The following is a 72,089-nucleotide window of genomic DNA, read 5'->3' on the forward strand; positions in this document are numbered from 1 at the left end:
CGCTCTTGACACAGTGATGCTTCACGAGCTTGTTCGACGTTGAGCCTAGTCCACTAGTCGTGAGTGAGAGCCTCCTCCTCCACCCATCTCACGGAACGAGTCTTGTGCTTTGTGTGTGAAATATGAAAGGTGACTAGGTGGGTGTTTTATCTTGTGTATTGGAGAGTCTCCAAAATTACTTGTATAAAGAACGGGGGAAGCTCTTCTGTATTAGGCGACAGTCATCCCCGACCACACCCTCAAAGCTAGCCATGGCTGTAGAAGGGGCTAGCCGAATGAATGAGGGAGCCCAAGCGTTGATATTGTGTACTAGCTGAGTTTACCTTGTCATAAGGTTCCCCTCTATAGCAAGGAGGGAGTTTGCTAGGTCCTAGCAGACGCGCGTTACACGATCTGGTTGAGTGCCCCTGTGTGTGCCAAAATGCAGCACTATAACAGTCAACTATATTGGAAATTTGATAAGATGATGGCTTCCTTTGATACTTCCTTCCGAGTACACCCAAGTTAGGCTTAACAGTAGTCAACTTTATGGAAATAGAAAAGTTCCAATTAAACATATTTCTGGCTTCAAAGATTTCAACTTCAAGGATTGTCAAATACATTGTGTGATTTGAATTACTGACTTCTGCCCCACCAGTTGTATTACAGTGGTGGTATAAAAAGTAACAACCCAACTGCTTTGACTTGAGCCAAACTTTCCTCACCAAAAGAGGAAAGGGGGAAAATGCAATTCAACGATTCCAAATATGATGTTTCTACCACCTCACACAAAGCTTAAAAGCTACATCTCCAGTCATAGATCGTTTTCAATAATATTCCGTAGAGTATCCCTGGGGACCAAACCTTCTGCTCGAATCACATCCTTTCCACTATCTTTGCTCACGAATAGAATAGTAGGCAAGCCTCGAACCTGAACCAGTTTTCCAAATGTCACAAAACAATCATGATGCTATCAGTCTATATTAGTTCTTCATGCACTACACAAATACTTTTATGTGTACATTAGATGCACTAACAATTAGAGGAATAAAAAGAATAATCAAACCTGCATTTTGTTGGCAAGCTCATATTCCTCATCCGTATCAATCTTGACAAATCTCACATAGTGACCATACTCCACAGCCAGCTGCAGCACGTACAAAAATTGTGGGTTTAACCAAATGAAAGGGGCCTGGTCAAATGTTACTGGCCAATCTGTGACTAAATTACAGAGAGAAAATGGTTAATTCACCCTGAGCAAATTGTTGCAACAATTATCTATTCCATGATTCTTAAGGGGCCTGTTCAAATGTTACTAGCCATCTGTGACTGATTCAAATAATTAATTCACGCTGAGCAAAGTGCAATCACACTCATGTAGGACGATCTATTTCACGATTCTTAAAATCTTCGGGGGTTTACCCAGGATACAACACAAGACGAGTATACAACATTCAATTAAGCTGTACAGCACAAAATAAACAAACCGTCATATAATCAAAACCACTGAGGCAATTTTCCATCGTATTTGGATGTAAGCTATGCTATGGCAATGAGCAAAGCATAAAAAAGTTCGACCATCCCTAAGATTTCCAAACACAGAGGGCGCTATGTAAGACCCAGTTTCACCACCATATTCATTTCTAGCATTAGTGTCATGCTATTAGTCAAAATGCGCATGTATTTCATTTTTTGTGCACATGTATTACTGACTGTGTGTGTAGATTCCTTGTTTCAGACCGCTGCACACATGGTCACCCTTTTCACAGTCAAAGAACTAAATTAGGCATGTGGTTGATCACTTGTAACAAACACGAAAACTAATGCTGAACGACTGAATGCAGACATTGAAGCCACACACAACTCACATCACACAAACGTGCATACGTGTATATAGTGGTGGCTCAATAGTGGAAAGCAACCAGCACTGCCCCCGGTAGAGTATTTCTTTATGCTATCCCAAAACGCAGACAGTACAACTGAGAAGGCAGGCTGCTCTTTTTAGAGGTGCAGACACAGGCCTTCCAGTAAGGATGGAGTCGAGGGGAACTGACTGGCCCTCCTCTCCTACTCCCTGTTCGAATACAGGCTGCCCAGCTGCCCGGCGGCGGTCGTAAAGAGTCCTGTGATAAACTCAACGGCCTCCCAAAGTTGATGCTATTGGCATGGATGACTGAGGGGCAGACTATAGACTGCTGAACTGTCCCAGATCAGTGACAGACTTGGGCTGATCTAGGCTATTCCAAGGCCAACCCTGCTAAGATTTAGTAAAGGCCAACACAAGATTCAAACAGGACGAAAAAGATGGAGGAAGAAAATCGATGGAGGAAGAAAAAAAGAGCACCCCATGGATGCCAATCAACTGCTCCATGGCGAATACAAACGATGGAGGAAGAAAAAAAAAGCAGCCCATGGATGCCAATCAACTGCTCCAGAACAAACCCCTCCTATACATCTGCTGTACACCTATGTCCACTCAGATCTGCCTTGCACTGCCATTCACCATACACCAGGATAGCACACCGCTCTACTTTCTTCATCTGCTCAGATAGTGCCAGCTCAGCCAGATCAGCATCGACAGCCTCAAGCCATATTTGCCATATGCAATCTGTCAGATATGCAGTGGAAGTATGCATATGGGAGAGAGATGCAGAATTGTAATTAGAGAGAGAAGAAACTGCGATTAGAGAGAGAGCGTGCTGCACAATGAACTGCAAGTGACTGCAAGAAACTCATACTGGAAAAACCTCTGCTCTTTACTGATAAGAAAAACCACAACTTGGAAGATACAACCCAGAGCAGAACTGCACCCTGAAACACTCCACATACAGGCTGGAATCTGTGCCTATATTAGACTGCAAACTGAACTAGAACTGCACCTCAGAATGGATACACAGTGGCAGAAACTGTGCCACTACATGATACAAACAATGGGCCAAAGTGCCCTATTTATAGCAGGGGGTAGGAAGCAGATTGGCCGACTTAACCCCACAAAGAAGCCCTCAGTCCCTATAGTACAGACAGGAGATGCCCAGAACAGATGTATGATGATTCTGTAGCAAAATCTAGCTTCTATTAAAAGTCAGAACTTTCAAATTGACCATTTTGGAAAGGCTTCTGTCAAAACAAAGGGACATTTTTCACCCTCCGGTCCTCAAAGAGAGCAGAATGACTCGAATGACCCTACTGCTAAAAGGTTTTTGTTACATAATGATCAGCATAGGAAGGCCATGAAAGACCGTCTATGTCTAGTAAATATCATATAGCCACTAATGGCCCTAGTTAGTCAATAAAAACCATTTGGATAAGGATTGTTGGAAACTGTGTGGTCACCTCCCCATCTGTAAGCCCCCATATGAGGAGAGCATGGGGGGGTGAACCAAGGAGTGATGTGGCTGCCACATGGGCAGCACTTTGACTGCCATGTAGGCAGCCAGCTCACAACAAAATATGTAAACATGGGGCTGCCACATGGGCAGCACATGGGCTGCCATGTGGTCAGCAGGTTCATGGCAATCCCTGGCAGTTCTAAGCCTCCATGGCGGACAGCAGGGGTACTAAGGTGCCACATGGCTGTCAATGATTGGTGGGAGCAGGTATACACAGGAAAACCAGCCAGGAAAACAAGGCGATGACATGGCACCGACGTCAGCAACAACTGGAGGTCTCCAGCAGACTATATGGAGGTCTGTGTAGAGGATCCAGGGGCTGGAGCCCTGGAACAGAGGCGTATCATCAGACACCTGTTTTGGAGCAGGTTCTGGCCAAGATTTAGAGCTGGAGTAGAAATATAGTCGCAGGTGTTTATCTCTTGGTCTGTAGGCATGCCATGTTGATCCAGATGACTGTTTTCCCAGAAGCTGGTTGACCATCACCATTTGGTAAAAATTCACACAACTTCTCCCTGCTTGCTCACTGCTGCTCCATATCCTTCGTTTCAGCCCCCCCCCCCCCTTTCCAACCTTCTGCCTCCATTTCGCCAGCCGCCGAGCTCCTCCTGGCCGTCCTGTGACCTCTTCCTGCACCTCGCTGGCACTGCCGCCTACCATGAAGTCCCATCAAGCCCCCCTTCATGCCAGCTGTGTGGACTAGCTATTACCCCCCCTCGTGCCCTTGGGTGCAGCTGTGCCCAACCAGCTGGTTGGCAGCTGGCCTGCTCGTTGCCCGTGCTTCCCTTGGGTGTGGCGCACGCATGGCGCAGGCTATACCCCCCCCCCTCGTGCCCTTGGGCACAGCCGTGCCCAACCAGCTGGTTGGCAGCTGGCCTGCTAGTCGCCCGGGCTTCACTTGGGTGTGGTGCACGCGTGGCACAGTCCTGTGCTGCCCCCTCCAAGCTGCCTCTAGGGGGTGCAACCCCTCCGTTAGAGGAGGCTCCTTCAAGGCCTCAGCCCTCTACAAGGCCACTGCGGGCGGATAAGGCCTGTGCATCAAGTCTCAGCCGCAAAGTGGGCGGGTGGTTTCTTGGCAAGGTTCCAGGTTCGAGAGCTTTCTTCTAGGAGTTCTCAAGGCTTTTGGTTTTTTCGGTGCTGTCCTTTCATCCCTCAAGGAGCAGCCCACAGCCAGCCCTCTCCTTTGGGCTTGCTGGTTTTTTGTTCTAAGTTATTTGGAATAGGATTCAGATGGACTCTCCCCTTCGTACCTTCAATGGGTTCTTCCATTTGCTGGCCTTGCTTCTCAGCCTTTGGGGTCTTATGGGAGGCCTTTTCCCGTCTCCTAGCCTCCCTGCTTTTGTCCTTTTACATCCCTTCTCGCAGCACAGCGGAGTGTCTTGTCTTCTGAAGATCGAATCTTAGTGGTGACCGGCGGTTTGGCCAGAGAGGCTCACATTGCAACACCCTCGACTACCCCAAGCCGTTAAGGTTCTTCTCTCTCCAGAGGACAAATATCAAGTGAAGAAAGCAGTAGAATCACTACATGACAGGGCCGTGGTAGGCAGGATTGTTGGCCTCACGCCATCCAAGACCCAAATTCATGATTGGATCCAAGCAAGCTTAGCATTGGATGGAGACCACATTCAGGAGGTCACCATCTATGGAAGAGGGCTTTTACCTTCTCCATCTCAGCTCCCTCCACACTACTCGATCACTAGTGGAGCATAGCCGGATCCTTTTGGGCCCGCATCTAGTTTACCTTTTCCCTTGGTATGATGGGTGCACGGTTCATGATATGGAGTCCACCCATCACGTACCTCACTTCCTTGTGACACTCCAATTCCCAAGGCTACTCGAGGAGTACAAGCCCATTCTTCACTCCATTGGGGGAGCCTTTTGCACGGCGTTGGAGCTGTTCCTGGGACGACCGCCTCAGTAGTTGCAAATGATGGGGTCCCCAAGCTCATGTTGATTGTGGAATGTCTAGAGACTCTCCCGAAGGAGATCTTTCTGGAGACACTAGATGGTGGTGAGTTCAGACAGCGGCGGATGACACCTGGCCAAGAATTGCAGAAGAGGACAGAGTAGAGATGCCCCTCAGCCACATCCCGAGCAACGACGAACACCTCGACCAAAGGGAGCACATCCTGGGACAGGTCAATGGATGGAGTCCCAGACACCATGGGTAGAGCCTTCTAGTGGGGTCTGGACCAAGGTGAAGCGAAAGAAACCCAACAAGAATGCCCTAAAGCAGCGAAGATGTCGTGCCAAGCAGTAAGAGCGGAGGAAGACATAGTGTGAGGCCACTCCTCAATCGTAGGGGAAGGATTCCCGGCTATCACATGCGTCCACACTCTCCTTGGGCCTACCACAGGAACACTCTTGCCTCTGGGTGCTTGCTAGAACCTGTAGGAGTCTTGAAGGGACTGCAAACAACACACATGCACTACAAAAAGCTGCAAAGCAACAATGAACAAAGAAAAATAGAACCTGGAATCAATTCCCATTCTCTCTCGCAGAGGGGCGAGCCCCTTCCTCGCACCTATCCTCTATACAGGCCCCCCACAAGGTGCAAGTGACTTCAGCAATCAGGATAAGAGAGTAACGAAGGTAGAGAGCAGAGGGTGAACAAGAAAGAGCTGTAGAGGAAAGATGGTCCACAGATCTGCCCCGAAATGACTGCCTTGGGATCTGTGCACGAGTCCTTCTAAGAGAGCATGCCAAAAGCAACAGGGAAAGTTCCTCCTGCAGCCTGCACTGGTCTAGAACAGCTCTTGACGCCACCACGCAGCCAGAAACACGTGCAGAAAGGTCCATAACAACAAAAGACAACCTCGGGCACCTGCTGGAGGCAACCGTACGAGCGTCCGTACAGTTCATACAAAAATTTTCAGAAAGTTAAAAAATGACTTCTCGCACTTTCTAGAAATGTGTACTAGCCTTGGAACAGCTGAAACAGGCTTAAAACAGCTGAAAATAGGCTTGAAACAGTTGAAACAACTCAAAAACTGCACAAGAACAACTGAAAACATCCAGCACCTCTGGGAGAGTGAGGGGAGAGAGATGGAAGGTGGGGGAAGGGCATGTTGTCACCATGCTGTAAAATATTCCGAAGTCAAAGCATAAGTTGACCATGGTTGTAAGATACGTTAAGACACGACACGTTAGACACGCTTCAAACACGAGTGTCTAAAGTGTCTTAAAGATAAGACATGTAAGACACGCCATTGTGGTAATAAATATTTAATTAATATATGTATAAGTATACAAATGTACAACTTGCTAGCATAGCTAGCTGCTAGATTCTAGAAGTACAATAAGCTACACTTAAATAATGCAAGAAGAAACAATGCACTTATACAATGTAGTTAAGAGTCAAGACTTGTCACTCAAGTCTTAAAAGTTAAAGTTAAGACTCACGCCTGAAGAGCTCGCAAGTTTTGAGTACTTTAAGGTTTAAACTGACAATTGAATCTTGTCACATGTGACATGAATGAAAACTGCATCTCGATACATATAATTGAAAGGAAGCTTTCGACTCTCAAGACTCAAATCTCTGAAGATTCATCCTAATCTGAATCTATGAGGTCACTGCCACTACTAGATCCAAAGTCACCATCAATGATAGCATGGCTAAGTCAAACTCAATGTGTGTTGTTACTCCCCACCCACCCAAAAAAAAAAAAAAAAAAAGAGTGTCTAAAGGTGTCTTAAGGTAAGACACGTGTCTTAAGTGTCTTATCATAAGACACGAGTGTCTTAACAACCATGAAGTTGACCATTTATTGATAATAAGTAAAGAGTTTTTCATATAGGTTAATTATGGTCAAAAGAGTTCTTTTAATGGTCAAAGAATTGACTACGGTCAAAGATACTTGACTTTGGTCAAGTAAGCCTGATTTCGGTCAAGGAGACTTGGTTTATTACCAAGAGAGTTAAATGCAGTTAACCAGAGAACCATAGAGCTGACTACGGTCAGAGAGTGTTAACTTCGGTCAACGAGACTTGGCATGTGCCAAGAGGGTTAACTACGATTAACCAAGTTGTGCTCGCTTCGGTTGGAGAGATGTGCCAGCTTCGGTTGGAGAGACTTGATCATAATTAAGGCACCTCGACCATTGGTCAAAGCTCCCTTAATTATGATCAAGGGCATTGACTCCGGTCAACCAAGAATATCAATATTTGTTATGTGCACATGTGTTCAGTGGGGACACCCACCGTGACTAGGATTAGTCCACAGATTCTTATTTGCATGCAAAGCGCTAGCAATTAATTGGTTCCATGGTGGTGCGCTTTTATTAATTGTTACAGGTACTACGAGGTGCTAAAGACCCAAGCAATTTCACATAGACAGCTCTACACTCAACTATGTACTCAAATTCTCTCTTCATGAATAAAATTCTTCGAGGGGTCTAGCCCGATGATTGCCCTGGGCCCTAGTGTGTTTGTAGAGAGAGGGAGAGCGAGGGAGAGCAAGAGAGAGTGTTTGCAGTAGATTCCACAGTTAGAAAAAGCACATCACCAGCGTTTTGCACATGCATACACATGCATGACAAATGGCACCTCCTTGCCATCTGTCCCTTCATTAAAGTCCTAACCCCCATACCAAGGACAATGTTGGTTGTCCTTGAACCCAACTTTTAGACCCGCCTTTTAAAGCCTCTGCCTTGTCCCTAGGACCTAGTGGTATACCTAGACTTTGTCCCTAGGAACTTCTAGAAAGCGTGCACTTTCTCTAGCCAGTCCCTCACGGCCAAACCATTACTACACTTAACCATGGTTAACCATGGGTTAAGCGTGGGTTGAGTTATAAAGATACTTTACATCACTTTTCACGTCCCCGTGACATACCCTGCTCTTAAAATAGAAAACTACCCACGTTGCTGCTAAAAAATTACAGTGAAAGTAAACTAAATAGGCAAAAATAGCACATACCACCAGAATATACATTATCTGTAAAATACAACCTGCAATGATAATATGAGCTAGGAGAGCACGAGAGTCCATCCATACATCAATGCATCCTCTATGTCGAGTGTCATGAACACCCATCAGGGAGACCTCACGGCAGAAATACTATCAACAAGCAGCATCTCAAGCGAGACAATCGATGCCACTAAGCGATCTCCAGATACATGAGCAGTCTGAATCAAGGAATGAGAGGTGCTACCCTCCTCTCGAGCACTAGGCAATGCTCCAGAACTCTGCTCTTCTGAACCTATAGGAGGCTGTTCCGCAATGGGCGAAAGCTAATACGTGTTCAGATAGAGCTACAAAATCTGAGATAACTCTGTAGAGTCACCCTCCTCCATCCACTTCGCATCCAGTGCAAGATAATTCTCGATCTTCACCAAGTAGCGACGGGAAACTCTACCTTTCACTATTATTTCCATATGTGCCAAAATCTGTTCCGGAACGAAGATTTCATCCAACTCTTCAAACCTCGGGCTGATCCTCATGAAGCAGTTCAGTAGGCACATCACGTTGGAAAGGCTTCAATAAACTCACATTACATGCATTGTGTATGGTCCAAGTGGCAGGTAGCTTCAGCCTATAAGCTACATCATTAATGCGTTCGAAAACCTGAAAAGGACCATAATACCTAATCTTCAGCTTGATGTACACTTTGGTCTTGCCTTTCATCTTCCTGAGTCGTGCTTTCTGAAAACCCAATCGTCCTCTTTCAAGAGTAACTTCAACGATGCTTATCTGTTAACAGCCCGTTTGTGCTTCTCTTGGCTTTTTTGGAGGGCTGTTTTGACCTTCTAGTAAGCAACATCCAAGCTCTCCACAAATCTGTCCGCTTCAAAAATCTTCTCTTTCGTATGTAGAATAGGGTACCTTCTGTTCTCCTGCCACAATTTCAAAGGGGGCTTTGCCTGTGGATGAGTGTACAGTGTTGTTGTAAGCGAACTCAACAAGTGGCAGAAATTGCTCCCATTTCAATTGCTGATCTGAAACATAACACCTGAGAAGATCAAGGACAGTGGAGTTGTTGCTCCCATTTCGATTGCTGATCTGAAACATAACACCTGAGAAGATCAAGGACAGTGGAGTTGGCTTCTTCAAACTGCCCATCAAATTCAGGATGAAAAAAGGATGAGTAATTCAGCGTGGTACTCATATTCTCAAAGATACCTCTCCAGAAAAGACTTGTCATCCGCGGGTCTCTATCATTGACAATTGATTGAGGCATCCCGTGATGTTTCAACACATGAGACATAAAAAGTCTCGCCATCTAGTATGCTGTTATTTTCTTCCTTATGGGAATAAATGGGCCTGCTAGCTGAATCTGCAAATAATGGTCCATATCCCATCATGTCCCGATGGTGTATGAGGAAGGTCAAAGATAAAATCCATGGCAATGCTCTGCCAGGGTCGATCGAGAATAGGTAAAGGCTGCAGCAATCCAACTCGCTTCTGTCTGTTATATTTCACCTTCTGGCAGGTGATGCATGTCCTGACATATGCCTCGACATCCTTCCTCAATGACGGCCAAAAGAAATAGTGCTCCACAGCTTTGATGGTGGCATCAATGCCTCTGTATCTTGCATAGGTGGAGCATGACTCTCTGCCAAAACTTTGGACCACAACTATTTCGTGGCATACAGTCTACCATGCATCATCAGAAATCCTTGTTTGAGAGTATAGTGCTCATGCCTCAGTCCATCAACCAACTGATCATAAATACGTGAAAAATCAGCATCATGGGCATATTGATCCTTCATGGCATCAAGCTCATCATGATATGCAATGATAACTGCTGAAACTTGTGGTTTAATAGACACTGCATCTGGAGTGGGCTTTCGTGAGAGTGCATCCACAACAACATTCTTCTTCCCAAGCACATGCACATTCTGAAAATGAAACATAGAAAGAAAATTTGCCAACCTCATATGCTTCTCAAACAACTTTCTCTGAGTGAGAAAGTACCGCAGTGATTGATGATCTGAACATGAAAATCAGCACCCGAAAGATAATTCTTCCAAGTCAAAGAGCATGTATGACAGCCAGCATCTCTTTCTCATAGATGCCAAAATTCATTTCAGCATCCTGGAGCACTCTACTCTCGTATGCCACGACTCTTCCATCCTGCATAAGTACCCCTCCTACGCTGTTCCCACATGCATCTACTTGGACAGCGAAGGTTTTGCAAAGATCTGGCAAAATAATCACAAGATCTGAGCAGAGTTTTTCCTTCAGTAGATTGCAATTTCTTTGGGACCCCATCTGAAAGTGGCCCCTTTCTTCTGTGAGGCATGTAAAGGAGATGCAATCTCTACAAAATACCGAATGAACCTCCTGTAGTATGAGCACAAGCCCCGAAAGCTGCGTACTTCATGGATGTTCTTCAGGTGTGGCCAATTCTTGATGGCCTCTACCTTGGCGGGGTCCATCCCTCACGGCTCAAGGGCATGCATACTCTTTTTCTGCAAATCTTTGATTTCTCTGCTTTTCTACTTTTTCTGACAGTAAATACTCTCTCAGATAGGTGAAAACTGCTAGCAGAAACAGTCTCTGCAACTGTCCCTTTTTTTTTCGGGACAGTAACCAGATGAAGTAACCAGTTGGTTACACTAACCAGACTGATTGGTTTTGGTTTGGTTAGTCTGCAACTAGACTAACTAGATTGGTCACAGTCTGGTCACAGTTACCAGACTAGTCTGGTTGAGTCAAGTTAGGCCAGACTAACTAAACCAGTGTGAAACTAAGTGTGTTGAGGTTAGCTTAACGGTATGCTACCTCAGTTGTCTTGCTGGCAGTCTAGGCTAGCTACCACGTGTCTTGCCACGTCATCTATTGGGTTGCCTGCCACGTCATCTGACACGTGTCCACATGACACATCAGCAAGTCCTTGTGCACTGCCATGTCAGCGCTTGTGCCATGTCATCAGGAGCCTAAGGTTCCAAACCTTGGCTCTAGCCAGTGTCGCGCCGGCGCCCTGTTCCCTTCTACAGCGTGATAACCACTCTGCATTCCAGACCCCTGTAACCTATCCAAAATATCATCTATCCTGAGTATAGAGAATCTATTCTTAGTGGTAATTTCCTGAGTACAGACCTGCAGAGTGGTTATCACCAGATTAGAATTCAGCCAAAGGATGTTCACAAAACAGCATTTCATACCACATTTGGTTTGTCACGCCATTTGGGTTAACCAATACACCTGCCACCTTCAACAGAATGATGGACATGATTTTTAGAGAACATCGAGCCTTTGTTGGCACTTTCTTCGATGACATCATCGTATTCTCTCAGGATGAGGCTGAACATAAGAAGCACTTGGTAATTATTCTTGAGGAACTCCGGAAGCATATGCTGCTTGTCAATGCTAAGAAAAGTGAATTTTTCATGCATGAGATCCATTTTCTTGGGCACATTAAACAAATGCATTCTGAGTGCTTTTTGCAGCAACCAAGAAAGGGGCAGCACAGTTGTTTATGCTTTGGCCACTCTGTGGGTATATATGCCTTGAGTTGACAGCCCGGTACTGGCATAGATTGTGAATGCAAGACACCTCTTGTTGAGGTAATTTTTCTCTTTGAAAAGCAAAGGCAGTGTGCATCAGTTGCATACACAGTGTGTGAGAAACTTACAGATCTCATACGAGTTGTAAGATAATGGCTCAATCACCTATCCAGTGGGATTCGCAAGATAGGGATGCACATCCAAGACATAGAAGTGTGCAGCAAACTCAACAAGAATTTGAGCAGATGGTACGCACTCGTATGCAGGAGATGGAACATCTCAGAAGGGATCCAAGAGCTCAGCATTTGTTTCAAGTAGAAACTATGCCTAATGCAGCTTATGATGTGCCAATGCCAGAGGCACACTCTCGTGTACAACCAGAGAGAGAGAGATCTCATAGGAGACGGTCTCATAGCAGGAAGAGATCAAGGCATCATCATCGATCTCCAAGTCCTTCACCGTCTACCTTGAGCTTGACTTCTATATCTTCTTCTTTATCAGATAACCATCCAGGAAAAGAAGGAAACACAAGAAGTCTAGGAAGAGCAAGTCTTCCAAAGAGACCAAGGAATTCAAAGATGGAGGTAAATCTGTCAAGTTTATGACCTATAATGGACAATATGGTCATACAGACAAAGCATTGCAGTTCATTAGACAGTTTGATGCTGCATTCGGTACAGAAAAGTTTTCAGAATCCTCCAAGTTGAGGATGGTCAGTTTGCACTTGACAACGACAGCTAGTGCATGGTGGAGTGCACAGACCACAGATGGGTCAGCCCCAAAGAGGTGGAAGGGCTTCAAGAAAGCCTTCTATCAACAGTTCATGCCTAAACAGTTTAGAGATCATGTTCTTCAAGATTGGGACAGTTTACATATGGATGCAGGAGATACGGTGGATGTGTACAACCAAAAGTTTTGGGATGCTTATTTGCAGGTTGCACCTTTCAAAAAGATCTCCAAAAGAATCCAAATGAGAAAGTACAAAGCAGGTCTCAGTCCAAAAATCCACGCAGTGGTGAATGCTTCGGGGACCAAGAACATTCAAGACATTATGCATTCAGCTTCAGTAGCTAGTCTCGTGCCGTTGCAAGATCCATCCACAGTGCTATCCTTGCATGCAGGAACTGCTAAAAGGAAGAAAACTGATTTTTCAAAATCAGAAAAGAAAGAGTATCTCAAGGTTGAAAAGAAAGGGTTTCAGCCTCAGAAACCGAGGGGTACTCAGCTTACAAAGTCATATAAAGGCATATCCCCATACACTCCTGAACAGATAGCTGAATTCAGCACAGATGGGAAACGCTTTAGATGTGGAAAAGAGAGGCATATGGCTGCCCAGTGCCCTGAGAAGCCTTCGAGTTCTAAGGAGCAGAAAAAGCCACAAGAACCACCGAGCCCAATGGTGGGAGCAGCCCCAGATGTTTTGGGTAGTACCTCAGACCCAAAGGAAAAAGAACTTTTGCTATCATGGGGAAAGATAAGAGATCAGCAAGCATTAATCCTCTTTGATCCCGGGTCTACAAACAATTTTATATCAGAAGATTTAGCCCTGAGATTAGGGATTAAAACTTAAGAGCTAGGCACAGCTCTTGATGCTGATCAAATGTTCCAGGGAAATCCAGTGCAAGTTACTCCTTTGATTGGAAAGCTTCGTGTCCATGTGTAGAGCTATGTAGATCAGGAGGACTTCTTAATTTCTCCTCTCAAGCAGCATGATGTTGTACTTGGTACACCGTGGTTCCATCGAAAGGAAGTAACGATAGAATACCCTAAGAGGGTGCTGAGTTTTATCCATAGAGGGGAAAACCAGCGTTTAGTTGCCAGGATTAAAGGGGAAACTATTTCCCTTGTATCTGATGTTACATGTGGTAAAGCAATAAAGTCAATTTCCACATACATGGTTTTTGTTATGCTCTAGGCGAGATAGCATGACCTTGGAAAGATTGGTAGGCATTTTCCCTTAGAGGACCGACTTCTGTAATATTTTATGTGCGTAAATTAAATGGTCAAGGGAAGTAACTGCCAAGGTCTTAGGTGAGGGTGTATTGGCATCGACTAGGTGGTTCTGAGTGCTCAGGCCTAGGTGCACCTAAATGTGTAAGAATGCCAAGGGGCAAATGTTTTAATTGTGCCCCAAGAGAGGGGTAAATGGTGTACCAAGCTAAAGGTCTAAAATGATGACATGTGGCAGGAGGGAACCATCTAGGGATTTGTGGGCTTGTGGATAGGCATGAAGAAAAGGAATTACGTATCTTGTGTGCGTGCAATCCATGAGATAGGCTGGGAGGATAATCTGGATGCAATCGCTTGTGATTGTGCCCGTGATTCGACGAAAAGAAGGCAGAGATTAGTATTTACTGTGTCATTTGGTATCAAAGCGCTCAAGCCGGACGATGGGATTCATACGAGTTGCGTATGAAGGGAGCGCAGGGTGTATTGGGCGTGTGACAGCGAGCGACGTTTGCTATTAGGTGGTCACGGGTTTAGCTGTCTCGTCCGTTGGCATCATGCAAGGATTATGGGTGGTTACCTTCAGGACGACGATACAGCGGTTATTTGGGTAGCATGGATGAACGGCGCAGCTGTTTGACGTCATCGCAGGTTCATACCTGGTATCACACAAAGGAATTCGGGACCAAGACCCCGGGATATTGCAGGGACGTACGGTTCACGTAGGAATCTCAGAAGACAGGCGTGAAGCAGTCTTGAACACTTGCTGATCTGCAGCTAGCTTAGGACCAGGGAAATAAATCGGGATATCTGCGTTACGTGGAGCTTCCAGGGGGCATCTTTTTTCCCTTCTATACAAATTTTCAGTTTTCAGTTTGCAGTCTATTTATTCCTGTACAGCAAAGGGAAATTTGAAGTGTGATATACTTTTGGAGTTTTGGCGTGCAGAAAGAAGTGAAAAAAAAATATTCTATTTTCCCTTTTGAAAGAATGGAGGCAGAAGGACAAGATTCCAAGGTAAATCCTGGTGAATCTAGAGTGCGATCTACGCAACAAGTGTACCACCACACAACACCTACTCTGGTGGGTAGGATTTTTGTGCTGGAAGATGCCTTACAACAGATCATGAACCAGCAGCTTCAAGTGAACGCTGGTCAAAATGAACTTAGATGGATGGTGCAAGCCTTGTCGGCTAGACCATCTAGGAATGAAAAGGGCAAAGCTCCAGTAGAGCCAGAGCCCAGTATACACTCGTCGGAACGTGCGAATGTCAAGGTACCTAATATTGCCAATTATAGACCGGAAAAGTACGCTGGTCGGATGACTGAGCGCAGTTCTCATGTGATCGAGGTTTGGTTACACAAGTGGGAAGAAGCCTTCGCCATTTGTGAAATCAGATCTGATCTAAAAAAAATCCGCGAGATTACTCACCTGTTTATGGAGGCAGCGGATAGGTGGTGGATAAAACAACAGAAAGATCAGGTTGCCCCTACCACCTGGGAAGGGTTTAAGGCTGCATTTAAGAAACACTTTCTTCCACCTGACGAAGAGTCCCGAGCTTGGGATGCTTACAGAAGCCTTCGCCAGAGGAATTTGTCGGTGGCAGAGTATACTGACAAGTTCAAAAAATGTGTTATGAAAATAACAGACCCTCTCCCTATGTCGGTTCAGTTGAAAGACTATATCTATGGACTGAACGACAGGATTAAAATGGAAGTTCGGGCTAAATATGTGACTACATTAGATGAATCTATTGCAGTAGCCCTCAACTATGAGGATGCCAGAGGCAGACCTAGTGGATTTGTGCAGGCAGGGACTTAGCATAAAGGGGGATTTCAGAGGAAATGGACTTCAAAGGCAAGTACCTCGCAGCCAAGTGGCCAAACCAAGCAGGTGAAGCCGGTTGAGGGACAAGCAAAGACAAGTACTACCGTTGGGGTGAAAAGACAAGTAACTCCAATGGCAGCCCGGGCTTGGTCAAAGTCCTCGTTGACCCCTGAGCAAAAAGAAAAAGCTAGAAAATGAGAACACTGCATGGGATATGTGGAAAAGGTTGGAAGATTTGTATGCTCAACAAAGTGCAGCAAGCAAGGTTTATTGGCTCAAGAAGCTCATGGATCTTAGGATGAAGGAGGGCACAACTACGAGTGTGCACCTCAATGAGTTCAACTCTATCATCAAGCAGTTGGCAAATCAGAAATTCAACATTGATGATGAGTTTAAAGCAACATTCTTGCTTTGCACTCTTCCTGAGAGTTGGGATATTTTCAAAACAGCTTTGAGCAATTCAAATCCTACTCTTATTTGTGCAGATGTTGAGAGTCAGCTTCTCATGGAGGAGATGAACAAGAAGAACAATTCTTCAAGTAAGTCTTCCACTACTCTTAACACAAGAGCAAAACCTCAGAATAGAGGCAATGACAGCCAAAGGAACAGATCCCGCAGTAAGTCACGTCCTAAGAAGGATATTGAATGTTTTCATTGTGGCAAAAAGGGGCACATGAAGAAAGATTGCTTTAAGCTGAAAAGGGAGCAGAAAAAGAGCAACAACAACAATCAGGATGCCAAATATGATAAACGCAGTCAACAAGTAGAGAGTAGTAATAGTGGTGTGAAGAATGAAGAGGTTTTCATCACTTGATGCACATGCTTTGGTCATAGAAGAAGACAGTGACATGACCACTTGGATCATTGATTCAGGTGCTTCCTTTCATGTGACACCACACAGGGAGTGCTTTTGCTCATATAATGGTGGTTTACATGGTGTTGTGCATCTTGGAAACAATTATGCATGCTCTATTGCAGAGATTGGAGATGTGAAACTTGCATTTTCTGATGGCACACATTTTATACTTCATGATGTTAGGCATGTGCCAAAGCTGAAAAAGAACTTGGTTAGTACTCGTCAATTGGATGATCAAGGATACTATACTGTGTTTGGTAATAGTAGGTGGAAGATAACCAAGGGAGCCAGAGTCATTGCAAAGGGGTACAAGTGTGATACTTTGTATACTTTGCATGTTTCTGATGTAAAGAATCATGTGGTTGCCGTAACTGAGGTGCCAAAGGTTTCATTGTGGCATGGCCGGTTAGGACACATGAGTGTTAAAGGAATGCAGGTACTATCTCAATTGGGTTATTTACCGTCTCTGAAATTTTCAGAATTTAAGCATTGTAAGCATTGCATTTTTTGTAAGCATTCACAGTCACCACATAAAGTGACATTGCAACAAAGATTTAGATTTGGTACATAGTGATGTATGTCAAATGCCTCCTCAGTTGTCTATGGGTGGTCATGAATACTTTGTTACATTTATAGATGATGCCACAAGGAAAGTGTGGGTCTATTTCATCAAGAGGAAGGATGAAGTTTTTGGTGCATTTCAAAAGTTTGTTGCCTTGGTTGAAAATCAGACAGGTAAGAAGTTGAAATGCTTACGCTCTAATAATGGAGGAGAATATGTCTCCAAAATATTTCAGGAATTTTGTGACATGAAAGGGATAAAGAGGAAACTCACAAGCCCTCATAATCCTCCACAAAATGGAATTGCAGAGCGAACAAATCGGACTATTCAAGATAGAGTCCGTAGTATGCTGTCTCATGCTGCCTTACCCCATGGTTTTTGGGCAGTGGCTGTTCAAACAACCATTCATGTCATCAACAGGTCACCAAATAATCGGTTGGATGGTAAAGTAGCCGATGAACAGTGGTATGGCAAGCCACCTTCATATAAACACTTGAGAGTATTTGGCTGTGATGCGTATGTGCACATACGAAAAGAGCAGCGCAACAAACTCCAACCAAAGTCAAATAGATGCATCTTTATTGGATATGGTGACACTGGTGAAATGGGGTATAGATTGTGGGATCCCGTTGGAAGGAAGATTATACGCAGCAATGATGTGATTTTTCATGAGGAAAGCATGCACAGGCAGCCCACGCAAAAATCAGAAAATAGGAAGGCTGTCTTTGAAGAAATCATTGTGAATAGACAGCAAAATATGCCCAATAATATGCAGCAAGGTGCTGCTGCAAATGTCCCTAATGCGCAGAGAATCAGCCCAATCAAATTGCCTTTTATATGCCACAGATAGAGCCACATTTGGGCGATGTAGGACAGCCAGAGGAGGTGGTACAGCCACATAATATGGCTGATATGCAGGCTGAACAGCCAGCCAATCAAGATAATTGGGTAAGAAGATCCACCAGAGTCTCCAAACCTCCTGATAGGCTTGTTCCAGGACAGAACTACGTGGCTGATTTTGTCATGCTTACAGATTGTGGTGAGCCTTCATGCTATCAGGAAGCAATCAGAAGGCATGATAAGAGAAAGTGGGAGAAGGCCATGCATTCAGAAATGGATTCTCTTATCAAAAATTAAACATGGGATTTGGTGAAACTACCAACTGGAAAGAATGCCTTACCATGCAAATGGGTTTATAAGATCAAGGTCACTCCTAATGCTGAGAACAAATACAAGGCAAGATTGGTTGCCAAGGGTTCAAGCAACAGAAGGGCATTGACTTTGATGAAATTTTTTCTGCTGTGGTGAAAATGACAACATTGAGGGCTGCTTTGGCATTAATTGCACATGAGGATATGGACTTGTGTCAAATGGATGTCAAGACTGCATTTCTCCATGGTGATCTTCATGAGGAAATTTATATGGTACAGCCAGAAGGGTTTGTCAGTGAAGGCAAAGAAAAGCTGGTATGCAAGCTGAAAAAGAGCTTATATGGGTTGAAGCAGGCTCCAAGGGAGTGGTACTTCAAATTCCATACTTTCATGCAATCTCAGTGGTTTAGAAGAAGTGATGTTGATCACTGCCTCTATACCAAGAAAGCAAAGGATGGTAGTCTTATTTTGCTCATCATTTATGTTGATGACATGCTTATTGCAAGCAAATCTCAGTATTAGATCAATGCATTGAAGATGGGACTGCATAAGACATTTGATATGAAGGATCTTGGTGATGCAAATCACATTTTAGGGATGCGCATCATACGGGACAGAAATCAGAAATTGCTCTATTTGTCTCAGAAGGAATACATTGGCAAGGTCTTGCAGCGTTTCAATATGGAGGGAGGAAAGATTCTTGGTACTCCATTGCCTCCATATGTGAAACTCAGTCAGAAAGACAGCCCACAGTCAAATGATGAGAGGGCTGAAATGGCCAAGATTCCTTATGCATCCGTGGTTGGTAGTCTCATGTATGCAATGGTGGCTACACGTCCAGATATTGCCTTTGCAGTGGGAGTTGTCAGTAGATACATGGCAACACCTAGCAAGAAGCATTGGGAAGCCGTGAAAGGTATCATGAGATATCTTAAGGGCACAATGCATGTGTGCATTTGCTTTGGGAAGAAAGACTTGGTTCTTCATGGGTTCACAGACTCAGATTTTGCAGGATGTGTAGACCAAAGAAAGTCTACTACAAGATATGTTTTCACCTTAGGTGGTGGTGCTATTTCATGGATCTCTCGGTTGCAGAAATGCATTGCTTTATCTACCACAGAGGCAGAATATGTTGCAGCCACAGAGGCGTGCAAAGAAGCCATATGGTTATCTCATCTAGTGGGAGATATTGGTTTATCAGGAGAGGTTCCTATTTTGCATTGTGATAGTCAGAGTGCTATTCAGCTAGCACGTAATCCTGTGTTTCATGCCAAAACGAAACACATCGAGGTGAAATATCATTTTATCAGAGAGGTGCTTGAGGATAAGAGTATTCAGTTTGTCAAAGTGCACACTGATGACAATCCTGCAGATCTTTTAGCCAAGAGTCTTAACCCGCAACGCTTTGCACATTGCAGAGTACACATGGGTGTTGGCTGAGTTTCTCATGATTGAGATTCTCTTGTATTTTGTGTATATGTTTTCTATGTACACTTCTTCCTCTTTTTGGGCACATTGCCTTTAAGTGGGAGATTGTTAGGGATAAAGGCATAATGTGCTATCCCTTGTATAAGTGGTACTTATAATGCCACGTCATCACCTTATCTATTCTTTGTATAAAAGGCAATAAGGGAAGTCACATAGAAGACTTTTGCTTCCCACAAAACGTGTGTTCTCTCTTTTGCTCTCTCACCTTTCTCCATCTCCCTCTTATAGAAGACTTTTGCTTCCCACAAAACATGTGTTCTCTCTTTTGCTCTCTCGCCTTTCTCCATCTCCCTCTTGCTTCCGCTCCTTACTCCCATCATGATATGCATTCTGAAATGAATGATGTAGACAAAGAAAAATTTCAGTTTATTGTAAACTTTAAGGATTACTTTTCCAATGCTTTGCCAGGGGAGTTACCCCCAGAGAGACCAGAAGATCATCAGATAGAGTTAATGCCTGATAGTGAGCCACCAAATAGACCACCTTATAGAGTCAGTGCGACTCAGAGAGAGGAGATTATGGCTCAGGTGCAGGATTTGCTGTCCAAAGGGTTGATTCAGCCCAATTCATCTCCTTTTTGCTCACTAATACTTCTAGTACAGAAGAAAGATGGTTCTTTTCGAATGTGCATTGATTATCATGCATTGAATAAGATGACCATCAAAAATAGATTTCCGATACCACGCAAAGATGAGGTGCTTGACCAGCTCAGAGGAGCAACAGTTTTTAGCAAGATAGACTTGAAGAGTAGCTATCATCAAGTCAGAATACAACCACAAGATGTTCATAAGACAGCTTTTCGCACTACATTCAGGTTGTATGAATATTTAGTGATGCCTTTTGGGTTGACAAATGCTCCACCCACATTCAATAGAATGATGGATCGCATCTTCCGAAAGTACAGGCACTTCACGGGTACTTTCTTTGATGATATTCTAATCTTTTCAAAGACAGAAAAAGAGCACAGGAAACATCTTGCTTTGGTATTTCAAGAACTTCCAAATCATTAGCTTTTTGCCAATAGCAAGAAAAGTGAATTCTTTTTGGAAGAGATCCATTATCTGGGACATAATATATCCAAGAATGGGATACAGATGGATCCTGCACAGATCCGAGCCATTCAAGAATGGCCTGAGCTGAAAACTATGCATGAAGTCCGTACTTTTTTGGGACTTTGCTCCTACTATAGAAGATTCATTAAGCATTTTGCTGATATTGCAGCTCCACTACATGACCTTACTAAGAAAAATGCAGCCTTCACATGGGGAATGTCACAGAAGAAAGCATTCAATACACTCAAGGAGAAGTTGACTACAAAGCCTATTCTTGTAGTCTCGGATCTGTATCAATCTTTTGATGTTGATTGCGATGCCTGTGGAGAGTGTGTTGGGGCTGCATTACATCAGAATGGACATGTAGTAGCTTACATGAGCCGAAGATTGCGTGATGCTGAAAGATATCTGAGAATCTATGAAAAGAATCGTTGACTGTAGTTCATGCTGTGAACACATGGAAGCATTATCTTTTGGCTGCAGATTTTACTGTTAAAACAGATCACCAAAGTCTGAGGTATTTTCTAACTCAGACAAAACTCTCCGAGAAGCATATGAAATGGGCAAATATGCTGTCAACGTATCATTTTCAAATTGTCCATACTCCAGGAATTCCGAACAGAGTGGCAGATGCCTTGTCCCGAAGATCCTAGGTCAACAATGTGACCATTGCTTATCATCAAAACCTGGAAGGCATGAGGGAGCAATATGCTAATGATGCAGATTTTGGTGAGATTTTACAGCAAATGCAAGAGGGGCAGTCCACCAGTCACTATTCCCTGAAAGATGGGTATCTAATGAAAGATGACTGCCTATGCATCACCCAGGAGATGAGGAAAAAGATTTTAGAAGAATGCCATGCACCTCCCTATCCTGGAAATAGAGGAATTATAGCAACAACTCTAGCACTAGAGAGGTATTTCTTTTGGCCATGGATGCGAAAAGATATACATTAGTTTGTTATTGAATGCCTTACGTGTCCGAAAGTAGAGTATGATAGACGGATGGCACCTAGCCTACTTATGCCTCTTCCTGTGCCTCAGGCACCGTGGGAAAGTATTACAATGGACTTTATTTTTGATTTGCCAAGATCAAAGTCAGGGAATGATGGGATTTGGACTATCATCGATAGATTCAGCAAGCAAGCTCATTTCATTCCGGTTCGCAAAACCATAAAGGCAAATCATATGGCTAAGCTCTTCATGGCACATATTTTTAAGCATCATGGTATGCCTAAGTCCATTGTTAGTGATCGAGATCCCAGAATGACCAGTCTATTCTGGGGAGCTTTATTTGATAATTTGGGGACGAATCTGAATTTTTCTTCTTCTTTCCATCCCCAGACAGATGGTCAAAGTTAAGTAGCAAATTCTTCATCATTGGATATGCTGAAATGCTACGTGGCTAACCAAGGTTCAGACTGGGAAAAGTACCTACCATTGGTAGAGTTTGCTTACAATAATACAGTACACAGCTCTACATGGGAAAGCCCCCTTTGAGATCATCTATGTGAAGGTGATTCTGCCACCTATCCTGAGGACCAAGGACGAAATATTTGCAGCTGATCAGTTTATAAGAGACCTCCAGAGACAGCCTACAGCCAAGTCCAGACAGCAATTAAAAGGTCTCAAGAAAAGCATAAAGAGCTATAGATAAGCATAGGAGACAATTAGATCTCAAGGAAGGGGATTGGATACTTTTAAAGTTCCAGAAAGCTAGGCTCCGCAAGTTTAAAGGCAAACAGAAAGTATATGCAAAGTTATCTCCTAGGTACTATGGCCCTTTCACGGTTACAGAAAGAATAAATGAGGTTGCATACAGGTTAGCATTGCCAGAGCATTGGAGGATTCACAATGCATTCCATGTGAGTCTTCTAAAGAAATTTCAGGGGCCAGAGCCTACGGAAGCAATATCAGAGGATCCACCAGAAGTGGATGAGCTAGAGGAGGTCCTTCGGCCAAAGCAGATAGTGTACCATACTGCACGCAAAGGCCCTAAGGGCAAGGAATTTTACAGGTACCTTGTAAAATTCAAGAATTATACGGCATTGGATACCAAGTGAATGGATGAAGGCAAGTTGTCCGATCATCCACAGCTTTTGGATGTTTACAAGGAAGCTTTTCAGTAGAGGTCAACTGAATGGATGTGTTCATTGTGGACGCCCGCCGTGACTAGAATTAGTCCACAGTGTGTTATTTGCATGCAAAGCGCTAACAATTAATGGGTGCCATGGTGGTGCACTTTAATTAATTGTTGCAGGTACTAGGAAGAGTTATTTTCCTAAGCGCAAGGGAGCCTAACAAGAGTCTAAGTGTTTCGAAGACTCCAGAGTTTCCCTTACTGGCATGTAACTAGGAAAGTTATGTAGAGTTTGACAAGTGGCTTGTTGCCAAGAAGAGAGCCTAAGAGCTCATGTAATGATTCATTCACGTTTTGATTATGTATGAACAGCTTTCACGCTGAACTCATGTACTCCATTTTCTCTGTGATGAATAGCAAGAAAACCTTCGGGGGGGTCCAGCCCGACGATTGTCCTGGGCCCTAGTGTATCTGTTGAGAGAGGGAGAGCAAATGAGAGTGTCTTTGCTATCTTTTACGAAGGAGGTTTCATGCCGTCTTGCTGCCCTTTGGCCTTGATGTCTCATGTGAGCTTCCCTTGAACCCAAAAGCGGTAGTGGCATTCTCAACCAGCTGGGACATATTGGAAACACTTATCTTCGTGCAGTAGCCCCAAATCTCCTTTGGCAACCTGCAGCAATATCTTTCAATTTGCTCGGACAACTATACATGTCTGTAAGAATTCACTGGCAGTAGGGCTTCCAAAACTTCTTATTGTAGTCCTCCAAATTTCTGCAATTTGCAGCATCTAATTTGTACCAGGCGGTCATGATATCCACCTCAAAAGTGGTAGTGAGCCATGCTGCTGAGAAGACTTGCTTGAATTCGACCCAAATAGTAGGTGCTCTCCCTTGCAAGTGGAGGTTGGTCCACCATTGGAGCACATTGCCCTTCAGCTTCCGTCCGTACAGCTCCCAGCGCATTCCGTACAACTTCGCACGCAGCCCGAGCTGCACATTCCATATAAGTGCCGTACACACGTACAGATCTGAAGCGGCGCTCGTACACATATCCCGTGAGCAGTCCGAAATCTGCACGTCAGCCCCCTACTCCCATCCATACAACGTACAGACTATCCGTCCGTACATCTGTGCCACCATCCCTACAGCGTACGGATCCCATACCTGCATTTCGTACAGCACGTGCCAACCGCACACGCCGCTGTACTGCTGCAGTTTCGCCATACAACTTCTGTACTATTCTTCTGTACAGTTCGACGTACTACTGCAGGCTTCTGGCCATACATCGTCGTCCGTCCTCCGAGGTACCTGCCTGCAGTCAGCATCCGTACAGCCCTACAATCCGTACTATACAGACTGTTGTAGGTCTTCAAAGCAGGTTACTTCCAGATGATACTCCAACAGGGTGCTTGTTTGCAGGTTTTTTTAGCAAGTGGACATTGCAAGGAGTTTTTTCTCTGGCTCTTGTGCATATAGCCATTGTTTGGCTTAGTTTTAGGGAGCACATTTAGAGCTTTGGCAGACATTGCAATCACTTTGCAAGATCTACTCCAGAATTTGGGGCTTGGTGATTTTGCTTGCAATTTTTGCAGAGAAATTGGAGCTTTTGCAAGCAGAGCACAAATCTTGCTACATTTGGGGCTTTTAGTCTACTTGCCCTCTTTTGTATGCAATTTCCCACAAGAAATTGGGGCTTCTGCATTTGGGTTGCAATTTTGCAGTTGAAAGAGCATTTTGGAGGTTTGCAAGCAGTTCTGGACTCAGTGTGAGTCAATTTGCTGACTTTCTTTTTTTCAAAGAAAGGAACCTTCTATTAATGCTTGAAAGATTTCATATAAGACAGCAGCCCCGGAGGTGCTGAGTATGGAAAAAACCCGAAAAAGGCTCAAAGAAAAACCAACCTATTCCTAAGAAACCCTAGCTCACTACCTAGGGGATCTCTCGAACTGGGGCTAACAGCCAAGTGGGGGGACTATACAGCCACCGAATCCCTCACGGAGTGAAGATGTAGAAAACACCTGCAGGCCAAGCCTTGCAAAAACAAGCACGCCTCTTGATAGTCGCCTTGGAGCCTGGAGTCCCGCGCTCCCAGGTGGACCGTAGAGTGTAGATGATATCCTGCCATATGGCAGCTAGGGTAGCCGCGCGTGGAACCGGGTGCTCACCCATCACAAGACTGCAGCTAGCCACCCAAATGTTCGAAGCCATGATGCTGGCTACTACCTCCCAAACAATGTCCTCCTTAGGAGAAGGAGGAGCTAGACTGCTATCAGGGGGGACTGCCTCATGGAGTGCGATCCTCTAGATGCTCTGACCCTATATCTGGTAGGCTGGGAAGATCTCATTAATCTGAAACGCGTGTCCTCCCTCTGTCAACCAAGCCACCATCCCCCAGGTATAGTCTCTATGAAGACTTTGCATACGTGTCATGATCATGAGAGCTCCCATCCAAATCCTCGTCGTGCTGCGACAGCTCCACAGGCAATGTGGGCTAGTCTCCAGGACACCATCAGAGCAACAACAACACTGCCCCTCCACTCGCATCTGCTCCAACCACAGTCCGATCAGCAAGCCTCCGTGGGTGGCCAGCTAGAAGAAGTAAGAGATCTTCCTCGGAAAAAGGCCAAAGTCAAGCCATCCTCACCCAGACATTTCTGGGTCGGGAGAGCCTTGAGGGCTTCCCAAATCTCCTCATCTGTGAAAGGCTCCTCAAGTCTGCTACATAAGTCCTACGAGACTACTGGCGGAACATGTTATGCTCTAGCCGAGATAGCATGACCTCGGAAAGATCGGTGGGCATTTTCTCTTAGATAACCAACTGTTGTAATAATTAATGTGCGTAAATGAAACGGTCAAGAGAAGTAACTACCAAGGTCCTAGGTGAGGGTGAAATGGCATTGACTAGGTGGTTCTGAGTGCTAAGGCCTAGGTGCACCTAAATGTGCAATAATGCCAAGGGGCAAGTGGTTTTAAATGTGCCCCAAGAGAGGGGTAAATGGTGCACCAAGTGGAAAGGCTAAAATGATGACATTTGGCAAGGGGAACCATCTAGGGAGATGAGGGTCTCGTGGATATGCATGAGGAAGAAAAAGGACGTATTAATTGGAAAACATGCGATCTACGAGAGTAGGCTGGGAGGAAATAACAGATGCCATCGCCCGTGATCTGACTGTGTGTTAGAGAATAGAGAATTTATCAATTGGTATCAGAGCTGAAGGTAAGGGAAGGAGGATCATTAGACTGTGACGGACAGCAGGCGGAGAAAATTTCAGCGGCTGCTCGACATGCTCCACGAAGACTATCGTCACCTACAAGGACCTGCGGATCATAGTTGACGTGACGAATTGGAGGCCTAGATATCCTGGTGGATTGACGAGGTGAGGAGGAGGAGCGGTGTAATAGGGGAAATGGGCAACGTAGGGAGAGCGGACAGGAAGAGTCGCCATTGCCATCGCCTGCCAAGTTTTTCGTGGCTAATTTACATCATAGTTCCGGTCGCAGGTGAACCGACGCGCATCAGAGGCGAGTGACGACAAGCTACCCGTCGGTGGTAGCGACGATGCTGAATCATTGACTGGACTTCCGCGGTTTTACCGTTTTTCTTTCCAGCCGTTGGTGGGGCTTTGTTTGGAGATGACATCGGAGCTACATCAGGCGCTTTGGTATCTTTAACGGTGGAGGGAAAAGATCGTGGTTAGCCCAGGATGCTTAAAACCCGATCGTTGAACTCGGGATATATTTTTTAAAAAAAGCGAACCAGGGATAAATACGATGTTAGCCCTCTCTACTCTGAAGACTAACTCGAAACGCACTACTGCGACAGATTTACATGCGTAATCGTACTTCAGAACTGCGTATGAAAATTCATAGAGTAGAACAGTGATCGACAGAATCATTCATGATAAAACAATAAGGTAGATGCAATAGAATCTCTGTATTACATTTCTCTGAGCAGTACAACACCGTACTCTCTGATACATAGCACTGATCCTTGCTCCGATCCTCATCAATGAGCCCCCTGAATGATCGCTCTCTTCTCTCTTATCTAACCGGCACACATAACTCCTTCACGGTTGCCGTGACGGTTGCCGTGACGGTTCAGTTCTCCGCCTAGTCCTAGAACTTCCGTCTTTTCATATCTCACTATAAACTAGATACAACGTATTAATGATAATGATCTAAGGACTAATGATCTAAGGACTCCCCCCCTAGTTCCTCTTTGCTGTTGCTGCTTTTGCCCTTAACACTTGGCACTCCCGGTGAATCGGATTCCGGATCCACATCCGAACCCACCGGTTCTCCGCTACGGTTCATCCTCGACGTCGCCACCGTCATCGTCCGCCGCCGCCGCTGCTGCCGCTGCCGCCGCCGGAACTGCTGGAGCCGCCAGCGCCGGTCGAAGTAAAGGTAGCTGCTGCGGGTTGAGAGCATGGGCATCCACAAAAATTTGGAGCTGTCCATAGAAAGGTGGTGCCGCCGCCCCCGCCTGCTGAGCTACTGCCGCCATCCGATGAATATAGCGGCATGCTGTCCGTAGGTCGACCAACAGAGCTGCTCTCTCAACATGACTCGTTCTCCGCAGCTGTTGTAGCTCCTCTTCATGCAGTCGGGTCTTCTCAGATAGAGCGAGTTCGAGATCGGTTACCCGCATAGTGCGATCTGCTTTCTTCGCCACACCATCCAGTCGTTTCATTACCCGCCCCAATTCCTTGGTTTGGGCACCTGTTGATTGTTCTGCCGTAGTAGCTCTGATCTTCAGCAAATCTGCCATGAGGCTCTTCACCTCAACTTCATGTTGATGGTGCTCTTCTTTCCGGGCGAGCTTGAGTGCCAACAGCTGAGATCTGGCATCGTCACACTGCTGTTGCACCACCGCGACGTGTTCTTTCAGCTGCAAAAAGTGCCTTGCGTCAAAGGATTCCCCGTCCGCTGGCTCCGGAAAAGCTGCCACAAAAGCGGCTGCTGCGTCCGCTTGGGGTCGTGGCTTTATTGCGGGAACCTGTGCGATCTCGGGTCTTTTTCCTCTGGCCTTCGCTCGTCGGAGGGCTTCTTCCAGTTCGGCGATCCGTTTGACATAGCCTTCGGAAGAATCCACCGGTCCCGCCGCTGTCTGCTTCCCGAGAGTATTTGCCGATGTAGAACTTCCACCATTCAATTGTGCTGCAGTTTCCGTCACCGGTACTGGTGGTAAAAATGCTGTTCCTGCGCCCCCTCCCGCCGGATCATCCTCATCCCTCCAGGCCAACCGTCGATCGAGAGGCCTGCAAGCCCGCTCCAGCTCTACTCGCAATTGACGTTGATGATCAAGAAAAATACCCTGCATCTCTGCGACGAAGGCTTCCGATAAATCCAACAAAAGTGCCTCGTCCAGCATGCGTGTAGAGCTAGAGGGTTGCCGGTACGCCATCACTTCCGCTTCCAACAACTGCACCCTGGCGGTCGCAGTTGTAGCCTTCTCCGTCAATTGTTCCGTCAGCCGCAGGTGTTCTTGAGTTTGGGCGACAATCGCCGTCCTTGCTTCCTCCATATCCTGCTGTCGCCGTGCATCCATCTGTTGGAATCGTAACAACTGCTCCTGCAGCTGTTGATTGCGTTCGAGCAGCCTGGCATTTTCCTGGCGCAACCTCGCCTCATTCTCCTCCAGCTGCCCCTTCTGAAAACATTGGAGCAAGCGCTCCGCCAACCGTCGTGCCGTGACCAGATCATAGGTCTCCACCGGCGGAGATAGCTGCAGCTCACCACTCCCCCTTGGGACTACACGGGTTTCCTCCTGACATGCCTGTCTCCCCGAACTGTCCTCCCGAGTGTGGACTGAGCTTTCCCCTGGCAAGGCCTCCGCTTCCGGGCGGGTTTTCTTCAACATTGCTCCGTCCGGCACAAGAGCCAACTTTCTTTTCAATAAACTGGCCATGCGGCTCGATGTTGCTGAGACCGCTGGCCTACTCCTCTGGCTGCCCTGTGGAACTTCTGCCGGAACCACCACCGCAGGTACTACCGCCGTAACCTCCACCGCAGGTACTACCGGAGTCACCTGGTTCCTTGGCATCAGAGCTCCCTCCGTTGTTGATCTTGCTGGTTCCACCTCCTTGGACTCCTTGTCCGAAGCATCGTCTGTGGACTCCTCCACCTCCACATACGACCCTGGGACTACCGGTTCCGCATCTGGTCCGAACAAAAGAAATAAGACTTGCCCCATCCGGGATGTTGCCGTTGGCTTCAAGAGCTTCTTGGCCACCTCCAGAATTCTGTCCGCCATCAGCTTCGCCCAGGGAACCGGTTTCCCTTGCTCCGCCCTCTGGAAATAGGTAAACTGGGTCTGTCCCAATAGCTCTGCTTTCACCTTCTGCCAGAGTGCCTCCGCAATAAACTTGTAGCATGTCTTCTTCGAAGCATCCAGCTTCTTCATGTTGTACTCCCCCTTGCAACCTGCGCCGAGAGCTGCCTCCATGGCACTGCTGGTAAGCTTCGTGACTTTGCATGGACCATCCACCGGCAAGTGCAACCGGGCCGCTACCAGCTCCTTGCACAAGGTGAAAGTCTTTCCATACACCACGACCTTGCGCCCGCGTGCAAGCTGCGCCAAGATATCTTGCGCCAATGGATGAACTGGTGTCGTAGCCCATGGCAAACCCGCGAACTCCACCAGACGAGTTCATGTCAGCCAAGACTGCACAGCCTCATCCCCAACAGGTAACGGATTGATCAGATGGAAGACCACCATAGCGGCGAGAAGCTGGGATGCGAGGGAGAAGAGTTCTGGAAAACAAAGAGTTGGAAATAAGCCCCCTTTTGCTTCCAAATTGCCTTTTGGATGCCCTGGTGAACTCCTTGTTTGCATGCAACGATCAAGTGTCCCATCATCTTGATAAAAGCCGCACTTCGAAGATTCAGTAGATTGCATGGCGGCGTCCTCGCTCCGCAACACGAAGCTTTGCTCCCACCGTTTCTCGGAATAAAGTGAGTGATACCACACGTGCGTACTAATAGCCCCCATCATCGGTTTCTCCACCGAAATGGCTATAAATGCAGTTGAAATGATCATCACAGGTGGTATCTCCGGAAATGGGTAAGGTGGCATGGGCCCTGTATATGGTCGGAGACGAAATCCATTTACCGGCTTCTGCAACAGCTCCCCCTGTAGTGTTCCTAATCGGAACGTGCCGTCACCATAACGCTCCACCACCCAATACGGACCTCCCCACCGTAACTTCAGCTTACCCGGATGCGGACCCATCCGAGTGTTAAACAATATCCCGGCATCTCTCCGTTTGAAGGTCTTCTTGTTTGAATGACGGTCCACCCAGACCTTCCGTCTGTCCTGGACTACCTGTGCAAGATACGCACTGTTGAACCGCTCCTCACCCAGCCGATCCAGCTGTTCAATCCTCCGGTCTACGGACTCGTCCCAGCCCAATTTCTCTGCCGCTGCAATCCGCAGACTCGGTACTAGGAATTCCATGGGGACCACTGCTTCAACTCCGTAAACCAACTTGAATGGCGTGAACCCCGTCGCAACCTTATAGGAAGTCCGGAACGCCCATAATGCGGAGTAAAGTTTTTCATCCCAATCTGTCCGATTTTCATTGACCAGCTTTTTCAGAATGACTAGCAACACCTTATTCGAGGACTCCGCCTGTCCGTTTGCCTGAGGGTAATACACTGTGGACTTCTTATGAATGATTAGGTGCCGGGTAACCAGTTCCCGTAACACCGCATTAAGGAAATGCCCACCTTGATCCGTGACGAGCTCAACCGGACATCCATACCGTGTCATAATGGCTTCGTAAAGGAATCTGGCCACAGCCTTTGCCGAATTATCCTTCAGTGCTCTGGCCTCCACCCATTTGGTACAGTAATCCGTCGCCACCAGGATATACCGGTTACCTATCCTCCGCGCCGGCGGCGAAAACGGACCTACAAAGTCCAGCCCCCACTTCATGAACGGTTCGAGGGCCAGTATGGGATTATGCGGCATCCGGTCCCGACCTGATGGCTGGCCCAACCTCTGGCACACATCGCATCTTTTGACGAACCTATGCGCATCCCCCATTAATGTTGGCCACCACAGACCTCCTTGGAGTACCTTCCGTCCGGTTACTTCTCCTGCGAAGTGTCCACCGCTGATTCCTTGGTGAGCCTCTTCCAGGATGACCTCCTGCTCATGTGGGTACACACACCGTCGCAACACACCATCTAGCCCCTGCTTATACAATTGGTCAGCAATGATCCGGAAGTCTCTGCTCTTGAGCGCGAGCCGTTTCCGCTGGTCTCGCGACATTCCGTCCCGCATCTGGCCCGTGTCGACAAAGTGAAACATGTCGTCGTACCACGTCTTTGGAGCTGCCGGTACCACCGCCTCCAGTTCGAACAGCTGGGCATCCGGAAAATCGTCTTCCACACCCATCGGGTCTTCGCCAGATTCCAACCGGGAAAGGTAATCCGCTACGGCATGTGTACTTCCTGGTCGATGGACCACCGTGAAGTCGAACTCCTGTAAAAGCAGCATCCACCGGGCCAACTTTCCAGTGAGCTCGGGCTTGTGTACCAAATACAACAAGGCGGAATGATCCACATGAAACGTGAACCGATTCCCCAACAGGTAGTGACGAAACTTTGTTACGGAATAAATCATCCCCAATGCTTCCCGCTCCGTCGTAGAGTAATTCCGTTCGGCTTTTGACAACCTGCGACTTGCATAATACACCGGTCGGAACCACTTGCTTGTCGCTTCCTGCATGAGGACACTACCAATAGCCACGTCCGAGGCATCCACGAAGACATGAAACATCTTCGTCCAATCTGGCGGCTGAACCACCGGTGTTGTCGCCAACATCAGTTTGAGCCGTCGAAAAGCTAAGTCACAAGCAGGAGACCAGACTACCGGTACTTTGTTGAGTTGGTCATACAGTGGTGTCACCACATCCGCCAGATACCGCAGCATTCGGCTGTGCCATTTAACCTGCCCTAGGAATCTCCCGAGCTGCTTACCGTTGCCAGGAACCTTTGCCTGCCGAATCGCTTCGACCTTCGCCGGATCTACCGCAATGCCTTCCACCGAGACAATGCAACCCAGCAGCATACCGCTGCCCACGGCGAATGCACATTTCATAGGGTTCAGACACAACCGTGCCTCCCTACACCGGGTTAAGCATTTCTTCAGATGCTCAAGGTGCTGCTCGCGACTCCCAAAAACACTGAAATCGTCCAGAAATACCTGCATAAAGATTAGTAAATAATCATGAAATATTTCTTGGACCATGCGTTGAAATGTTGCCGGAGCATTCTTTAGCCCAAATGCCATCACCAGGAAAACAAATGCTCCCCACTCCGTGATGAAGGCTGTTTTCTCTCGATCTTCTGGTGCCATCTGCACCTGGTTATACCCACTGAAGCCATCCAGAAAAGAATACATCTCGTGACCTGCCACTGTATCCAGCATAGTATCATTAAACGGCAAGGGAAACGGATCCGTAATTGTCGCCGCGTTAAGCTTTCTGTAGTCAACACAGACCCGCAACTTCAAATTCTTTTTCGGAACAATCACTATTGGCGAAAGCCACGTTGCACGGTCAACCGGATAGATAAACCCGACCTTTAGCAGCCTGTCCAGCTCCTCCTTCACCCTCTGGGCATAGTTCGGGTTCATTCTATACCGTTGTTGCCGAACCGGTATCGCATCCTTCTGCAGATTGATCCTGTGCTGATAGAATTTGGGATCGATGCCGAGCAAATCTGTGTAGTCCCAGGCGAACACGTCTTTGAAGGATTTCAGCAATGTCTCCAATTTTCCCCGAAATCCTTTATCGAGCTTCGCACTGACACGGACGTTCTTTGGCTCCTCCTCCGTCCCGAGGTTAAGATCCAGCAGCTCGTCTTCTTTGACCCTCCGCGAGCGACGGAGTTCCTGCTCGAAAACTCTTTCCGCCTCCGCCACTCCCGCTTCGTCCGGCATGTCTCCTGTGCCTTCCGGTAGACTCCCTTCGACTGGTTCTTTCGTGGAACTGGATGACTCCTGCGTAGCCGAGGGAATCTGATGCTGATATTGCTTTAAAACGGCAACCACATCGACCTCGAACAAGCTTACCAGCTCCGTATTCCTGCTGAAGTAGTCATCCTCCTCTTCGACCCCCATTCCGTCCATCATATGGATACCTTCCGCCATCGTCGGTCGGAATGGTGTCCTCAGCCCTTGTTTGGTATGTACCGAGAGCTTCAGCTTCTTTTTTCCTTTCCGAATGGTGATGCGGTCTGATTGCCAGTCTTGTTTCACACGGGCCTGCCGCAACCACGGTCTTCCGAGCAATAACGGGTATGACCCGCTAATATCCTCCATCCGGAGAATCACCGCAACGATTTCGAACTTCACGCCGCAAACCTCCATTTTCAATCCACGGAGCAATCCTAACGGCTGCACTCTCCGTTGGTCTGCCATCCGAACGGCGAAGGGTGCTGATTCCCATTTTGTGATACCCAATGGCACCAGCATTTGTTCGGACAGGATGTTAACCCCAGACCCTCCGTCCAGCAACACCCCTCCCACACGGCTGTTCTCCAGTGTTACGAAAATTACCGGGACCGCTTCGTCAAAAACAGGAGGCTGTACTTCCGCTTCAGGCTTTGCAGATCCGTCTGACGACACTTCCATTGTTACCGCTTCCATCTCCGACTCCATCGCCCTGACTGGTTCCGTCAATTGTTTGATGAGAGAACTCCGGAAATTGGGTACCAATGCTAACAATTGCTCCATTGTCATGTGTATTTGCTGTTTCCGCAAATCCTGCCATAAATCATATGGTTCAACACCCTCCTCGCCGGTCATCAGGCTGTCCTTCTGACTGGTAGGTAGACAAGTCGCTTCTGGCTGCTCTCCTTGCAGGCGCCTTGCCACCTTCGCACCATTCTCCGTCACCGAGACTGCCTTTTCCGTGCTCGGCCTAGGTAACACCGTTGGGGTTTGCTGGACCCATTCACCGACCGTCGACCGCACCTTTTGTTGTGCCTGCCAGTCCAACGCCGTAGGTCTCCCCTTCTCTTGCTGGGCCTTGTATTCCCGCACCTTTTCTTGGGATCGTGTGACCACGAGCACATCTCCGCTCGCACTTCCTCCCACTTTGCCTTCAACAGGGACACCCGCCGGTACTTCCGGTACTTCGGACTTCGGACTAGGCTCCTTGCTATCCTGTTGCTGACTGGCATCATCGCATTCAATAATCAGAACCGCATTTACTGCTGGTGCGGACTTGCCTTCTCCGGATCCCCGGGTTGCTTCCCTTTCCGCCTTGTGGCGCTTGAATAATTCGCAATCTACCTTTCGATGTCCGGGTTGATTGCAATAAAAACATAGGAACGTCCGTTCCCCTGCTGGTTCATCTGCACCTGTTCCAGCCGTTCTCGGCCGCCAAGGTCTTTTCGTCGGTGCGGCTGGTACCGCGGTTGGTGCTGCGGCTAGTGCCGCAACTACCGCCGCCACCGCTGGTGTCGGGGCTATTCGTGCGTTATAGCGGCAGATCTCCGTGGTATGCGTCGCTGTTTGGCAAATCGCACACCACCGCTCATTCAAACCGCATTCCTCTGCTAAGTGTCCTGCATTCCGGCACCGATTACACCAAGTATCCTTGCGAACTTTTGAAGAGGACCCTATTCCACTATCCCGGCTTTTGGCTCCGGCAGCAGATCCTTCCGGAAATGACTTCCCTGCCGCTTTTCCAACCTTCCGCCTCATGGAACGTTTGTCCTCCTCCTCATCCGACTGATCCGACTCCTCCTCATTATCGGTATCGGAGTCTCCCTCAGCCTCCTCATACTTCACTTTTCCTTTCCTTCCCTTGGAAGTAAACAGAACTTGTTCCGCACTCACCGCTGCTTGGACGACTTCTTCCAATGAAAGAGCTTCCAGATCCAACGATGCCAGGGACCTTTTCAATCCTTTATTCAGCCCCTCCATGAAGTAAGCATTTTGGATGGGGACTGCCGGGGTAGTTGTTGCATCGAGGCGGCGGATCAACGACCGAAACCTGGCCGCATACGCCTCCACTTCTTGGTTCTTCTGTTCCAGTTTCCCCAGTTTGGCCAGGACATGAACACGGGTCTTGTCCTCCCGAAATCGGAGCAAAAAGGCATCCCGCAGTAGATCAAACGTGGCGAAATGGGTAGCTCCATATTGCGCGATCCATACTGCCGCCTGCTTCTGCAGTGTCGGGATGAAAGTCGCCATCTTCATAAGATCTGTCGCCTGCACTGGTGGAGCCGTATTCACCATCCATGCCATCTCAAATGACAGTATATGTGCATCCGCATCCTCCTTATCCCGTCCCGAAAACTTGGGGTACTTCACCGTCATCCTGGGTACCAGTGGTGGAATAGCCGCGCTACTTACCGCCGAAACTCCACCCCCGCCTCCGCCTCCACCGCCTCCACCTCCCCTACCGGGATCTGGTGACGGACCTGGGGCTCCGCTTCCTGCAGGCACACCACCCCCCGTCTCCTGGGACTCGGTGGTGGGGAATTCCGCAACGGTGACGCTTCGTCTTCCGGAGGAGTACTTGTTAAATCGAACGGGCTACTGCGTCCGGAGGATTCGCCTTCCTCCTGAACACCGGAAACGACTGGACCGTCCTCTCCTGGGATCAGCGGAGGTGTGTCAGAGCGGCTACTACTCTCACTATCCGTGAAGAAGCCGAAGAGAAGATCACGTTGAGCCACATATCTGTCATGCCGTTCCTCGCGGGTTGTACGTGCCGATACTGGAGTTGCAGGCTGCCGAGGCCGTTCCGGAGAGCGCGATGTTCCCCCTGGCGCACTCCCAGCGTCATTCATGCGCTAGTCCACGCACCGAGGAATCAGAGTATTACAGATGGGGAGCATCCAACCTCTCCGGGGTATCCACCGCGACAAACATGGAAATCTTCCGTGGTCGCCAAAGTGTTAGCCCTCTCTACTCTGAAGACTAACTCGAAACGCACTACTGCGACAGATTTACATGCGTAATCGTACTTCAGAACTGCGTATGAAAATTCATAGAGTAGAACAGTGATCGACAGAATCATTCATGATAAAACAATAAGGTAGATGCAATAGAATCTCTGTATTACATTTCTCTGAGCAGTACAACACCGTACTCTCTGATACATAGCACTGATCCTTGCTCCGATCCTCATCAATGAGCCCCCTGAATGATCGCTCTCTTCTCTCTTATCTAACCGGCACACATAACTCCTTCACGGTTGCCGTGACGGTTGCCGCGCCTATTCAGTTCTCCGCCTAGTCCTAGAACTTCCGTCTTTTCATATCTCACTATAAACTAGATACAACGTATTAATGATAATGATCTAAGGACTAATGATCTAAGGACTCCCCCCCTAGTTCCTCTTTGCTGTTGCTGCTTTTGCCCTTAACATACGACAAGGGGGATCAATCGACATTTCGAGAAGAAAATCAGGGAGCACCTTCTTTCAATACAGCTTTTACAGTTTTATATATGGTCCTGTTATTCCTGCACCGTAAAAGGAACGTTCAGAGTATTACATATTTGGGAGTTTAGTGTGCAGGAGAAAGAAAAACAGGAAAGCAAAATAGAAAAGAGGTGTATATATATTTTATTTGGGTTCTAGAAAAGACTGTTTTTTTTTTTTTTAAAACCATTTTCCCTTTTTAAACTATGGAGGCAGAAGGACAGAATTCTAGGGTGAATCCTAGTGAGTCTAGAGCACGGTCTACACAACAAATGTCACATCACACAGCACCTACTTTGATCGGTAGGATTTCGATATTAGAAGATGCTTTACAGCAGATTATGAACCAGCAGCTTCAAGTGGACGCTGGTCAGAATGAGATCAGGGAGATGGTGCAAGCCTTGTCGGCTAGACCGTCTAGAATTGATAAGGGCAAAGCTCCAGCAGAGCCAGAGCCCAGTATACATTCATTAGAGCGTGCGAGGGTCAAAGTGCCTAATATTGCTAATTATAGACCGGAGAAGTACGCTGTTCGGATGACCGAGCGCAGTTCTGATGTGATCGAGGTTTGGTTACACAAGTGGGAAGAAGCCTTCGCCATTTGTGAAATCGGCTCTGATCTAAAGAAAATCCGTGAGGCCACTCACCTGTTTATTGAGGCAGCGGATAAATGGTGGATAAAGCAACAGAAGGATCAAGTTGCTCCTACCACCTGGGAAGGGTTTAAAGCTGAAATTAAGAAACACTTTCTCCCACCTGATGAAGAGTCTCGAGCTTGGGATGCTTACAGAAATCTTCCTCAGAGGAGTCTGTCGGTGGCAGAGTACACTGACAAATTCTGGAAATGTGTCATGAAAATAACAGACCCTCTCCCTATGTCGGTTCAGTTAAAAGACTATATCTATGGACTGAACGACAAGATCAAAATGGAAGTTCGGGCTAAATATGTGACTACATTAGATGAATCTATTGCAGTAGCCTTGAACTATGAGGATGTCAGAGGCAGATCTGGTGGATTTATGCAGGCAGGGACTCAGTATGAGTACCCGAAAAAAGGGGGATTTCAGAGGAAATGGACTTCAAAGACAAGTGTCTCACAGCCAAGTGGCCAAACCAAGCAGGTAAAGCCGGTTGAGGGACCAGTAAAAACAAGTACCACCGTTGGGGTGAAAAGGAAAATAACTCCAATCGCAGCTCGGGCTTGGTCAAAGTCCTCGTTGACCCCTGAACAAAAAGAGAAAGCTAGAAAAGAAGAATTGTGCTTCGGCTGCCTTCAGCGACATCAGTGGAAGGATTGTCCACTGAATAAAGACCGTCGCACGGCTAATATGATAATATCTGAATGCGACGTCGAAATGCAGGAGAGTCCCAATGCGGAACATATGCAGATGCAATTGGCGGGAGGTTAGTACCTGTGTTGTTAAGTGTGTCTGTTACTAAGTTAGTAAGCGGTGCACCTGATAACATCCTATCTAAGCCCGTAGCAACGGGGTATACAGCCTTTAATGATATGGAGTTAATTAAAATGAAAGGGCAAGTGGCCAATCATGATGTCATTGTGTTGTTTGACTCGGCGTCAACTCACAATGTGATTAACTCCAAGCTCGTGAAGAGGCTGAAATTAAGACAAGTCCATCTGACTATGCGTATACAATCAGGATGGCAGATGGAAGTTCAACTGAAGTATGGGACCAAAGGGTTACCCAGTTGGAGCTTCGGATTCAGGACTATGCTGAGAAGCTTGATTTTGAAATGACCAAGCTTGCTCATGCAGATATAGCCCTAGTTATGGCGTGGCATTCTAGGAAGAATCCAGCCATTGATTGGAAAAAGCACGTATATCAATTCCGGATGAATGATGTGCTTTATGTCTTGCGAGGTGAGAAAGATATACCTCAGGGACCGTTGGTTTCCGTGATGGAAATCCGAAAAGCTCAAGTAGAGTTTTTATTCCTTTGCACAGCATCGGTAGAGCCGGTTGATGATTCTTCGGCTAGCACTGATGTTACGCAAAGTGATGAGATGGCCAAGCTGGCTAATCTTATAACAGAGGAGTTCTCTGAATGTTTTAGAGATGAACTACCTTATGAGTTACCTCCAGAGCGGAAAGTTCAACATAAGATTAAATTGATCCCGGGGGCAGAACCTGTAAATAGGCCGCCCTATAGAATAAGTAGGTGCGCAGACAACTGGAAGAATATCTCAAGTTGGGGCAGATTCAACCAAGTTTCTCACCTTTTGCTTTGCCAGTGATATTAAAGAAGAAAAAGCATGATACGTTTCGCCTCTGTATAGATTACAGAGCATTGAATAATATCACTGTTAAGCACAGGTATCCGATGGCTCGGATTGATGGTTTGCTAGATGCATTACATGGAGCCGTGATTTTCAATAAGATTGATCTTAAGTGTGGCTACCATCAAATCCGGATTAGAGCCGAGGATGTGCATAAAACCGCTTTCAGAAGCAGGTTTGGTCATTATGAGTTTTTCGTAATACCCTTCGGACTTACCAATGCTCCAGCGACCTTCGTCATGCTTATGAATGATTTACTACATCCGTATATCGGAAAGTTCGTAGTACATTTTATTGACGATATCCTGATATTCAGTAAGAGTATTACTGAGCATCGTGAACACTTAAGAGTAGTGTTCAGTACTTTGAGGAAAGCCAGTCTTGATGTAAATAAAAAGAAAACTATACTGTGTATGGTTAGGCTTGAATATTTAGGATTCATAATTACTCCACAGGGGGTAGAAATGGATCCGAAGAAAGTGGCTGCGATACTAACTTGGTCAATCCCTCAGAGTCTGACCGTGTTGCGATCATTCTTGGGATTTGTCCACTTTTATAGAAGGCATATCAAAGGATATTCCGAAATAGTATCGCCATTGACTGATCTGACCTCAGATAAAGTACCTTTTATTTGGGGGTAGAATCAACAAGAAAGTTTTAACACCATAAAACAAGCTGTGGTCTTAGGACCGGTGTTAAAAATAGTTGATCCCCAGAAACCGTTGTTCCTGAAAACCGATGCAAGTGGCATTGCGGTGGGAGCAGTCCTCCTTCAAGAGGGAAGGCCAGTAGCCTTTGAAAGCAAGAAGCTTTCTCCCTCTCAAAGGAATTGGCCAACTCATGAATTGGAGTTGTATGCTGTTATCCATGCTTTGAAAACATGGAGGCATTACTTGTATGGTTCAGAGTTTTATGTGGATGTGGATCATGATACTCTGAAACATTTTTGTAAACAGCCTGACTTGAGGGGCCGCCAAGCTAGGTGGGCAGAGCTCATGCAGGAGTTTAATTTAACGATTCGGTACCAAAGAGGAAAAGATAATAAGGTTGCTGATGCGTTGTCTCGCATTACGCACAACCTGAGTTTCACGGTATTAGAGAGTGCTTTAATGACCGAGATCAGAGAAACTCAAAAGGTGGACGAGTTTGTCCAGAGCTTATGGCCTAAAGCTCATGTGTTAAAACCCGGGGAAAATGAAAAGGATGACCTAGCATCCAGAAAAGGCCAAACTTATGCAAGATATACCATAAGGGATGGTATGCTAGAAAGAAATGGCAAGGTTGTAGTACCTAGTCAGAATGATCTCAGGCAGAGAGTCATTCGACAGTGCCATGATAGCCCGTGTGCGGGACATCCAGGAGTCGAGAAGACATATGATCTCGTGAAGCGAGATTTCTTTTGGCCAAAGATGAAAAAGCATATTCATGAATATGTGACACGGTGTTTCTCGTGTCAGGTAAGTAAGGCCGAGCGGGTGAAACCACCCGAACTTTTACAGCCCTTGAAAATACCACTGAGTAAGTGGGAAAGCATTTCCATGGACTTTATTGTAGGGCTGCCTACGACACAAGGAGGGTATGATTCTATCCTTGTGGTGGTTGATCGTCTAACCAAGATGGCTCACTTCATTCCGACCAAGGAGTCTGTTAGTGCCCCGCAAGTGGCGGATTTGTTCATTAGACATATATTTCGTCTGCATGGATTGCCTAGATCCATAGTGTCAGACAAAGATGTCAGATTTACCGGTCATTTTTGGACAGCGGTATTTGAGACACTAAGGACTGAGTTGGGAATGAGTAGTGGGGATCATCCTGAGACGGATGGTCAGACGGAGAGAGTCAACCAGACTTTAGAGGATATGCTGAGAGCATATGTGTCATTGAGGCAACATATGTGGGACAAGTGATTGCCATTGTTAGAGTTTGCCTACAATGATAGAAAACATTCATCTACCGGGTTCAGTCCGTTTGAGCTGAACTATGGTTATAGACCAGCCAATCCAACTATAGTTGGAATACCTCAGAAAGTGCCTAGTGCCGTGAACTTTGTAGTTCAGATGCGGGAGATGCTAGCACTTGCGAGAGCTAATATCCGCCAGGCTATGGATAGAGCCAAGGTGTATGCGGATGAAAACCGGTCTATAAGAGTATTTAAGGAAGGAGAAAAAGTTTTTCTCAGAGTTCCTTCGCACTCGAAGTCGTTGACTTCAGGAGAGTGTGCTAAGTTATCACCTCGATACTGTGGGCCGTGGTTAATTCTGAAACGAATAGGCAAGGTAGCCTATAAATTAGAGTTGCCACCGGGGTGTAAGGTGCACCCAGTGTTTCATGTTTCTCATTTAAAGAAATTTTTGCATATTGGTGACTCACTAATCGAAGGTGTGGTTTTGTTTCAGGAGATAGAGGATAATGCAAGACGCAAACCAATAAGAATCCTGGACTGAGAAACAATGCAAATACGGAATCCGAAGATACCCACGGTGTTGGTTGCATGGCATGGTCAGCCTCTATCGGAAGCTACCTGGGAATCCGTATACCAGTTACGGAGAGTGTTCCCAGATTTCATCATCGAGGACGCTGATGCTTGAAGAGGGAAGGAATGTTATGCTCTAGCCGAGATAGCATGACCTCGGAAAGATCGGTGGGCATTTTCTCTTAGATGACCAACTGTTGTAATAATTAATGTGTGTAAATGAAACGGTCAAGAGAAGTAACTGCCAAGGTCCTAGGTGAGGGTGAAATGGCATTGACTAGGTGGTTTTGAGTGCTAAGGCCTAGGTGCACCTAAATGTGCAATAATGCCAAGGGGCAAGTGGTTTTAAATGTGCCCCAAGAGAGGGGTAAATGGTGCACCAAGTGAAAAGGCTAAAATGATGACATTTGGCAAGGGGAACCATCTAGGGAGATGAGGGTCTCGTGGATATGCATGAGGAAGATAAAGGACGTATTAATTGGAAAACATGCGATCTACGAGAGTAGGCTGGGAGGAAATAATAGATGCCATCGCCCGTGATCTGAGTGTGTGTTAGAGAATAGAGAATTTATCAGAACATGATCCCAAACTAGCTCTTGGGCCACAAGACTAGCTAGGGTCATCCTCTCCGTCTGAAAGAGCTAGCTGTAAAAACCGGTGGTCATGTCCAAAATCTCCTGCGCGTCGATGTGCATGATGGCCTGCGAGTCCCAGAGACGCTGTAGCTGTGTGCCTGCCGATTGGGACCCAGTGGTATGAAAGAACTGCTTCGTTATTTTGTCCCTCTGCTGCACCCATCGGGCCCAGAAGGAATGATAGGAGTGAAAGGGAAGGTCAGAGGGAGAAGAGCAACAGAGAGAGAGTGAGAGTAAGAGACTCAAAATGCGGGTGTGAAGTGATGAGCCACACCACAAACTCATAGGTTTTATTAGGATTAGGTTTTTTCCCCCTATGACATATTTTTAATAAAGGGGTGGCAATGTGCCTTTACCCCAACAACCTCCCACCTAAAGGCCAATATGCCTAAGGGGAGAAAAGAATAAAAATTACAGCAATATACAGTTACTGTATACAAGACCATAAAATAAGAGTGGTCTCATCCTAATCCCATGATGTGGCGGCAATGTGCAAACCGCTCTGTAGGCAAGCTCTTAGTGAGCAAATCTGCAGGATTATCATCAGTATGCACCTTCACAAGCTCAAGTCGCTTGTCTTCCAGTACCTCCCTGATGAAATGATATTTCACATCTATGTGCTTGGTCTTCTGATGAAAGACCGGATTCTTTGCCAACATGATAGCACTCTGACTATCACAATGCAAAACTGGCATATCTCCTGTAATGCCCAAGTCTCCCACCAGCCGAGTAAGCCATATCGCTTCCTTGCAAGCCTCAGTGGCTGCAACATATTCAGCTTCAGTAGTTGACAGTGCAACGCATTTCTGCAACCGAGACACCCATGATATAGCACCTCCTGCAAATGTGAAAATATAACCGGTAGTAGACTTCCGGTTATCTGCATTCCCTGCATAGTCTGAATCTGTAAAACCATGCACCAATGCATCCTGCTTACCATAGCATATGCACAAGTCTTTGGTACCCTTGAGATACCTCAAGACACCTTTCACTGCTTCCCAGTGCCGCTTGCCTGGATTTGCCATATACCTGCTGATGACTCCCACCGCAACAGCAATATCCGGACGAGTGGCAACCATGGCATACATCAAAGAACCAACTGCAGATGCATACGGAACCTTGGCCATTTCAGCCTTATCATCATCTGATCTGGGGCTGTCCTTACTGCTGAGTTTTAAATGTGGAGGCAACGGGGTACTAATAGACTTCCCCCCCTCCATTTTAAACCTCTGCAGTACTTTGTCAATGTACTCCTTCTGTGACAGAAACAAAAGTCCCTTGGACCTGTCGCGGGTAATCCGCATGCCAAGAATATGGTTTGCATCACCCAAGTCTTTCATGTCAAAAGACTTATGCAGTTGTTTCTTCAAAGCACTAATCTCATGCTGAGATTTGCTGGCAATCAGCATGTCATCCACATATAGAATGAGTAGCATCAAACTGCCATCCTTTGCCCGTTTGGTGTACAAGCAATGATCGGTCTCACACCTATGATACCCTTGGGACTGCATGAAAGCATCAAACTTCTTGTACCATTCTCTTGGTGCCTGCTTGAGTCCATACAAGCTCCTCTTGAGCTTACACACAAGCTGCTCTTTCCCTTTAACAGCATATCCCTCTGGCTGACTCATATAGATCTCATCATGTAGATCTCCGTGAAGAAAAGCAGTCTTCACATCCATCTGACATAAATCCATGTCCTCATGAGCAACAAGAGCTAACACTGCTCTCAAAGTAGTCATCTTGACTACAGGGGAAAAGATCTCATCAAAGTCAATGCCTTTCTCCTGCTTAAATCCCTTGGCAACCAATCTGGCTTTATACCTCGGTAAAGCATTTGAATCCACTTTGACTTTGTAAACCCACTTGCATGGCAAAACCTTTCTGCCTACAGGTAGCTGCACCAAGTCCCATGTATCATTTTGAAGTAGGGAGTCCATTTCAGATTGCATGGCTTTCTCCCACTTTCTTTTCTCTGTTCTTCCCATAGCTTCCTTGAAGCTAGAAGGCTCACCACAATCTGTCAGCATGATAAAATCAGCCACATTATTGGCTCCTGGAACAAACCTGTCAGGAGGCCGTTGTACACGGGTGCTCCTCCTAACAAAATGTTCCGGATTAGGCTGCTGTCCAGCCTGTTCGTCATGCATGACGGGTGGCTGTACCACCATATCTGGCTGTTCTACAGCCCCATTTGCTGGCATATTCAATGGTGCATCATTGGCAAAATTATCTGGCTGATTTTCAGCCTGTATACCCTCTTGAACAGGGTTATCTGCAGCAGCCTGCTGCTGCATATAAAAGGGCATTCTTTGCTGTCCATCATCATCATAAATAACCCTCCTGTATTCCACAGGTTGCACGGGTTCCTTGTGTACACTATCCTCTTTAAAGATGACATCATTGCTGCGTATAATCTTCCGTTTAACGGGATCCCATAACCTGTACCCCATTTCACCTTCGTCACCATAACCCATGAAGATGCATCTGAGAGACTTTGGCTCCAGTTTGGTGCGCAGTTCTTTGCGTACATGAGCAAAGCACTCGCAGCCAAACACACGTAAGTGCTTATATGAGGGTGGCTTACCAGACCACACCTCCTCTGGCACTTTCAACTCCAAAGCCTTGTTTGGCGACCTGTTAATAATGTGAACTGCTGTTTGCACGGCTTCTGCCCAAAAGCCATGGGGCAATGCAGCATAAGACAACATACATCGAACCTTCTCCTGAATAGTTCGATTCATCCGCTCACTTACACCATTTTGAGATGCATTATGAGGGGCTGTGAGTTCCTGTTTGATGCCCTTAGCTTCGCAAAACTGCACAAAAGCATGTGACACATACTCACCCCCATTATCGGATCTGAGGCATTTCAGCCTGCGACCTGTCCAAATCTCAACCTGAGCGACAAACTTCTTGAAAGCATCTAAGGCATCGCTTTTATGCTTCAAGAAATAGACCCACACTTTGCGTGTGGCATCATCAATAAAAGTAATAAAATATTTTGCACCCCCTAGTGATAATTGTGGCATCTCACACAAATCAGTGTGCACTAGATCAAGCGGTGCTCTATTCTGGGGAGTTCTCCTCTTATGAGGAGTCACAGAATGCTTGCCAAATATGCAATGATCACAAGTAGGCAAATCTGAAAAAGAAAGAGACGGCAGATAACCCAAACGTGACAGTTCTTGCATTCTTTTAACAGACATGTGTCCCAACCGGCGATGCCACAATGAAACCTTTGGCAGCTCGGTTATGGCAACAACATGATTACCCACACTGGAAACATAAAGAGGGTACAAGGTATCACTCTTATAACCCTCAGCCACTACAACCTGGCCATCAGTAATCACCCATTTGGAATCCCCAAATGTGGTGTGGTAACCACTGTCATCCAACAAGCCAGTGCTAATCAGATTTTTCTTGATTTGCGGCACATGGCGAACACCATCAAGCATAAATGACCTTCCATCAGGGAATACTATCTGTATACTGCCAATCCCTGCAATATGACATGCATAGTTGTTCCCAAGGTGAACAACTCCATGAGTCCCTGTGTAAGAAGTAAACCACTCCTTATGAGGAGTAACATGAAAAGAAGCACCTGAATCCAAGAGCCAGGTGTGCATGTCATGGCCATCAATAACCAATGTGTGTGCAATTACAGCAGAAGAACATAATACCTCATGTCTGTCACTGTCACTGTCCTCTGCTGCAACATTCACTGCATCCAAGTCATCTACCTTGGCCTTGCCTTTGCCTTTGCCTTTGCTTCCACTGCCTGCATCCTTTGCTTCAGCCTTCTTGGCTTTCTGATCCCGTATAAACTTGAAGCACTTAGACTTCACATGTCCCTTCTTGCCACAATAAAAGCATTCAATATCCTTTTTACCACGGGACTGACTGCGGGATTTGGACTTACTAGCAGATCTCCCCTTCTGCTGAGTCCTGCCTCTTTCCTGTACCTGCAAAGCATTTGAAGACTTGCTGCCCGCATTATTTTTCCTGCTCATCTCCTCCATGAGGAGAGAGCTCTCTACATCAGCATATATAAGAGTGACATTCGAATTAGACAAGGTGGTCTTGAAAGTGTCCCAACTCTCAGGAAGGGTACACAACAAGAAAGTAGCCTTGAACTCCTCATCAAGGTTCAACCCCTGTGCAATCAGCTGTGTAAAGATGGCATTGAACTCACTCAAGTGTGAGGTCATAGCTGTACCTTCCTTCATGCGAAGATCAACCAGCTTCTTCAACCAATACACCTTACTGACTGAACTCTTTTGGACATACAACTCTGCTAGCCTCTGCCATACACCATAAGAGGTCTTTTCAGCCTGAACATTGTACACAAGAGAATCACTGAGAGTAAGCATGATAGCAGCCCTCGCGGACAGATCTAGCTCCTCCCACTCATCATCTGCCATCCCAGATGGCTTGACACCCTTCACCCTTATGGGCTTAGAAAACTTCTTAAGCAGAAGTACATTCAAACACTGTTCTGCCCATAATGCATAATTGTGTGCTCCTTCCAGTTTCTTTATGTTCAGAATTGAAGATTCACTTCCCCCTGATGCCATATCAGATAAGGAAAGTATCTGATTCCCTGGAAGTAAAAAGACTGAATAAAAAATTCTGATTTCTCAGAAAAAAAAAACTGCTCTATCAAGAGCCAGGAGCACTCACAATAGTGCTGTTTTTTACTGTCAGGAAATCTGCAGCAAAACAGAAAATTCTCCCAGTTACTGTACCTTCTGAAACACTGTACCGTGCTCAAATAGGCATAAAATAGTAATTTCAGAATGCTGCAGCTGTTCCACAAGTGCTTTAACAGTGCATCATCAGCTGACAAAGCACAAAGCACTGCTGTCCTGATCACTTCTCCCACCTCAGATGAGGTATTGCACTGATTTTATATGCATAAACCACTTGTCATACACTGTTAAAGGTCCAGACTCTTCAGCCTGTCACAAACCTGCAACAGAAAATGGGACAAATCCCAAACAATCACCCTTCTGCCAAAGGGATAAAAGGCATCTGAAGGTCTCTGACAGTAACCCAAGTGCTCTCAATCAAAATCTGGGCAAAAGCCCCTTGATTTGACACCTGTACCAAGTGAAGAACACCTCAACACTGAGGTAGCATACAAAATGTAGCGCTCTCCTGGCACTTTCACCTGACAATGCAATGCATAAACAGCCCTGTGTACACAATAGCAACACAGATCCCAACGTACAGACACTGAAGAGAAAATCTTTTGAGCACTGTCAACGATGGACAGTTAGGGACCGAGTAAACTCGATGTGCCCTGGCCAAGCGTGGCTCAACTGAGATTTTCAAAAGGTGTCATACACAAAATGTGACCTGCAAGAAATGTCACTGAGTACACTGCGGAAACAAGACTAATGTGGGCTCCCTGGGGCTCCACACTGCCTCAAGGCATACACTGCATAAGCTTCCAGGCAAAAGCCCTTTGAAAATGTCACCCAAAAGCTGAGATTTGCACTCAGCAAAGGCATAAAAGTCCTCTGCAAAATCAAGGCATTACCTTCCCAAAACAAGATAACTGTGCAATCAACCACACACTGTGGTTCTGGTCACCTCAAGCACGAGGGAGACGAAGGTACTTGCTGTACTTTCAAAAAAACACAGTTTTGAGAACTGAAAAATAATCCTGAATGAAGAGCAGAGTGCTCTCTCTCCTTCTCTTTTTCTCCCAAAAAAAAAACTGATGTACCTGCTGTACTTTTGTACCTTTGTACTAGCAGCACTGTAGTACCTGCTATACCTGTGTACTTGTGCAGGGTACAAAAAAAAACTTTCGAAAAAACAAGCCTTCCTTGACGCAGATGCCTGACGCTGCTCCCAATCGAAAGAAGACACCTTACTGTCGCAGTCTGTACGACGGTCCGTACAGTACGGTCGACATACGGCTGTACGGACGACCGTACGTCCGTACGCGACTGTACGGCGAATGGGCTCGAAGCCCAGCTCATGCCCGCGCGCTCCCTGCGCCCACGCACGCGACGCCTACACCCACGCGCTACTTGCGCCCACGCCCTGCCTGCACGCTACCCGTGATGCTGCCTGCGCGCTGCCCGCGATGCTGCCTCGTCGCCCCGCGTAGCTGTGCCGCGCTGCAGCCCTAGCTGCTTGCTCTATGTCAAGGGGGCACAAGTCCCGAGGGAGGTAGAGGGTATGGTAGGCAGGGGTAGAGGGGGAAGAGAGGCTGGCTCTGATACCAGTTGAAATGGAAGGTCTGAGGGAGAAGAGCAGAGAGAGAGTGAGAGAGTGAGAGTAAGAGACTCAAAATGCGGGTGTGAAGTGATGAGCCACACCACAAACTCATAGGTTTTATTAGGATTAGGTTTTTTCCCCCTATGACTGTCTTAAGACAGTCATAGGTGTCATATTTTTAATAAAGGGGTGGCAATGTGCCTTTACCCCAACAAGGAGAACTCAGCCTGCCACACCTCCGTGTCTTGGAGCTCGAGACGAGCGCTCTCGAATCTATCACTAAGCCACTAAGAAACTGGGTCCTACTCCTTGAGCCTCTCGATGGAGGTGAGGTCTCTTCTCAAAGCCCACTCACGCTCCTGAAGGGTACTCCTCCGCCTAAGGGCATGAGCCTACAGCTCCTCACTGCTCCTCTAAATCGCATCGGCAAACAACGCAGTCCAGCCCTCACACGGTGCCGTCTCTAACTGCCCCAAATCCCTGCCATGACCTGCTGAATCTCCTCGTCCTACAAGAGGTCCTCTGGAATGCGGACCCCCTTCTGGGGAGACCTCAGAGGGGCTGATCCAAGTGAAGTACCACTGGAGAGTGGTCTGACATCCTGGTACCTGCCAGAATCCTAGTAGATCTAGTCTCTCTAGCAATCCATCGTGTCTCCTCTGTCCAAAGGAGAAGAGAAGGCTGCCAAGTGTCCTGCTAAAATCTGTCTCTCTCCACGAGTCTCTGCCACTGATCATGAAAATAAACTGCTCCCAAGTGCTATGCTCTGCTGCTGGCATCTCGGTTCAAGTTACCCTTCTCCATCTCCCGATTCCCGCTAATCTAGGCTTGGGGTTCAAAGAAGAATCCTAGAGTGTCCAGGGTTGGCTGAGGCAACGACGGATTATCCGTCCCCACGGAGCGTGCTCCGCCCTGCTTGTCTTCCCCAAACTCCAGGTCGTTGAGGTCACCTCCAACAATCCAAGAGTCTACATCCGGAAGACACTCTGACAGCCTCCTCCAAAAAGGCCGGGCGGTGCTGTCTACACGCTGGGGCATACACATTCAGGATCCTAATCCTGGACTCTCCCGTCCGAACTCCCATCTAAACTACCCGTCTTGGAATGAGCTCACCCTGATCGTAGACCTTTGGAGCCAAAGTCTGTGAGAATGAGATGCAGACCCCTCCACTCCATCCTACCGCACTGGGAGCAGCCAGGTGCAGGAGCTCAGTCAATTTGCAGACTTTTGCCACTTTTTGCAGATTTTATTTGCAGATTTTTGGGCAATTAGCAAAGCATTGTGGTGCATTTTGACCCTTTGATAGGCTGTGAATTATAGTATTTGTCACTATGGGCAGATTTTACTTGTGCATTTCACATCCTAGGAAGGGATTTTACTTGTTCGGTTTGCTGTATTTTTTAGTTTATCTGGCAAAAATGGCTCAAAACAAACAACGCAGGGCTGACGAGCATGCCATGCTTTGTAAGTTCAAGCCCAAGGGAAAAGGGCAGCAAAAGCAACATGCCAATCAACCCGCACATTAGCACAAAGCTGACTCAGGAAAATCCTCTTATAAGACTAAGGGTGACACAGATAAGCCTAGAAAGAAGGGTATTTGTCACTACTACAAGAAGCCAGGTCATTATATTGGTGAATGTAAGAAGCGCATAGCTAAAGAAAAGAAAAGGGATTCAGGTATGGCTATGTCAGATGCATCAGCTCCTCATGCACATGATAAGGGAGATGTTACAGCCAACTTTGTAGAATTGTCTTGCATTTCAGATTTTTCAGTGGGTAGTTCAGATGCTACAGCCACTATTGAGGATGACCCTTATGCTTTCTTAACTTGCATTTATGATCCTTCAAAGGATGCATGCTCTCTCAGTGTCAATGAGACACTGAATACTTGGTATTTTGATAGTGGTGCTTCTAAGCACATCACTTCTAAGAAGAGCCTTTTTGCATCTCTGCATCCTCCACCTACTAAAAAGAAGGTAACTTGTGCAAATAATTCTTCTTATTTAGTGTCTGGAGTGGGGGACATCATTCTCACATCCACTGATAGCAAAGATTTCAGAATTTCAGATGTTCTCTATGTGCCAAGTATAAAGAAGAATTTGCTTTCAATGTCCTCTCTTAATAGAGGAGGCTTTCAGAATGTATTCGATGATGCTAAGTGTGCAGTCAGGGACAAAGAGAATGACTATGCTTTGATGTTGTTTGGCACTTTGTATCGAGGCCTTTTTCAGCTTGATATATATGAGAAAAGATCCGATCTTGCACTTTCAGTGACCACTCCCACTGTTGCAATGCGAAATGCAGAGTTATGGCATGCTAGGTATGGACACATGAGCTATGGCAGCTTAATAACACTTCAGAAGCATGCTATGGTTGATGCATTGCCTCCTTTAGAGTCACCTCCTCCTCATGCATGTGAGGGTTGCATCCTTGGCAACATGCATAGATTTCCTTTCAAGAAGGATGGTGCAGTGAGAACTACACGCAAATTACAGCTCATTCAGTGATGTCTATGGTCCCATGAGGACACCTGCTTTTGGGGGCTCTATTATGTTACATTCATAGATGACTTCACCAACTACACTTGGGTCTATGGTCTTAAGGCAAAATCAGAAGTGTAATGCATTTGAAACACTTTGTGGCTATGGTTGAGAATGAGACAGGACTCAAGGTGCAAACACTTTGCACAGATAGAGGGGGGGAGTATATGTCTCATTCTCAACCATAGCCTCACTGTATATGTCTCATTTTGTTGAGGTGTAAGCCTCACTGTAAGCTGATGCGTGATGCCTTTTTGAAGAAGAAAGACATCACGCATCAGCTTACAGTGAGGCTTACACCTCAACAAAATGGCAAAGTTGAGTGCAAGAATCGCACTCTTATAGAGATGGATAGATGCATGCTTACCAGTAAAAAGTTGCCTCATAGGTTTTGGCTCGAAGGCCTCATGTGTGTAAACTATGTTTTGAATCAGGCTCCCACAAAGGCTTTGAAGACAATCACTCCCTATAAGGCATGGCATGGGAGAAAGCCTTCAGTGGATCACTTCAGAGTTTTTGGTTGTGTTGCATATGCCCACGTGCCTATGGAGTTTCGACACAAGTTGTCAGATAAGGCACTTAAATGCATTTTTGTTGGGTATAGTGCACAAAGCAAAGGCCACCGTCTCTACAATCCTGCTTCTCGCAAGATTTTTGTTAGTAGAGATGTTATATTTTCAGAGAATTCAGCACATACACATGCTGAATTTAATATTCCAACTTCTTCAGATGATGTTTTTGAGGGGATGCTTCCTATAGCATTTGGTTCCCCAGCTAACGTTCATGCTGAAATCCATATTTACAACCTCCTCCTCCTGATCCACATGCCCCGATTCAGCCACAGGTTGATTTTGTACCTCCACAGGGTGTGGGTGAAGTTGTCAGGCAAGAGATTCAAGAGATACATGCAGCCAAAACAGTCCCGAATTGGTTGCTACAAACTCTCAGGGAGAGTAGGCTTGAGGCCCCATTGCCTGGCAGGACTCGTAGTGCAGTAAGGCATGCAGGGGGGGCTCTTTCAGTTGAGACAGATTATGCAGATACTCTTCTTGATGAAAAAGAACCTGACTCTTTTGAAGAAGCAAAGGATAATGTGCATTGGATGCATGCAATGCACAATGAATTGCAATCCATTGAGAAAAATTAGACTTGGGATGTTGTGGATTTGCCACCAAGTAAGCATGCCATTGGTACCAAGTGGGTTTTCAAGGTGAAAAGGAAGCCATATGGGTCCATTGATAGGTACAAGGCAAGGCTGGTTGCCAAAGACTATGCACAGAAGAAGGGCATAGATTATGAGGAGACTTTTGCTCCTATATCCCGGATGACCACCATACGGTCAGTTATTGCCATGGCTGCAAATTTTGTTTGGAATGTCCATCAGTTGGACATAGAAACAGCTTTCCTTAATGGGAACTTGCAGGAAGAGGTTTATGTTAAACAACCTCCTGGATTTGAACTTTCTGGCAATGCACTTCAGGTTTGCAAGCTAAACAAAGCTTTATATGGGCTGAAACTGTGGCCAATGTAATGTAATAAGTGGGTTAAGGGCACTTTTACTTCACAGAGGTTTTTCCCCCTGACCACAGTCTAATCCCTAACCACAGTTAGTGATTAGATAGGGTTTTGTCACTTAGACAAAACCCCTCATCTCTCTTTTGTAGCACTTCATTTCAGTCCACTATTGAGTGACCTACGTTCAGCTCACTCTCTTGCTCACTCTTGCTCTCCTTGTTTCTCACAACAACAATAACCATCAAAGACCACTCTATAACCATTTGTAGCAATGGATGAAACAGAAATCAGATTTTGCTTGATTCTTAAAACACATAAAAATCTCCAATAAAGTGACTGCGTCACCTAAGACAGATGTGCCTCCATGCCTCTAACTAGATAAGAAGCATTGTTGTTGGCACATGTGACTATACCCCCCTTAGGGGCATCATCCAAGGACAACAGTTTCTTGCAGGAGGTGATGTGCTTGGAATCAAAGTACCATTTGGACATAGAATCAGCCACAAATAAAGCTGCATCATGTTAAGAAGGATCGTAGTGGCATATAACAACAAATTCCCAGTCACAAAATGTGGTGGCCGTTTGCAGATGTAGCAATGGGATTAAGGTCGCAGGTGTCAGCCTGTTTGATTGTCTCAGGCAAAGTTTCTACAAGATAAATATGAGGAAGCACAATCTTCCCGATGATCATAACTCATGCGTCAGCATCTTTCTACATCCATTCTTTGACGTCATCTATATCTGCAACCCAGAGTACCTTTCCTAATGCATATTTGATGCTCTGGTTTCAATTTTCATCCTTTAATTATCTCCCACAATCCACGCACAACTTTGATCTTCCAGATCGGGTAGTTAGTCCCATCCACCATCCCCATCGCACCAAAGTTTGGAATTGGCATACACACGTGGGACACCATCTACAACTGTGAGATTTAATGCAAAGGAAATTCTCACTTGAAAACGTATTGACCTTCTTGTCACACCTCTATTGACTCAGAAGTTGCCTTCCTCTTTCAATTGTGGAAATCAATCTCTTATCGGATCCCTTCTTGACAAAGGCATACAGCTCCTGGCTTCATATCTCACCCTCTTGTCAAAAGCTAGTCTCTCAGCTCTCTTCCAATCACACCACCGTCTCACGGCTCTCCACATTCGCAGCTGGGCTCTGATACCATAATAGTAAAACCTAGACCCTTGGCTAGTTTCTTCATGCCGCAAAAATGGAAATGGATAACGTCTATGCAATGTAAGACTCTTGAAAAAAGAGAAGCGAATGCTTAATTCAAACTTTCTATGTCTAGAGGAGAGAACTCACAAGCACCAAATTCAAAAGAATAGACAACAGTAGAACAGTCCAAAATATCTGATAGTATCCTGCACAAAACTGAGCCAAACACTCCTTAAAGAAAGCTGCACCAAAGATCCCAACACATGTAGCAATCCACTGCCTTGGATGCTCTATGGTGAGCACAGGTACTGCTCCTACTTCTGTCCTTGCAACTCCTCAGGTTGCGTGCTCCTCGGTGAGCTTCAATTACCATCTATAGTATTGCTTCAAAGTGGGTGAGGGCTGCCTCCTATCTGAACTGATAACAGCCTCCACAATGAGGCCTAACTTTAGGCTCCAGACCCTCCACACTGACCAACCAGCGACCTGGTTTTGCCTACACTCGACTTGGATCAAGACTGCCAACCTGCAGTCCTTCCTGGCCCCTTATAGACCATGTAACTGCACAGCCTGCTGGCCCTTTATTGCACTCAAACAGCCCACCAATATGTCCATCTCCAGAGCCCGTGGCAGCACTGCGCAGTCCTGCACAGGAGCCCTGAATCTCTGCAACAGATCCGCGACCATTGTGGTTGCTCCAATACAGAGACACATCAGAGTCCAGAGCGTCCACTACCAGTAGTCAACGGGTATACATGGGAGTCTGCCTACAGAGATGAAACAAGAGATACAAGAGGGTTCCGAGGGTCAGGAGGAGTCGCAGTCCTTTACAGATCCACACTTTTGGGGGCCATCTCAGTAGAGCAGAGAGATGCATATTCCAGGTTTCTTTGGATATGGATTCGGCACATGGACAACCGGAATTTGTTTATTGCAGTTTGCTACTTCCCCCCTAAGACCTCCCACTTTGCCAGAGATATTCGAGGTGAGGATGAGACATCTCCATTTGCTGCTCTTTATCAGTCCATTGTTGACTTCGGAGAAGTCCTCCTAGTTGGGGACTTTATCGCGAGGACAGGCGCTCGTCAGGCACATCATAGATCAATAGCCAAAAAGAAAACATAAATTTCCAATCACAGTGATTTCCACAAGGGAATCGGGAGTCATTTGCATCATTTGAAAAAGCTTGCTTCGACCAAAGAGAACCTTGAATATTAGACTGCACCTTGCGAGTATGGCTCTCAACTTCCATCAAAGACAAAGCCGCAGAACTACCCACTTTTTCCCTGTGCGCATGTTCCCTTCTGCAAGTCCAATCACCAACCTGCTCGCTAACTTTCTACATACCCACTTGGTCTAGCAAGAGATTGGAATTATAAAAAATTTCCAGCTTGGGTCGATCAAGCTGTAAAGATGGCTTAGGGAGAACATAACCCATGACCTATTGCATTGATTGGCCATTAGCCTATTGCCTTGATGGAGATACATCAATCATATATATGCGAGTGTACAATTAAGAGAGGCCATCGTCAAAGACTCTTCATGCTCTTGCACTTTGAACAGGCTACATTGCTACCTCTCCCTAATAGGCTAGATCAACGCTATCATCCTAATCCTCCAACCATAGTCTTTGCAAAACCTTGTGATTTTAAGGCGGACGCACTAATTGAGACGGCTGATGATCCCAAACTTGAGATAGCCATTGCCTTGTCGACGACATTGTTCCTGTGAGTGAAATGGCTGGTGTTGGCAACTGCATCTACATAAAACACTTTTCGTGCGAAACGAGATGCTAAGACACAAGAACACCTGCATCGGCATATAGATTCTATTACATTTATGGTTTTATAGCGCTGTGAATGCCAAACTAAATAAATGTAAAGCATGCTTGGACTCTGCTAATGTTCCATACTCGCAATTTACCTGCTCATAACAAATGCATATAATTCATCGTAGCAGAATAAGTTATTCCCGGTGGCTTGAACTACGGCGTCAGGGTTTGATTCGTTCCTCGTTAGAAAGAGGCAAAGGGACTTTGAAAGGAAATCGATTGCTTTTCATGAACATCAATTTCTTCGTGCATTCTTTCCATACTCGTGCATTTGCACACATACCCAAGTTTTAACAAGCAGTCTGTATTTAAAAAAAGGGAGCTTCAAGGAACTTTCGTAATTTCCTGCGCTGCTGTTTCGGTGTGACAAATGGATAAGGTTGATTACCCTCTCAAACTCCTGTGCACATAGTATACAAGCCCCGCACCAAGTTGCATAGAAGTCAACAACAATGGGAGATTTTCTTTCAGTCAAGAGCTTGTGTAATTGAGCTCCAGTCACCTTATCCTGTTGACAGAAAAGCGAGCTAATAATGAGCGCGAATTCAAAATTGCAACCGGAGACCTCTCAAACCAAAGCGATTGCGCAGCGTCTTACCACTAAATAATGTCGGGCCACGGCTACCACCTGCCCTTTCCGTAAGCGGGTTCTCAAAGAAGGAGAACCTTTGAAAGAAATGCCGCTGAAAGGCGTAGGCGAATAATTCTTGCGCGTAGTTTGCCAGGAGGCGGCACGGGCCGGAATGCAGGAAATGGCATTGTTTTTGTTTTGAATAGAGATAGAGATAGAGATAGAGATAGAGATGGAGGCTGACATATGGGCAGGACGCAGAGAGCGAACGTCAGTTCAACTTAGTTCACTTCACAAGAGAAGTAAGCTCAAGCTCTTGGATTCTGGAAGTGTTGTTCTAGAGAAAGAACAAGAGAAAAAGAAAGTAAGAAAAACTAGTTTATTTAGAGTCTCACCCTCGGCCACATGTACCATTTTTGGCGTACCCCTAGGGGTAGCCTTAGGGACGATTCAATTTCTGCAAAGCAGAATTGAATATTTGTTGTAATTGTTTAAAGTTCCATTGGCATTCTCACTATTCTCCTCCAGAATTCACTCTATACAGCTGCAATATCTAACATGCAACATTAGGATGGAGCAAGACAACCAGTGCAAGGCGTGCGAAGGTAACTGAAGGGGGGAGAAGCACTGGAGGGGGGTGAGACGGGCTTCCTTTGCAACCTGTGTATGATCTCGTCGTAATATTTAATGACTACTCTGTGATTATCATGAATTGCAAAGTGCAACGTCACAAGGATTCCGAGGGACCTTGCCTTCTTATGCCTCTGGTCTTAATAATTAATTGCTCTATAGTGATTATTATGGAATATATACACTGATTTCATCTATCTAGACTTCTACGCGTGGATTTGATCATTGATTGCGGCATATTCGACTTTGGCAGCTAATTCTCTACGTCTACCTCTTTTCATTACGATTGATTTCCGTCGTGATTAGTGTGTAGTAATGGTGGTGATTAAATAGGTTATTATCACCTCAACGACTTGCGGCTCTGTGCATCCTTCATGGAATATTTCTACAATATCTTCTGACGAATAACGTTTGTCGTCGTCTATGTTGCTGGACCTTACCTTTGCTCTATAAATTAGAGAGGCTAAGTCTAGTGTCTCTCAATTTGCATACAATCTCAGATAATGCGAATGGCAGGAGTAGAAGGTTCAACTGATTTCATGGAGACAGACAACGGGGCGTTTGCCAAGGGTGCTCAATGAATTCTACTTTCTCTTATTCGATCGTCCTTCCTTCTTTTTATTCTTTTTCTTTATTTCTTACAAAGTTTTACGTATTGTGCAGGACTTGCTAAGGTATGTCCTAAGATTCTGGAGTCACCTATTACTCCGTCTTCTTATTATTCTTCTTCTTTATTTCTTACAAAGTTTTACATATTGTGCAGGACTTGCTAAGGTATGTCCTAAGATTCTGGAGTCACCTATTACACCGTCTTCTGCAAAGGTTTTTGCTCGAAGCGACACCGATTTTGGAAAAGTCAACACTCTTAACAACGGTATTACCAATCGTTTGTAATTGTCTATCATTTTGTTAGTTCTATTGTTGATTTGTATTTTCGCTTCAACGAAATCGATTACCGTGAGTTTGCCTGTGTAGGTGATAGCTTAATCACATTTGCATCTAGCCTTACACCCAACTCTAGCCTTGCAACCGATGCTTCTCTCTGGTTGTTGCAATTTCGTAGTGGCGTTCCCTTTTTCCTTGTCTATGTTCCGCTCGAAGGGACGTCGATTTTGGAAAAGTCAACACTCTTAACGACGGTATTACCAATCGTTTGTAATTGTCTATCATTTTGTTAGTTTTATTGTTGATTTGTATTTTTGCTTCAATGGAATCGATTACCGTGAGTTTGCCTGTGCAGGTGATAACTTAATCACATTTGCCTATGGCCTTATACCCAACTCTAGCCTTGCAGTCGATGCTTCTCTCTGGTTGCTACAATTCTGTAGTGGCATTTCCTTTTTCTTTATTTATGCTGCATACCTGTAAAGGCCTTCGCTATGCGAGAAATTTCATTGTGGCCTCCTACCCGCACTCCTGTACTCTCCTCCCGTGCCTCTTTTTGTCTTCTGCAAGCCTTCGTGCTTCTCTCTACCTGCAGCGATTGCATAAGTCTTCTCTGCTTCTTTGTGTATGCTGCCATCCCTTAGAGGCCTTTGCCTGGGCGTGTAATTTGGTTATGGCCTTGCATCCAATTTCATTCGTGGCTTGCCTGCTTCTCGCTTCCTCTGAACTCCCGTATTTGCCTCCCGTGTGTCTTTGTCCTCCTGCAAGCTTTTAATGGCCTTTCTCTTTGTCTTCTGCAAGCTTTTCTTGGCACTACGCGACTTCAGTGTGTACTTCACCTTACCTACAGTCTATCTGCTGCTACAAGACCACTATTAAGCAGACTTTGTTAGTTGGGGAAGCCATCAGATGTTGCCTCGTCAGAACCTCTCTGTTTTGTCTGTGCTCGAACCACTTGTTACTAGTTGCCTTGTGATAGACATGCTCTCAAAAGTGCAAAGAAACGAACCTACTTTGCTAAGAATCTGTTGGTCCTCAATTCATATATTGAGTAGCATCGACAAAGACTTTCATTAGCAGTATTCACAATAATTTCATACAATGTAATTGTGTTATTGCTTTTCAATTCCAAATTATCTTTTTGAAAGTAGATTTTGCAAGGTTGGAGAAATTATTTTTCATGTTTTTTGGCTTAGGTCGTCTGGTATCTTTCGAATGCTCTTACATGGATAAGAGTGCGTCTCCACCTACTCCAAAGTCAACGCCTTCATTTAATGCTTGTCCAAGCAAGCCCCCTAAGGAAATTTTGCTCAAGCATTCACCCATCAAGAAGAGTCCACGATGATCTCTCAAGCATTCATTTAAGGAAGTTCCTGAGGAAGCATATGCTCAAGGTAAACATTATGTTTGTTTTTGGTGCTTAACATTTGAATTTAAATTGTTTTTTAATTAGTTTTTGTTTTCTTTTTTAACAGTGATACAACTAGTATGAGACTACCCGGAGTATGTTAGTTTTAGATCCACAATCACCACTCATGTCCAACGGAAATCTAAAGTAAAATATGAGAGGCAATTGGAGGAGAAGGCACTTGAGCCTAAAATAAATCATAGCGATGTTATAAACATCGACTTTGATTGAGTCACGTTTGATTAATTTACTCATTTATTTTGCAAGTGTTGTTATATGTTTGGTCATAAAATTATGTTATATTATATACATGTTTTATTTTCTATGGTATTGTGAACTTCTTTTTTGCTTTATATTGGCAATTGCAATTGTATTCTTATAATGAAAATTTACCAAAACAAGTAACAAAGTAGATATTTTTCGTTCATTGCGTTGTTATTTGGTTTCATTTTAAAAAAATAGCATTGAAGTGAAGTATTGTATCATAATTCTAAAATTTTCTTCAAAAACTCATTTTATGCATACTTGTATTTTTAGCTAGCAAACAACTCATATGCAAAGAAGACAACGATGAAGTAAATTCTTACAAGCCATGTAATGAGACTACCAACTTCGTCCCCTCACCTCACAATCCTTCACTTACAAAAGCAATCATTCCGTCAAAAGAAAATTTCGTGGGTGGAGACAATTCCTTGATTTCTTTAAGCATCACTCAATTATCTGATTGTGCTCCCCTTAGATTTGTTTTCGAAGAAAAGCTTTTATGCAAGTATGGGACCTACAAAGTCATTAATCCAAAGTATCCCACTTATTTGAAAGGAGATCTTACTGACAAATATTATAGCCACACAGTGACATTACTCATGCCAAATGCCTACATCCACCGATTTGTAAATATCTTGCAAGTTGGAGAATTTGTAGAATAGAGGGGGCAAGTGTTGTTCCCAGAGGAATAATTGAAGGTGGCACTTCTAAGTTCTCCTTGCTACTAGATGCTACTACATGCATCATTAGAGGTGATCCTTTTCATGGCAAATATGTCCCATGGGCTTCTGATATGATCAACTTCAACAAGTATACTGTCTCAAATGTTATGGGCACAATTGCTATTGCTATAATTAAAGTTGCAAGCGAGGAAGGCATGGGTTATCAAATTATCGTAGCACATAGACCTCGAGACGAGGATAGAGCTATGGTGAGTTAGACAAACAACTCATTTCACTTGCTTATTTGTTTATGATGTCAACATTGTCTTACTTTACTTTCTTTTACCTTGTGCATGTATATTGCAGTTATCCTTTGTAAATGAGAGGAAACCAACTCTTACTCAACTCATCCAATAATTCAATGAAGAAGGTGTGGTTATGTATGCTCTCAAAAATGTGTCCTTCTTGAAGGCAAAAGGCACCATTTGTGTTTTTAACTTTACTATTCTAGAGCTCAAGTCCAACAAAGATGACTTGAAAGCAGCTTTCGTCAGCCAAGTTTCTCATTTAGGATACAAAACAAAGGTGAATAACTTGGTCTTACCAACACAAACAATACACTCAAACTCAAAGCTCACAAGTTTGTGCTTTTGCAGGTGTTTGGCATTCTACACTTTACAAATGTGAACGCTGACTTGATCGAGCACGTTTGTGGGGCTTGTGGAGGAGTGCGAGTTAGCAAAGATCCGCTTCGACCATTTTGCTATTCGTGCCAAGGCCCTTAAAACATTGAACAAGTTCCTTCCCTCGTAGGCGACATCATATGACATGGAGGAAAGTAAGTTCTTGTTCACATAAGAGGGCAATATGTGGACATTGTCTAGTGGGAGCTTTACCATTAATAGCTCTGGATTTGTAATTGCATTTGAACCAAATGCTTGACGTACTTTGCTTTCTATTGAAATATTACTTCCACTTTGCTATCTTTCTTACAAATTTCCCTTGTATTTATCTACACTTACACTTGTAGTGAATTTAAAGGTCCTATATATTGAAGTCATTTTAAACATCTCAAAATGAATGTGACAAAATTGCTACAAGACAAACACTTTGCAATGAATCCAACATTCAATCTTTCTAATCCATTTAATACAAACATTCTCATGTGTGTCTTACATTTCCTCCCTAATTTTACATATGAACAACTTCTTCAAACAATGTTTGAAAACATAATGTCGAAGAAGGAAACATCAAAATCTCTATGGATCATGTTTGCTTCAATCCAAAAAGATATTAGATTGACAAATAAAAGCATAAAAAATGTATTACTCAATTCAGCATCAGCACGTGCATTGGTAGTGGACATTCTTCAACGTTTTCACACAATGTTTGAGACTTCCTTTACAATATTCATCTACAATGGAGTAAAGCTCTCTAAAAAAATTAACTGAGAATTGTCCTGCGAAGGACAATATGGACTTCATGGAAGCATTGTCAACATTTTTGCTGATGTCGATAGAGCAGCACAACTCTTGCCAAGGTTCTTGAATCATCATGATACAGTTGCACTAGCTATAAAACGCAAGCTATCTTTTAAACATAATTATGTAAGTGGAATCATACAACCAACTTATACAATGGTTGCACTAAAAGAACTGTTGTCAAGTCCCTTGTACCAAGAAAACAACATTCGTATCAATGAGCTTTGGGAGAAACATGTTCAAACCGTACAAGCAAAATAGATATTAGAAGAAAAGAATGATGAGGCAGTTGAAGAAATACAAGAAGAAGACTTTGTAACTGATACACTTGTGCCTGGAATATACACAAGTCAACAAGTTGTCGACTTCGAAGGTCAAACTATTGAAGTTGCATGCTTTGAAGGTTTTTCTCTACTAAGTATGTTCAAGGACAAATTTTGTGAAGAACTATCATTTCCTAAGCTTTTCTTTGGAAACCCTCGACAATACAACATTCCAAAACACATCTCCTACCAAGATATTGCAAAATGGGAGTTAACCAATGTAGATCGCCGATTTGCACTATCCAGAGAGGACTTATTCTTCAAGACAATGAAAAGTTCTTTCTTCTTCTTTGGTTCATATGCGAAAAGTACAAATAAAAGGAATAGTAGCTAAGGATGCTTTGCTAGACACAAACATTGAAAAATTGCTTCATTCCAACATAGGCTATTGCGACTTTAGTCAACTAAGAACTTTAGCTGATTATAAGCACTACCTCAAGAAAAATATTTTTGCAATGCTAGGAACACCAACCTTTTTTTTAACCTTGTCGGTAGCTGAAAAACTATGGGAACCATTGGTAGAAGCAATTTACAAACTCAACCGAAGGACTTCTGAAGAAAAGCATGCAAACCCACAAATGGAGACAAGTCATCTCCCACGTGCTGATCCAATCACAACAACACAATATTATGTTCATAAATTCCAAGCTCTGAAAACTATTATGAAAAAAGATGAAAAAAACCTTGGTAAAATAACAGATTTTTTTTCCATATAACTGAATTCCAAAATAGATGCAGCCAGCACGATCACGGTCTTCTATGGATTGAAAATGCTCCTATCTTTGGAATATCTCCAAATTGTGAAATTGAAGACTTTGCGGACAAATACATTTCAACAGACATCCTGCAACTCAATACATAACACATGCAAGTGCAAACAGATAAACATCGAAAGACCTACTACAAACGTTTAAAAAAATACAGATTTGGTTACCCACGTGCCCCCATGTCTTCTACAAAGGTATTAGAACCTTTCACCATTCCTCCAAATAACAACGTTGTAAAGAAACACATTAAATTGATTAGCGAGACTTTATCTATAGAAAACATGCACCTATTAAAGTACGATGAATTTTGGAATGCTATAAAACTAACAGAAGACCAATACATATTAGCACTTCGAGGATCTATTTCACAACCAACTCTCTTCTTGAAAAGAGAACCTAAAGACATTTATACCAACAACTTCAATCCTCATCTATCGAACTTATGGGGAGCAAACACACATGTACAATTCAAACTAAATCCCCACAGGGCTACTACTTACTATACATCTTACATGACCATAATTGACAAAGAGACAACTATAGTTGTCAAAGAAGCACTCTCACAAACCATAAATACTGGCCCCCCACCTAATGAAAGGATTAGGAAAGTGGGAAACACAATCTTAAATACTCAGCACATAAGTCCACAATAAGTAGTATATTTAGCTCTATCATTGCCACTATTTACCTCAACAAGGCAATTTCAATATATTAACACAAACCCTCCAAATAAACGCACATTACTACTAAAGCGATGCAAACAATTGCAAAAAATGAATCCTCAAAGTACAAAAATTTACTTTGACAACATCATTACAAAGTACTTGAAACAAAATATAGGACTTCAACACATCTGCTTAGCAACTTTTGTTAGCACATACACAAACAATGGAAAAGCAACAAAAGAAAGAAAGAAACAAAAAATCATCTATTTCAACAACTACAATGAAATAAAGGACCCTGAGAACTACTATAGAGAGCAATGTCTTTTATTTCTTCCATTTCACAAAGTTGAACCAAGCCTTGATAACTACACTTTGACATGGCATGATAAATACAACAACAACAAAGACATTATTGACCCAAACAGAGATAAATTCAACAAGCTAATTCTCAAAATAGTGGAAAATTCAACAAGTAATTACACAATCACAAGCACCTCAAATATTAGCACAAACAATAACATTGACAACTATGACATTGCAATAGACATGCCCAATCAACCCAAAGCAAAGCAACTTCCTAATTACACTTTCAAAAAATATACAATGGCACCTAATAATGATTACTACATTAACTTTAGAATCTTAAACACAAACCAATTTTTAATTGTAGAGGATATAATGCCAAGAAAAAGGATTTTCCCATCACAAGCATTTCACCTCTTCTTGACAGGAAATGCAGGAACAGGAAAAACATTCACACTTCTAACAATAGTACAAGCACTACTATGAAACTACTTGCACAAACAAACACATAACATTGACTCACCAAAGGTACTTCTCCTAGCATATACAGCAACATTGGTGGACCCACAATACACTCTGCACTACACCTGCCTCTAATGGCATCACACTACACAAGTCTTTCTAGTGAAAGATTACAAGAACTTTCACTGCTCTACAAAGACCTTCAACTAGTTGTGTTTGATGAAGTGTCTTTGATAAGCTAGTCCCACTAAGGATTCATGGCTATTTATCAACCAATTATCACAATCAAATATACAAACTTCTTTTTGGAAAGACAATGTCTTGCATTATGAATTAACAAAACCAATGTGCCAATAAAATTCCCAATACCTTGAGATACTGAATATAGTATGAATAGGGGAACATACGACAAGCGACATATCATACATTAACGAAAAATATCATAGGCAACCACCTCAAAAAGAAAGTATACCACACTTATTCTACACTAATGCCTCCAAAGATGCTCATAATGAATAACTATTCCACTTACTCAAAGAAAGTCCTCATATTCTTAAAGCAATAGACAAACCACAAGACATGTAGCAAAACAATAACAATACCTTCGAATCCAATAAACACAGGAGGACTACACCAAAAACTTCAACTAAAGCCAGGTATGATAGTGGAAATATGTTCAGGAAATCTCGACATCCTTGATGGTTTAGTAAACGATGCAAACGGTATTTTCAAAACTTCAAACATAACACATGAACAAAAAGTTTTCTGGATCTTATTCATCACAAGAGAATTCTAGATTGGCAAGAACAACCTAAATTCAATTACATGTACATAATTTCCAATCCAACCTGCAACAGCTAGGATGATACACCGTTCTCAAGGACTAACAATGGATCAACTTGCATTTGACCCATCAAACATAAAATCACATGGATTAACATACACAGCACTATCACGTATAAGAAACCCCAAAAATCTTTACATCATCAAGCCATTGCAACACAAACACATCAAAGTTGAAAACAACGGCTTAAAAGAAATGGAGAGACTCAAAATAGAAAAACAATGGCATACCCTTCAAACAAACTTTTCTATGAAAGACTGACAAATCATGACATTGCAATTGCTAAATACACATGCCTTACTCTCACATCACATAAACTTAATCAACAAAAAAAGCTTGTTAAGCACTACAATCCTCTGCCTCCAAGAATTACATAACAAAACAACAACAACAATAACCTTGCCATGGAGTAGGAATTGCAACATGTTACAAAAACAACCTTGAACTCATTCAAGACAATTATATTCAAGAACAAGGATGTGAATGCTATCTTACAATCTTCAAAATAGAACCATAAAAAGAAATTGCAGTCATAAACGTATACAATTCCCCATTAACAAAAAAAGAAACACCACTTAAGTCTCTACAAATAACTCTACAAAAAATAAACAATGGCAATAAACAATGTCATTACAACAATAATCATAGGAGATTTCAACATCAACCTCAGTTTTTCAAACAAGAATAACAAACAACTATTCCATTTCATTAAACAACATAATTACACTCGATTAATTGATCAACCAAATACTATTCCTGGATCACATATGGACAAACAATTACAATACAAACAATATATTTGGAACAAACTTCATGTATTGGTCTGACCACTCCTTGATATACACTACCATAGATTACTAACAATGAAAAAAAGTTCTCCTCGCGCCAGGCCTTATGAATGTAATTTAGTTGTTTGCAAGGTTCAGGCATGTAATGCGGCCGGATGGTTAGATGCCTGATGGAAGGCAAGTCGGTGCCACACGGGCACCTAAGGTCCAACAAGAGCTGTGTATAGCCCAATAAAAAACACATCTCAAACTTCAGCCTAACATGTGCCCCTGAAACTCTGATAAGGTTTGACACCTTTAGGCAACCATGTGCCCCTGATTCCAATAACATCAAAGCTTACCGGATTTCAACCTCTATCATGCATGTGCCCAAGCTATATGCTACTAAAGACCCATGGGTTTATGAGAGAAAGAGGATAGCACACCCCCAAAGGTGCCCATGTACACCTCAACTTTTGGGGTGCCCAGAAAGAGTCCTAGACACTCTCGAATAAAGTCTCGGAATCATTACATCATCGTACAAGGTGAATGTCACTCACTCAGCCTACCCTCAGTATTTTATCTTTTAATGTATGACAGAGATAGTTGTGTAAATAAGGGAATGGTCAGTCGAGTAAACAAAGCTGGTCCCGCAAAGATCACTTTCTGAATTGTTTGTTCAGACGTGGTCTAGCGTTGATCCATGTAATATGGTGGGTGATCAAATTAGTTGCTTCATGTCTTTTGTGACCATGAATTGTTGCAGTGTTTGTTTTTGGAAGTCAATGTTAAAGTCACCTAAGATGTATATTTATCAATTTCTTGTAAACGTCAAAGGCCAGAGTTAATATGGAAGGTTGTTGAAGTGTTTCAAAGACATGTTTTGCATTTTGTGCATGTCTTTACTCATCTTCATCATCATGGAGGGGTAGCAGAATTCTTATTTCCCTCATTGATGGTTTCAAGAAACCAAACCTACACCATCTCTTCTTCTTTAGGCATGTTCTTCTAGGTCTATGGGTTTGTATGTCCTTCTTCGGTATGTTCAACAATGTAATGTCTATTGTCTATGGGTTTGTATGTCCTCTAGTATATTCAACAACGTAATGTCTATTGTTATGTATTGGTCAATAAACTTAATAATTTCATCCATTGTACATTTGTCAACTGTGGGTGCATCTTTTATCCATAGTAAGCCATGGTCATGTTGACTTCCTCTGTTTTGGAATTCAGTGAGACGAAGAAATAGTCTTTAATGTCTCCAATAATTGATGCATCTTTATGTATGAGACGCTTTAATGCTTGGAACCTGTGCACATAGTATTGCGCCATTGTCATTGGGTCTGAGCAAATTAAATCTTAGAGCTGTGAAGGGTTTATTGGTACTTGAATTGGATTACTGGGATTTTGCAAGTCTTGTAAGCATTGAAGAGTGACTCCCATAGTCATCATGTTGTCGAGAGTGTTATGAAGAATATGGGTACACCTAGTTGACGTAGCATTGTGAATAAGTTATTCTTTAGTTTGTTTTTATAGTCCATCGACATCCTAAGGCATGTGTAGTCTTTCTACCCGTCGCTTGATTGTAGTAGCTTTTCAATGTTTGTGTCAACTACATTGCCCTCCTTTGCACACAATGTATGGCGTCTAAGTTGCCCTTTACTCATTCAGACCCATGTTGATGAAAGTACTCCTCGAACTATAATTTTCATTCTCTTAAAGAAAAGGTTTCTCCATTGATAGTGCAAATCTTCTCTCTTTGTTTGTCAATTCCCATTGTGCTATGCTTTGGTATGATGTGCAAGATGGGATTGCATACTCTCTAGCATGTCCATTAAAAATACTTGGAAATGCCAACTCCTCACAATGTAGCTCCCTGGAGCTCGTCAGTTGCCTCCCTCAGCTTGCTGCAGCCCATCAGATGCTTAGCTTCCCAAGGCCTACACTTGCATCCAATGGTCGATATAATTGTTGATGGTAGCACAACAATGAAGTGGATGTACATACCATCAACAATCAAATTTTGACCAAAGCTATCCCCTTCTTACTTGATGACTCGTTTACTGTGGGAAACCTTATACAAATTCTTATGGTAACAAGTGTGGGAAAGTCTGCACTTACACAAACAATTTATTCATGGAAAGATGGAGAGCAGCAAAAGCAACGAAATAAATTACACTATGTACAGACTTGTTTACCTGATTGAACTTGACTGCCACACAGTCACTGATAGCAAGCTAGGTGCTAGAGTTTGCACTCGTGGACACAACAAATCATGCACCTGAACACACATAAGGAGCACGATCAAATCACAAAATGCCACGAAATGTACTTACCATTCAAAATGAAACTGTCATCAAGGGTATCTCCTTCAACCTTGATTCTAGTTTTCAAAATGTGTAGATCCTATGCGGCATCGCACATATCTTCTATGTAGTAACCTGAGTTCTCTATCTCCTCCCTAATTTTGATGGAACATACTTCAACTGCGAAGCCAAAAACATAAGCTCTAGTTTTGAAGCCTTAAGCATATCTTATAGCAAAATATTACATGCACCTACAAAAGTATCGTGAACTGCATCGGCAAATCGATTTGATGCAGCTGATAAGCTACAAAACTATTGGGTCACTCACGACCCATCCATGCAATATGTGTTGCGTGCGTGCCACGTGTCATGGCATGCATGCCAACACTTAGTTGGCAATCACAAATATAAGCTTAGTTAGCTATCACATGCACTACACTGTTCCATTAGCATCTTGCACATTGTATGAGGTCTATCCTCCTGTTGTTTTGGGATGTCCTCATGGAGAGCACGTATATCAAGAAGTGAATGATGCAATGGAGTACACTGTGTTTTCTACTTTGCACAATTCGTGCAAGTGTTATGTGCAAAATGTCATTGGTATCAGAGCAAGGCTCAAGTATGGCGATGCATTGGTCTAGCAGTTCAATGCATCGCTTTGTCCCAGTGTTCGATGGGACTGGCTTTGAATCATGGAAGAGAATGATGACTCTTCATTTGAAGGGAGAAGGATACTTTCAAATTGTTGATGGCACCAAGAAGAAGCCAAATGTGATAGCAGCAATGGTTTGTGGATATGGCACTTGTAAACAAATATGAAAAAAAGTCATAGATCGAGGTGTTGCATCTCTTGCACAAGCTTGACAATATGCAATACATTGAGGGTAAGGATTTGCGTGCTCATGTCAGAGAGATGAAAGAAATTTACAATCAACTTGCGTGTGCAAGAGAAGCTTACAAGATCCATGTGGGGTAGCAGAAATTGAGTTGTATTAATCACTTCTAAGTTCTTGGCATGCATTCACAAGTACATTGATGACCAACAAAGCATTGACATGGGAGCAAGTAGCAAATGCTCTTTATGAGGAAGAAACCATGCGAATTGACTTAGGAATGTTGACACTGAAAGTTGAGCATGCACTGATGTGAAGCACAGCAAGGAAAGATCAAGCTCTAGTGGCAAATGCAACACCAAAAGTCTCTACTTGTCCTCGATCCTCTAGACTAAAAGGCAAGTGTAGATATTGTGGAATAGAAGACCATTTTGAATTTGAGTGTAGATGAAAGCTTGCAGATCTGGAACAAGTGAAGGAGCTCAAGTTAAGATCACCGACATCGGCAGACTCTACAAATGATAAAGTGCGCATGCATGAAGCCTGTCACGTATCAAAGGCATGCATGGTGGATAGTCTCATCCTCGACTCTAGAGCAAATCACTACATGAGTTATGACAAAGATTGGTTCCTAGGCTACAAGCCATGCACTTCAATCATAACCATTCAAATGGGTGATACTTTTTGGCTCTCTAGAGTACTATATGTTCCGAACTTGAGACAAGATCTAATTTCAATAGCATGGTTGACTGACATGGGACTAGTAGTTGAGTTCAATGCTAGCTCTAGTATCATTCTTCTTAAGGAGTCTAATCAGATAGTTTCCAAAGGTATTCGACATCAATGATTGGACATTGTAGAAATTAAAAACGTAGTGCTAGTGGCCACCAGTGATAGTAATATTGATTTTTGGCATGAGCGTGTTGCTCACACAAGTATCAAAAATATCAAACTTCTCCACTCTCAAGGTCTTGTGCTAGGTTTTCCATCCCAGATCACCCACGATTGGGAACTTTTGAGGCATGTGTACTTAAACACATTAGAAGCTCATTCTCATGTCAAGGTGAACGAGCCTTAGAGCTCCTTGCTTGATTGCACTCTGATCTCTACGGTCCTATTCCAGTTCCCTCAAAAGGAAAAAGCAAATACTACATGACGTTCGTGGATGATGCAAGTCGATGGACCAAAGCATATTTTCTCAAGCACAAATCACAAGCTTTTGAGTGCTTTCAACACTATCAAAAAATGGATGAGCTACAAATAGGAAAGAGACTCAAAGTGTTTCGATTAGGGAATGGGGAAAGGAAGCATCGGACAACAAGTGGTTCTCAGCTCACACTATGCTCACTGAAAGTAATTTGGATCCATCATTCTAGCACAAAACAATCCATACTTCTATATATGTACAAAATTGGCTTCCCAGTTTTGCATTGGAGAATTCTACACCCTACAAACAATGGAAAGGTACAAAGCCAGATGTCTCATATTTCAAGGTCTTTGGATGCCATGCTTTGCTAAGACTCCCGTAGTACATTGTGACAAATTTGATCCAAGAAGTGTTCGGACTATCTTCATAGGATATCTTTTAGATCTATCTTTCAGTTCAATGTGGTTACAAGTTGTGGGATCCAATTCATGTTCATATGCTTGTTAGCACCGATGTCATATTCCATGAAGATATTTTTTCGGGTGTAACTGATCATCGTGTGGATCTTTCAACTTTGGATTTCCTAGAGCAAGATCCTACTGTGTGTGCTTTGCTTGCCACAAGTGAACTTGCAGACATTCAATTGTTTTTTGTTGCTTTTCTCCCCTCCCCCCCCTTCCTTGCCTATATAAACCCTCCTCCCCCCCCCTGGCATATTGGAAAGGACTCCAATTAAGTCTCTCTCTCTCTCTCCCCTAATTTGTATGTTTATTTTAATGATCTCCTACGAGAGAGAGAGAGAGAGTGTGTGTGAAGAGAAAGAAAGAGAGTGAAAAGAAATTGTTCTTCTTCTTCTTTTCACTCTCTTTCTCTCTCTTTAAAATTGTTCTTCTTCTTCTTTTCACTGTCTCTCTTTTCACTCTCTTTCTCTCTCTTCACACACACACTCTCTCTCTCTCTCTCTCTCTCTCTCTCTCTCTCTCTCTCTCTCATAGGGGATCATTAAAATAACATACAAATTATGGGAGAGGGAGAGGGAGAGAGAGAGTCTCGTAGGGGATCATTAAAATAACATACAAATTAGGGGAGAGGGAGAGGGAGAGAGAGAGAGAGAGAGAGAGAGAGAGAGAGAGGATCATGGAGAGGGAGAATAAATGTTGGTTAGAGAGAGAGAGTGAAGAGAGAGAAAGAGAGTGAAAAGGGAGGCAGTGAAAAGAAGAAGAACAATTTTAATGTATTGGAAAATACTACATAGACATCGTGTAGGGGATCATTAAAATAAACATACAAATTAAGAGAGAGAGAGAGAGAGAGAGAGAGAGAGAGAGAGAGAGAGAGGGAGGGAGGGAGGGAGGGAGGGAGGGAGGGAGGAAGGGAGGGATGTCATAAAGCGGGAGAATAATAATCTGTTGGTAAGAGATGTAGATAGATAGATAGATACAGATACAGATACAGATACAGATACAGATACAAATACAGATACATACATACATACATACATACATACATATACATACATATATCATATATATATATATATATAGAGAGAGAGAGAGAGAGAGAGAGGTGTCACAAGTGGAATTGGTGGAACAAAAAATGGCGGTTGCAAAAAAACTCGCTTCCCGCCCATCCCCTTATGTACAAATCTTTTTTATAATATAATACAAACTTCTTTTTGTTCAAAAACAAAAAAAACTTAGTACTCTAAGAGGCACTTTGGTGTTAGTTTCACCATCCTATAAGTATTCCATAGTTTGGAGGAGTAATCACAAGTCTTTAGGTCTATTACAAGAACCAATCATGAGTAGAGTGAGATCATAGTCATAGTGGTATTCATTGTGTGTACTTTCCTAGGAGACTTGATTTAAATATATTATCCCATAGCATTTATTTTATACTGGACATGTAAGACCCACAATTTTCCTTCATCTTGCATTCGGTCCATTGATGGTGCAAGGTCCACGTACCTGCATGAGATAATTGGTGCACTTGTCCCAAAATCTAGCACAAAGATGCATACGGATTCTCCCACCAAAGTACGACGGTCTTGTTACAGCACTAAATACACAGAACAAAAATCTGCCCCTTAACTTTGAGGATTTCAGTGCAATGCTTCTAGAGGAGGAGATGCATCAAAAGATGAGGACTAGAGAAGATTCAACTTTCTACACTAGATCAAAGAAAGGTAAGGTAAGGACTCTAGTAACCCATCTTCTTCTAATGATAAAAAGAGAAAGAAGAAGATTAAGTGCTTCTATTGCAACAAGGCAAGGCACAAGCAGAATGAGTGCCGAAAGAAGATTGCAGATGAGAAGAACAGAGTAAAGAAAGAGTCTAGCAACAGCGCGCAGGCAGTACCAGTAGAGCTGTTCATAGCAATTGAGGAGATTTGCATGGAGGCAATTCATGTACCTGTAGATGAACCTTGGATTATTGACACTGGTGCATCACACCACATGACCAGTCAGAAGGATTGGTATACTTCTCTACAACCGGTAGGGAATGACATCCTGGTAGCAATCGGCAATGATGCAAAATGTCCAGCAAAAGGAAAAGGTACAATTGCTCTCAAGTCAGATGGAGTTGTAAAACAATTGTCCGATGTTCTTTATGTGCCAGATATCAAGAGGAACTTGTTGTCCATTTCTGCGATCACGGATCGGGACCTCAAAGCTCAATTCGATAAGAATGGTGCATAGATTTTGGATCTTCAAGGAAGGTCATTGGTAAAGGTAGATGGCACAACAACATCTACGAACTCTTAGCTTTTAGTGCTCGAGCCGATGTGAAGAACACTAAGCTATGGCATGAGAGGTTTGGTCATCTAAACCTTAGTTCTTTAAAGGAGAT

General features: G+C 44.4%; 1 protein-coding gene across 1 annotated transcript; it reads right to left on the minus strand.

Annotated features, from left to right (window-relative positions):
• Window positions 1-459: 459 nt before the first annotated feature.
• Window positions 460-55,855, minus strand: LOC147905369 (thioredoxin-like protein CITRX, chloroplastic). The gene is made up of 4 exons (XM_087379710.1): window positions 55,520-55,855; window positions 55,310-55,429; window positions 1,046-1,126; window positions 460-910 (listed from the first exon to the last, which is right to left on the minus strand). The coding sequence occupies exons 1-4, from the start codon at window positions 55,736-55,738 to the stop codon at window positions 794-796; spliced, it is 537 nt and encodes a 178-aa protein (XP_087235836.1). The 5' UTR covers window positions 55,739-55,855; the 3' UTR covers window positions 460-793.
• Between the last annotated feature and the right edge of the window lie 16,234 nt (window positions 55,856-72,089).

This window comes from Dipteris shenzhenensis, chromosome 1 (genome assembly GCF_047967505.1).
Source record: "Dipteris shenzhenensis isolate YYH24624 ecotype China chromosome 1, Dip_SZ_1.0, whole genome shotgun sequence".
Taxonomy (NCBI): Eukaryota; Viridiplantae; Streptophyta; class Polypodiopsida; order Gleicheniales; family Dipteridaceae; genus Dipteris; species Dipteris shenzhenensis.

What these genes read in the sequence shown, in the direction of transcription:
- LOC147905369 (XM_087379710.1), bottom strand. Translation starts at nt 55,738, where the DNA reads ATGTCAGCCTCCATCTCTATCTCTATCTCTATCTCTATCTCTATTCAA. An exon ending in TGGCCCGACATTATTTAGTG is followed by an intron (nt 55,430 to 55,519) that starts GTAAGACGCTGC and finishes TTCTGTCAACAG; the next exon opens with GATAAGGTGACTGGAGCTCA. An exon ending in AGCTTGCCAACAAAATGCAG is followed by an intron (nt 911 to 1,045) that starts GTTTGATTATTC and finishes AAACTGGTTCAG; the next exon opens with GTTCGAGGCTTGCCTACTAT.